Genomic DNA, 72,089 nt, shown 5'->3' on the forward strand with positions numbered 1-72,089 from the left:
GAAGAACTAGGTTACTATGTATCGAAATCTTGTAGCAAGTTGAACTTAATGACTTGATCTTATGCTATGCTTACTATGGGTGTGTGTCCATCACATCATTCACCTAATGATATGATCTTGTTATTAATAACATCCTATGTTCATGATCAGGAAACCATGATCATCTAGTAATCAATAAGCCAGTTAAACGAGAGGCTTACTAGGGACTCTAGTTGTTTACACAACACACATGTATTAATGTTTCCGGTTAATACAATTATAGCATGGGGTGTAAACGTTTATCATAAATACTAAGATATAACAATAACTATTTTATTATTGCCTCTCGGGCATATCTCCAACAGAGACATACCCTCGTTGTTTTTCAAACAAGTCTCGATGAGTATGATTGCATGTCGGTCCTCCGCCTCCTTCTTTTTCAGCCGCTCAATCTCTGCCTTTTGCTCCACCACTAGCGTGCGCGGGTCTTCGTGTAGCTGGCGGGTGTTCTGTGAAGCAAGTAGGATTGGTTAGCCGGAAATTTAAAATCTGGGGGGCGAAGTTAAAATTCTTATTGTGCTAGGAAATTTCAAGTTTCCGCCAAGATCCAAACAAGATAATATAGTTAAAGCATCGGCTTACAAATTTTACTCGGAAATATATAAACCAACACTAGTAGGAAAAGTCTCATCAATGGCGCACCAAAAATGGATTCTGTGGCGCATGGGAGGTGCGCCACAGAAACTTCGCCACAAAAATAAGGTTTCTGTGGCGCACCGGCCCATGCGCCACAGAATTAAGGTTTCGTGGCGCACTTGTTCTTAGGTGCGCCACGAAAAGCGTGCGCCATAGAATTGGTTTTCGGTGCGCCACGGAATTTGCTTGTATTATACACGATTTTGTGCTGCTCTGCTATACACATGCAGTTTATAGACGAAATATACAGTGTTATATACGAGCAACATTCAGATATAATATAAATATCATGTACATTGCACAGATATAACATAGACATCATCATCACATTACTTAGATCCCGATCGAGATACATATATAGTGGCAAGTGTCAAATGTTTTGCATACAACTCTTAATTCATACAAAATTCACAATTTTGAGATACAAAGTAGTCTTCATCCGGTTCCTCCTTTGCTCCCTCATCTCTACCCACCAGGCTCGCTTGCATCGGGGTCTTCATCCAGTTCCTACTATGATGAAAATGGAAGAAAGTGAGACCAACAAGTCCGATGCACAAGAGAAATGGAATAAATGCCTCATACATTGTTGGTCAACACAAATATTAACATTCGGGGACGGCGTAAGTGAGACCAAGTCCGATGCACAAGAGATTGATATTTGTGCTATCTTACCAGGCTCACTTACGCCGCCCCGAGTGTACGGTGACCAAACATTTTAATCATCGGCATTTTGAAAATCTCAAAGCAAATGGAATGACAAAATGGAATAAGTGTCTCATACATTGTTGGTCAACACAAATACTATGGTCGGAAACCATAGTTGCGGTATACACCGCAGTATACTTTGCGAAGGGCCCCTTTCCCGGCCGTCGTTCCGTGAACGGGTGCTTGACAACACAACGACGCCGATCTGCCTCTCCGGCGCAGAACCACGGCGAGTCCCTCGCCGTCCGGTGAACGAGTCCTTGATGCAAAGACCGTGCCGGCCTGCCCAGCATTATGCCGGGCCGTGTTGCCGCGCTTCGGGCCGTGTGTCCCGTGCCTGCATCTGTTCGCCTTCTTGCCGGTGAACCAATAGATCGATCGTTGCAATAAGGAAACCGATGACGGCCGGTCGCAAGATTAAATTGCGATCGGCCGTCATCGGCTTCCTTATTCCAACGATTAGTCTATTCGTTCACCGGGCAAAAAGGCGAAGAGTGCAGGCGCGTGAGACACGGCCTGAGCGCGGCAACATGGGCCGGCATGATGCTAGGGAGGCTGGCACCATCTTTGCATTAAGGACTCGTTCACGTATCGGACGGCGAGAGAAGAAAAGTGGTGATGCGCCGGAGAGGCAGGTCGGCGTTGTTGTCTCGTCAAAGACTCGTTCACGGAACGGCGGCCGGGGAAAGGGGGGCCCGTCTACAAAGTATATTGCGGCGTATAGGTGACCAAACATTATAATCATCGGCAATAAAATGGAAGAAAGAGCCAAGTGGTATCTCAACTAGATATCATATGCCTCATACTTTGTTGGTCGAAAGAAATATTAACATTCCGGGATGGGGTCGGTGAGGCCGGGTAGGATGCACAAGAGATTGATATTTGTGCCATCGCACCGAGCTCACCGGCCCCACCCTGCAGTGTACAAGTGACCAAACAATTTAATCATCGGCACTAAAATGGAAAAAAGGCCAATGCAATTAAGAAGTAGCTAGCTAGTATGAACTAAATGGAATGCCTCATACTTTGTTGGTCGAAACAAATATTAACATCCAGGGATGGAGTAAGTGAGGCCAGGTAGGATGCACAAAATATTGATACTTGTGCCATCACACCAGGCTCACTTGCTCCACCCCGAGTGTACGAGTGATCGACCAACCATCTAATCATCGGCAAGTACAAAAACACCAACAAACCAGCAACCATGGTGACATAAGTCAAGATGCTCAAACACACATAGCATGCATGGAGCAGATGCTCCAAAGGGATTATTCATCACTTGGTATATAGACCAAGTGATGCTGGCAAAAGAGAGGCCAATCAAGAACCAAGTAAATCCAAGTAAGTGATAGATATGCCTAAACAAGCAACAACACATAGCATATCCCAGCTAACCGGATGAGACAAGTCTTGGTAGCCAACTTAATCACCTAGCACCACCTAGCCTTTTAAAACCATCGAAAACAGTCCATTTTCTTCAAAGGATACCACAATGGCTTTCATTTACATGATCCCCTACTGTGGATATCTCTATTTTCATCAAAGCCAACAAGAAATAGAAATTTATCATTACTCAGTTGAGTTCAAAACAAAGTCAGGGTACCATAAGGGATTACTCATCACTTGGTAGTAACCAGGGACATTAACCAGGGTACCATAGTAATTTGGATCATAAAGCATCAATTAAGGAGGCAATTAACCAGGGACAAAGGGAAACATTTGATGATCCAAGTAAGTGCATGACACTTTGAGCTACCAAGAATAAAGGCCAACAGTGGATAAACATCTGCAAGCAGCTCACACACACATGCAAACACATGTGTTGACAGTAACTAAACAGCAGAAGAACACCACCAGATATTCATGGGTACTTAGGATCAGTAGGGAATTGATAAAGTACAGTGAGGAGCAAGCATACCATCAGAAACTGTCCATTTGAGAGAAATAACATTGGGGTAATGTTAAAATGTTTGTCTCCATATTTGGGAGACATTTTTAATATTGGAGTCTAGCTAATGGAAATCAAGAACTAGTCTTGATCTCCAAATGGTGATTAGAGGGAATTTATTCATCTTAAGCAACATTAGGGACAAATGGGATCATGCAAGGGACTTGGGTCATTTGGATCATAAGGCATCAATTAAGGAGGCAACCAGGGACAAAGGGAAACATTTGATGATCCATTATCATAGGCAACAAAGCAACAACTTTTCCCCTCTAATCTAGCTAGAGTCCTTAAAAGAAATCCATCATAAGCATGGTCAAATACACATATATAGCATGGGGAAGATGCTCCAAAGGGATTATATATTCATCACTTGGTAATTTGGAGAGCAAACAAGCAAGTAGCCATATCACTCAATCCAATAATATAGTAATTTGGATCATAAGGCATCAATTAAGGAGGCAATTAACCAGGGACAAAGGGAAACATTTGATGATCCGAGTAAGTGCATGACACTTTGAGCTACCAAGAATAAAGGCCAACAAGTGGATAAACATCCGCAAGCAGCTCACACACACATGCAAACACATGTGTTGACAAGTAACTAAACAAGCGAGAACAACACCACCGGATATTCATGGGTACTTAGGATCAGTAGGGAATTGATAAAGTACAAGTGAGGAGCAAGCATACCATCGAAACTGTCCATTTGAGAGAAATAACATTGGGGTAATGTTAAAATGTTTGTCTCCATATTTGGGAGACATTTTTAATATTGGAGTCTAGCTAATGGAAATCAAGAACTAGTCTTGATCTCCAAATGGTGATTAGAGGGAATTTATTCATCTTAAGCAACATTAGGGACAAATGGGATCATGCAAGGGACTTGGGTCATTTGGATCATAAGGCATCAATTAAGGAGGCAACCAGGGACAAAGGGAAACATTTGATGATCCATTATCATAGGCAACAAAGCAGCAACTTTTCCCCTCTAATCTAGCTAGAGTCCTTAAAAGAAATCCATCATAAGCATGGTCAAATACACATATATAGCATGGGGCAGATGCTCCAAAGGGATTATATATTCATCACTTGGTAATTTGGAGAGCAAACAAGCAAGTAGCCATATCACTCAATCCAATAATATAGTAATTTGGATCATAAGGTATCAATTAAGGAGGCAATTAACCAGGGACAAAGGGAAACATTTGATGATCCAAGTAAGTGCATGACACTTTGAGCTACCAAGAATAAAGGCCAACAGTGGATAAACATCTGCAAGCAGCTCACACACACATGCAAACACATGTGTTGACGAGTAACTAAACAGACAGAACAACACCACCGGATATTCATGGGTACTTAGGATCAGTAGGGAATTGATAAAGTACAGTGAGGAGCAAGCATACCATCGAAACTGTCCATTTGAGAGAAATAACATTGGGGTAATGTTAAAATGTTTGTCTCCATATTTGGGAGACATTTTTAATATTGGAGTCTAGCTAATGGAAATCAAGAACTAGTCTTGATCTCCAAATGGTGATTAGAGGGAATTTATTCATCTTAAGCAACATTAGGGACAAATGGGATCATGCAAGGGACTTGGGTCATTTGGATCATAAGGCATCAATTAAGGAGGCAACCAGGGACAAAGGGAAACATTTGATGATCCATTATCATAGGCAACAAAGCAGCAACTTTTTCCCCTCTAATCTAGCTAGAGTCCTTAAAAGAAATCCATCATAAGCATGGTCAAATACACATATATAGCATGGGGCAGATGCTCCAAAGGGATTATATATTCATCACTTGGTAATTTGGAGAGCAAACAAGCAGTAGCCATATCACTCAATCCAATAATATAGTAATTTGGATCATAAGGTATCAATTAAGGAGGCAATTAACCAGGGACAAAGGGAAACATTTGATGATCCAGTAAGTGCATGACACTTTGAGCTACCAAGAATAAAGGCCAACAGTGGATAAACATCTGCAAGCAGCTCACACACACATGCAAACACATGTGTTGACAGTAACTAAACAGCAGAACAACACCACCAGATATTCATGGGTACTTAGGATCAGTAGGGAATTGATAAAGTACAGTGAGGAGCAAGCATACCATCGAAACTGTCCATTTGAGAGAAATAACATTGGGGTAATGTTAAAATGTTTGTCTCCATATTTGGGAGACATTTTTAATATTGGAGTCTAGCTAATGGAAATCAAGAACTAGTCTTGATCTCCAAATGGTGATTAGAGGGAATTTATTCATCTTAAGCAACATTAGGGACAAATGGGATCATGCAAGGGACTTGGGTCATTTGGATCATAAGGCATCAATTAAGGAGGCAACCGGGGACAAAGGGAAACATTTGATGATCCATTATCATAGGCAACAAAGCAGCAACTTTTTCCCCTCTAATCTAGCTAGAGTCCTTAAAAGAAATCCATCATAAGCATGGTCAAATACACATATATAGCATGGGGCAGATGCTCCAAAGGGATTATATATTCATCACTTGGTAATTTGGAGAGCAAACAAGCAGTAGCCATATCACTCAAGCAGTAGCTTATTTTTGTGGCGCATTCTTTCTCGTGCGCCACAAAAAATCTTTCTGTGGCGCATTTCTGCTGGTGCGCCACAGAACTAAGCTCTGCCTATAAGCATTTCCCTACTAGTGCAATGCTTGGGGGCTAGTTTTACCTGGCACACGGCTTTGTGTTTCGCAAAGAAAACACGGAGATTATCCTCCAAGGTTTCCAGGTCCTGCTGATCTGTCTCCGCCGACCCCCACACTTCATTCATCAAGTTTGTCATTTCCGTGTGGCGCTGGTATAGAGGAGCTTTTCGAAGAACCGGAAACAAGTGTGGGTGCGTTTGGGGCATACCAGTGGCACCACTTAGAAATAATATCAATGTGGCATCATTACCCGGAGCTTCAGCCGAGGTTGCTTCGGGTTCTTCAGGTGGAGGTTTGGAAGAGGAAGCGCCTTTGCCAGAATCTGCGGTGGGAGTCGGAATATCATCAAGGTTGATGACATTCTTCGGATCCTGAGCTGCAGAGGAAGAAGGCTTTGGAGGAACCTCCACTTCTGGAGTGATTGGCATGGAGGCAGACTAGGGCTTAAGTTTCTTCTTCTGGGGCTTGTTTCCGGCAGTTTTGCTGCATGATAAAAAGAGCATGACACTTAGCAGAATTTGAGATAATTTGAAAAAAGAGTTATTACCCAGGCTTGTTGAAGAACCTATCAATGCCGCCCTGCGCGGATCTGCCGGTGTATATTTCCTTCAGACGTTATTTCTCCTTCTCAAGTTTCTTGGTGGCTACGGCGTTGGGGCTTCACGCGCGCGTTTGGGCGCCGACCCAGAGGCTTCCTCTCTTCTGTTTTGCGGGAGGAGGGCCCTAAGGAATTTCCGCGTTGAATGCGGCTTCCGGGTTCGATGTGTTGGCGTGTGGGATCCGGGTCAAGGTCCCAAGATCCTTTTCCTCGAGGGATTCGAGCTGTGCACACTAGATAAAGTCCTTAGGAAAATTTGCAGGCATAAAAAGGGAGATGATGATTAGTCGGAAAACTTACCGCGGTGCCGGCACCCTCCGTGTATATGTCAAACTGACACACGTGAGAGTGAACATCACGCGGGATCTTGATCATAACCCGGAGCCGCTTGTCCAGGGCGTCGAAAGAAAGGTTGTCCTTGTGGCGTGCATGGTGTCGTCGCAGCTGTTGTACTCATGCATCAAACGTTCACGGTACTGGAGGGGTTGGATCCGCTTGGTGAACCAAGACAGCGTCAGGTCCTTCCCCGATAGACCGGACTCCATCAGTTTGCAGATCCACCTAACCATCCTTGGCAACGTTGGTGACTTGGAGATGTGCGGGCAGTTAGTCCAGACTGGGGTCTCGCTGGCGGGTCCATCCTCGAACGCCGGCAGAGTCTTGGGATTGGCCGGATCCGCGACGTCCTTCACGTAGAAGAACCCCCCAGACCAGTACCACGCGGGCTCGTGACGATCCGTGTGAGGGTAGACGTGGCCGGGGCGGATCTTGAAATTAATGCTCCTGCAGGTGGCGAGCGTGGAAGTCTGTGGGACGGTCGCCTTCTTGACAGAGAAAAAGAACTGAAATAGGGCCAAGTCAGGTTTTACCCGGAGATGACCCTCGCAGAGAGCAACGTGTTTGGCGATGGCGAGGACGTTGTTGGGTGAGATGTTGTGGGGTTGAAGCTTGTAGGCCTCGAGGATTTCCGAGAAGAAATAACTCGGATGCAGCGAGAATCCGCGCTCCACCAACGCCCTTGTCAGCACCCATTCTCCGGCTTCGGGCGCCGGGTTTAGGGCACCCGGAACCACTCTCCAGGATCCATGTTTAAGAAACCCTTCTGCCTCGAAGCTGCGGAGTTCATCTTCGGTGGTGGTGCAGGGCCACCGTTGCCCTTTGACTCCGCCTTCGCAAGATCGGGCTTTAGATATTTTGGTGGCCGCCTCCTCCACCTTCTTTTCCATTTGCTTCTTTCCGGCTAGATCCGTCGAGTTAGAGCTAGCTCCTTTAATGGATTTGTCGGATCCTTTGTGTTGGAGATATGCCCAAGAGGCAATAATAAAGTGGTTATTATTATATCTTTGTGTTTATGATAAATGTTTGCATCCCATGCTATAATTGTATTAACCGGAAACATTAATTAATACTTGTGTGTTATGTAAACAGAAAAGAGTCCCTAGTAAGCCTCTTCTTAAACTAGCTTGTTGATCAATAGATGATCATGGTTTCCTGATCATGAACATTGGATGTTGTTAATAAAAAGGTTATGTCATTGGGTGAATGATATAATGGACACACATCCATAATAAGTGTAGCATCAGATCAAGTCATTAAGTTTATCTTGCTATAAGCTTTAGATACATAGTAACCTAGTTCTTCGACCATGAGATCATGTAAATCACTTACACCGGATGGGTACTTTGATTACATCAAACGCCACTGCGTAAATGGGTGGTTATAAAGATGGGATTAAGTACTCAGAAAGTATGAGTTGAGGCATGAGATCAAGAGTGGGATTTGTCCATCATGATGACGGATAGATATGCTCTGGGCCCTCTCGGTGGAATGTCATCTAATTAGCTTGCAAGCATGTGACAAGGTCACAAGAGATGACATACCATTGTAAGAGTAAAGAGTATTTGTCAGTAACAAGGTTGAACTAGGTATAGAGATACCGATGATCAAACCTCGGACAAGTAAAGTATCGCGTGACAAAGGGAATCGGTATCGTATGTTAATGGTTCAATCGATCACTAAGTTATTGTTGAATGTGTGGGAGCCATTATGGATCTCCAGGTGCCTCTATTGGTTATTGATCGGAGAGGAGTGTCGATCATGTCCGCTAGTTCACGAACCGTAGGGTGACGCGCTTAAGGTTCGATGTCGTATAAGTAGATTCGGAATATGAGATGGAGACCGAATATTTTTCGGAGTCTCGGATGGGATCCAGGACATCACGAGGAGGTACGGAATGGTCCGGAGAATAAGATTCATATAAGGGAAGTCAATTTCTGGGGTTCGGAAAAGTTCGGGATTTTTCCGGTGGAAGGCCAAGAAGGTTCTAGAATGTTCTAGAGGGTCCACCAATGGGCCCACGACCCTAGGAGGGGCCACATGATCCGAGGGGGTTCAGCCAAGCCCTAATGGGCTAGGCGCACAAGCCCCTCAAGGCCTAGGTCGGCCACCCCTTTAGGGTTTCCTCAAATAGGGGGAAGACTTGGGGGGAAGAAATCTCCCCCCCCCCCTCTTTTGGCCGCTGGCCCTAGGCTTGGAGGAGGGGCCAAGGAAAACCCTGGCCAGACTCCCCCCTATATAAAGAGGGGAGGGGGCAGGGGGCGCAACCCTCCCTCACCCTCCAACCCTAGCCGCCCCTCTTCTCCTCCACCATACGTCCTCCGGCTTAGACGAAGCCTTGCAGGGATTCTCCTCCACCACCACCACCACGTCGTCGTCTTTGCTGGTAATTTGAGGAGATCTACCACACCGCCGCTGCCTGCTGGAACGGGAGAGGAAGGACTTCATTGACACCGTACGCACGACCGAGTACGGAAGTGCTGCCGGATTGCAGCACTGGAACGATCAACTTCATTTTTTTGACACAAGAACAATCAACTACATCAACCAATGATCTCGTTTAAGCTTTGGATCTTCGAGGGTTAGTCTCTCATCTCTCTCGTTGCTCCGATCTTCATAGATTAGATGTTGGATTTTCCTAGATTGGATCGTGGTTTTGTTCTTCTTCACTGTAGAAATGTTTTGTTTTCTATGCAATGAACCCATCAGGGGTATCAGAGCCGTGTATATGCATAGATCTATTGCACGAGTAGAACACAATAAGTTTGTGGTCGTTGATGCGTTTTTTTGTCTTTTGTTATGTGTAGTTTGCATCTTGCGGGATGGTGGGATGAAGCGACAAGTACTTTGCATGACCGCGTTCATGAGACTTGCTCCACGCTTGACATGCAACTTGTATGGCATAAGTGGCTTTGCGGGTGTCTGTCTTTCTCACCATAGTTAAGATTCAATTTACTATTTCAATCGACAACACTAGTATCACCGTTGTGGGTCTTGTTCGTAGGTAGATCGGATCTTACTCGAAAGCCCCAAACCACGTAAAATATGCAAACACTTTTTACATGCATCTAACTTGTTTGTGCAGGGGAATGTGATGTGATATGGCTATGTGATTGTGACTATATTTGATGTATGAGATGATCATTGTTGTATTGTGGCAACCGGCAGGAGCCTAATGGTTGTCTTTAAATTTGTTAAGACCTGCATGTCTATTCACCATGTAATAGCTTTATTTCAAGTAGTTGTCATAGTAGCTATAAGTGATGGACAACCATGAAGCGGCGCCATAACCTTGACTCCATGCTGGTGATGATGGGGATCATGTCCGTGCTTTGGAGATGGAGATCAAAAGCACAAGAAGAAAGGCCATATCATATCACATATTATGAATTGCATGTGATGTTAATCCTTTATGCATCTTATTTTTCTTAGATCGCGACATTAGCATTATAAGATGATCCCTCTCACTAAATATCAAGATAATAAAGTGTTTGTCCATAGTATGCACCGTTGCTAAGACTTGTCGTTTCGAAGCATCACGTGATGATCGGGTGTTATAGATTCTACATGTGCATACAACGGGTGCAAGCCAGATTTGCACATGCGGATACTAAGGTTAACCTTGACGAGCCTAGCATGTACAGACATGGTCTTGGAACACGGGATACCGAAAGGTAGAGCATGAGTCATATGAATGATATGATGAACACTTTGAGTGTTCGCCTTTGAAACTACATCTTCTCTCGTGAAGATTGGACTTTGTGTAGTGGATTTGGTTCGTGTAATCACTACGACAATGTGAGGGATGTTGTTTTGAGTGGGATTTCACCTAGTTAATTTAAGAATTAAAATGAACTCAATTTATCATAAACTTAGTCTAAACTCTTTGCAAATATGTTGTAGAACATGGCAGCCCCCACCATTAATTTTAATCGGTTTCTAGAGAAAGAAAAGCTTAAGAACAATGGAAGAACTTCACGGATTGGATCCGTCATGTGAGGATTGTCCTCACTGCTGGACAACTGCAATATGTGCTCGATGCACCGCTAGGTGCCCCACCTGCAGAAAATGCTCCCGATGAGGTGAAAAATGTTTACCAAACTCGGCAAATTCATTACTCCAAAGTTCAGTGCACCATCATGTACGGCCTAGAGGCAGAGCTGCAAAAGCATTTTGAAAACCACGACCCTTGTGAGATAGTCCGTGAGCTCAAAGCTATCTTTGAAACGCATGCGTCCGTAGAAAGCTATGAAGCCTCGAAACAGTTATTTGGTTGGAAGATGGAAGAGGGTAGCTCCGTTAGCGAGCACGTGCGCAAGATGTCTGGGCACGCGAAGAAGCTCAATGAATTGGGAATAGTGATTCCTAACCAATTGGGTATTCATCGTGTCCTCCAATCACTGCCATCTACTTATAAGAACTTCGTGATTAACTACAACATGCAGTGCATGAGCAAGGAGTTACCTGAACTCTTCTCCATGTTGAAAACTGCTGAAGTGGAGATAAAGAAAGAACACCAAGTGTTGATGGTCAAAAATACCACCAGTTTAAAGAAACATGGCAAGCCTAAGAAGGGCAACTTCAAGAAGGGCGGCAAGAAAGATGTTGCGCCTCCCAAGAAGCCCAAGGCTGGCCCTAAGCCTAATATTGTGTTTTATTACTGCAAGGGTGATGGACATTGTAAGCGCAATTGCCCGAAGTACCTGGCTAATCTGAAGGGTGGCCAAGTCAAGAAGAAAGGTATATTTGATATACATGTTATTGATGTCTATCTTACTAGTAATCGTAGTAGTGCCTGGGTATTTGATACTGGTTCGGTTGCTCATATTTGTAACTCAAAACGGGAACTGCGGAATAAATGGAGACTAGCGAGGGACGAGGTGATGATGCACATTGGAAATGGAGCCAAGGTCGATGTGATCAACGTCGGCACGCTCCCTCTACATCTACCTTCAGGATTAGTTTTAAATCTGAATAATTCTTATTTGGTGCATGTGTTGAGCATGAACATTATATCTGGATCTTGTTTAATGCAAGACGGTTATTCGTTTAAGTCAGAGAATAATGGTTGGTCTATTTATATGAATAATATCTTTTGTGGTCATGCGCCTGAGATGAATGGTTTATACTTGTTAAATCTCGATAGTAGTGATACACATGTTCATAACATTGATGCTAAACGAGTTAAACTGAATGATAATTCTACATATATGTGGCACTCTCGTCTTGGTCATATTGGAGTGAAACGCATGAAGAAACTCCATTCCGATGGACTTCTTGAATCACCTGATTTTGAATCACTTGATAGATCTGAAGCATGTCTAATGGGTAAAATGACTAAGACTCCATTCTCTGGTATAATGGAGCGAGCTACAGACTTATTGGAAATCATACATACCGATGTGTGCAGGCCAATGAGTGTAGCATCATGCGGTGGTTATCGTTATGTTCTAACCTTCACGGATGATCTGAGTAGATATGGGTATATTTACTTTATGAAACATAAGTCCGAAACTTTCAAGAAGTTTAAGGAATTCCAAAGTGAAGTAGAGAATCAGCGTAACAAGAATATTAAGTTTCTGCGTTCTCATCACAGAGGCGAATATCTGAGCTATGAGTTTGACATGCATTTAAAGAAATGCAGAATACTTTCACAGTTGACACCGTCGGGAACACCACAGCGCAATGGTGTGTCCGAACGTCGTAATCGAACTCTCTTACATATGTTTCGATCTATGATGTCTCTTACCGATTTGCCGTTATCGTTTTGGGGTTATGCATTAGAGACAGCCGCATTCACTTTAAATAGGGCACCATCTAAATCTATTGAAACAACATTGTATGAATTATGGTTTGGTAAGAAACCTAAGTTGTCATTCCTTAAAGTTTGGGGTTGCGAAGCTTATGTAAAGAAGTTACAACCTGACAAGCTAGAACCCAAAGCGGAGAAATGCATCTTCATAGGATACCCTAAAGAAACAATTGGGTATACCTTCTATCACAGATCCGAAGGCAAAGTTTTTGTTGCCAAGAATGGATCCTTTAATTTCTCGAGAAGGAGTTTCTCACGAAAGAAGTGACTGAAAGGAAAGTAGAACTCAACGAGGTTATTGAACCTTCTCTCGGACTTGAGAGAAGTGCAGCGCCGGAAGATGTTCCTGTGCCGCCTGCACAGATAAGAGAGGAAGCAAATGATGATGATCATGAAACTTCGAATGAAGTTTCTACTGAACCTCGCAGGTCGATGAGGGATCGTACCACTCCTGAATGGTATGACCCCTGTCTAAATGTCATGATTGTGGACACCAATGATGAAGACTCTACGACATATGAGGAAGCAATGATGAGCCCAGATTCAGGCCATGAAATCCGAAATGGGATCCATGTATGATAACCAAGTATGGACTTTGGTAGACTTACCTGATACACGTTAGGTTGTCAAGAATAAATGGATCTTCAAAAGAAAAACAGATGATGATGATGATGATGATGATGATGATGATGGTAATATTACTATCTATAAAGCTCGACTTGTCGCGAAGGGGTTCCGACAAATTCAAGGAGTTGACTATGATGAGACTTAAAGTCTGTGAGGATATTGTTAGCAATAGCTGCATTTTTCAATTATGAAATTTGGCAGATGGATGTCAAGACGGCGTTCCTTAATGGTGACATTGAGGAAGAGTTGTATATGGTACAACCCAAAGGTTTTGTCGATCCTAAAAATGCTGACAAGGTATGCAAACTTCAGCGTTCCATTTATGGACTGAAGCAAGCATGCCGGAGTTGGAACCGACGCTTTGATAAGGTGATCAAAGACTTTGGATTTATACAGACTCATGGAGAGGTCTGTATTTACAAGAAAGTGAGTGGGAGCTCTATAGCATTCCTAATATTATATGTGAATGACATATTGTTGATTGGGAATGATGTAGACCTTCTAAGCAGTGTTAAAGGTTATTTGAATAATTGTTTTTCAACAAAAGACCTTAGAATAGCAGTATATATTTTAGGCATCAAGATTTATAGAGATAGATCAAGACGCCTAATAAGGCTTTCACAGAGTACATACCTGGACAAGATTCTAAAGAAGTTTAGAATGGATGAAAGCAAGAAAGGGTTCTTGCCAATGTTGCCAGGTAAGGTCTTGAGTAAAACTCAAGGTCCGGCTACAGCAGAAGAGAGAGAAAGGATGAACAAGATCCCCTATGCTTCGGCAGTAGGCTCTATCATGTATGACATGCTTTGTACTAGACCGGATATCGCACATGCTATTAGTTTGACCAGAAGATATCAAAGTGATCCAGGAATGGAACACTGGACAGCGGTCAAGAATATCCTGAAGTACTTGAAAAGGACTAAGGATATGTTTCTTTGTTATGGAGGTGACCAAGACCTCGCTATAAACAGTTACACCGATGCTAGTTGGAACACTCATCCAGATGACTCTAAGTATCAGTCTGGGTACGTGTTTATTTTGAATGGTGCTGCAGTAAGCTGGATGTGCCAAGCAGATATGCCCAAGAGGCAATAATAAAGTGGTTATTATTATATATTTGTGTTTATGATAAATGTTTGCATCCCATGCTATAATTGTATAAACTGGAAACATTAATACTTGTGTGTTATGTAAAAAAGAAAAGAGTCCCTAGTAAGCCTCTTGTTAAACTAGCTTGTTGATTAATAGATGATCATGGTTTCCTGATCATGAATATTGGATGTTGTTAATAACAAGGTTATGTCATTGGGTGAATGATATAATGGACACACACCCATAATAAGCGTAGCATAAGATCAAGTCATTAAGTTCATCTTGCTATAAGCTTTCGATACATAGTAACCTAGTCCTTCGCCCATGAGATCATGTAAATCACTTACACCGGATGGGTACTTTGATTACATCAAATGCCACTGCGTAAATGGGTGGTTATAAAGATGGGATTAAGTATTTGGAAAGTATGAGTTGAGACATATGGATCAAGAGTGGGATTTGTCCATCATGATGACAGATAGATATGCTCTGGGCCCTCTCGATGGAATGCCGTCGAATTAGCTTGGAAGCATGTGACAAGGTCACAAGAGATGACATACCATGGTACGAGTAAAGAGTACTTGTCGGTAACGAGGTTAAACTAGGTATAGAGATATCGATGATCAAACCTCGGACAAGTAAAGTATCGCGCGACAAAGGGAATCGGTATCGTATGTTAATGGTTCAATCGATCACTAAGTTATCGCTGAATGTGTGGGAGCCATTATGGATCTTCAGGTCCCGCTATTGGTTATTGATCGGAGAGGAGTCTCGATCATGTCCGCCTAGTTCACGAACCTTAGGGTGACACGCTTAAGGTTCAATATCGTATAAGTAGATTCGGAATATGAGATGGAGACCGAATGTTTTTCGGAGTCTCGGATGAGATCCAGAACATCACGAGGAGGTTCGGAATGGTCCGGAGAATAAGATTCATATAAGGGAAGTTAATTTCTAGGGTTCGGAAAAGTTCGGGATTTTTCCGCTGGAAGACCGAGAAGGTTCTAGAATGTTCCGGAGGGTCCACTAGTGGGCTCACGGCCCTAGGAGGGGCCACATGCGCCGAGGGGGTGCAGCCCATCCCTAATGGGCCAGGCGCACAAGCCCCTCAAGGCCCAGGCTGGCCACCCCTTTAGGGTTTCCCCAAAACCCTAGGAGGGAAGACTTGGGGGGAAGAAATCTCTCCCCCCTCTTTTGGCCGCTGATGTCTACGGGAGCTTCTATTCTTGTAGACAGTGTTGGGCCTCCAAGAGCAGAGGTTTGTAGAACAGCAGCAAGTTTCCCTTAAGTGGATTACCCAAGGTTTATCGATCTCAGGGAGGAAGAGGTCAAAGATATCCCTCTCATGCAACCCTGCAACCACAAAGCAAGAAGTCTCTTGTGTCCCCAACACACCTAATAGGTGTACTAGTTCGACGAAGAGATAGTGAAATACGAGTGGTATGAATAAGTAGTAGCAACGGCACCGGAAAAGTGCTTTGCCCAGGACGATAAACAAGCGGTAGTAACACAGCAGTAGTAACGCAGTAAAACAAGTAAACAAGCAGCGATAGCGATATTTAGGAACAAGGCCTAGGGATTACACTTTCACTAGTGGACACTCTCAACATTGATCACATAACGGAATAGATAAATGCATACTCTACACTCTTGTTGGATGATGAACACATTGCGTAGGATTACACGAACCCTCAATGCCGGAGTTAACAAGCTCCACAATTCAATGTTCATATTTAAATAACCTTAGAGTGCAAGAAAGATCAATTCGACTAAACCAAGTACTAACATAGCATGCACACTGTCACCTTCATGCTATGTTGTAACATCCCAAAATCCATGCATTTTAAAATTCATGCATTGCATCATAGCACCATGCCAAAGTTTCAGTTTTGATAAAGTTTAATCATTTTTCTTGCACAAAAACCAAATTCTATTCTATTCTGCTAATAGTCTATTAGCTCAAACGCATAAACTATATACGTTTATGCGACTTGTCGGACTGAAACAGTGCTCCATAATATTCAAATATTATAATAGGTTTTTACAGAAAAATTCGTAATTTATTTACGTCAGTTCACATACCTAAAGCTAAATCGGTTTTTAAACAGAATAGAAAAGGAAAAAAAAGTCACCGGCCAGGCCAACTCCAACGAGCCTGCCCAGCCTGGCAACATGCACGCATGCTCGCGTGCGTGAGCATCGCAGCGTACGGCCGTGCTGGCCAGCGCAGCAGGCACGCACATGCCGAGCCGCGTCAGCCCCGCGTTTCTTTTCCTTTGCTTTGTTCTTTTCTCGCTGACATGTGGGACCACATCCATCAACTACCTCCAGCCAGATACCTGGATGAGCACGAGTTCGTTCCGAGCCCGTGTATGCCCAGAAATATCCTCCGATTCCGTTCGATTTTGTGGCCCCTTTTGCACGAAATTTTGCCTATAAATACCCCATATTCCTCTCAATATTTTGACCCCAAAAGCCCCAATTTTTGCGCCGCCAGGCTGCGCAAATTTCTCGCCGGAGTTCCGATCTGCAACCACCATTGTTGGAGCTCGGAGGTTGATGTCGCCGACGAATCCGACCACCTCTGTCCCTCCTTTTTGTTCTAAGTTCTTCCCCTTTCGGTACAACGTCGTCCTCACACTTTTTCCCCATCTGCAGAGCACTGGGACGCCGGTAATTCCTCGCCGGAGTTTTCGCCGGAGTTCACCATCGCCCGGAGCTCCATTCGCCCGTAGCTGCCACCCGAGAGAGAGGAACACGACGGAAAAGACACCTCTGTGACCGCTGTTGTCCGCTGCATCTCGACGTCCACTTCGCCGCCGCCAAAAACCGTCGGAACCGTCGCCAAGTTCATCGTCTGAGCCGCCGTCGCCACCGTCATCCATTGATTCCGGTGAGCTCCCAGATTCAATCTGGACAGTCTATTCTTCTTCTAATCCGACGACCCAAAAGTGTGATCCGCGTGAAAGGGTATCAGCGAATCAGATCGCGCCACGTGTCGCTGGTTTAATGTCAAATAGAAATTTTCGTACGTAAAAGACAGGGGATATGCTAATTTTGTAAAAATCATAACTATTGTTCCGTAACTCGAAAAATTGCATACAATATACCGTTGGATTCATAAAATTGAGAGGAACACAGCAGTGCTGTTACTTTGTACTTTTCGGAAATTTATAGATTTTCAAATTTAAAACTAGTGTTTATAGTATTTTTGATATATTATAACCTTGGTAAATGCTTTTAAATTAATTCCAACGCCAAATGAAAGATAATGAAATTGTCTCTGTAGCAGTATGCCTATTTTGGATTTTCGAAAATTATTTCATACATAAACTACTGTTGCATTAACTATCTTAAGTGGAGATCCTATTGAATAAATAAATTGTTTTTAATGTACCATAGGAATCGAAATTTGTTTCCAGAGCATGCATGCATAATTTCACTGTCTAATTCCTCTGTTTGTAATGCCTTGTGATTTATTAAGAATTGTTTGCTTGCGTTAGATTGCTCGGAGTGCAACGATTGCGACTGCAACGATTGTCTGAACAACACCCAAGGCAAGTGTCACACACCGTTCTGTCCTATTATTTCTCTATGCACTTGGTAGTTATTTTCAGTAGCTATGTATGTGTAGGACTTGTTTTTAAATATATATTTCTATGCAAAAACCTATCTAGGATAGCCATATGTTTCATGACATAATTCTTGTCGCCATCGTATTGTAGAATGCTTAGCCCTGCTATTTTAGATGCGTGGATTGGGAATCACGATGTGATTTTTTTCGTTGGAAATATTGTTTTGATGTAATAAAACAACCTAAGATAATGAATCATCTGGGTGGAAGTGGTTTGCTTGGTTTTTGTTGAGTGGTTACACCGGAGCCATGCCTATGGCGGTCGCGTGTATCACACTTGTGGTTGGCCACCCGTAAACAAAGAGATTTGACGGGGTTCTCGTTTTAGTAGCTTCCAAGTACAACCACATGTCATATGGGCTCTGTCTCGACTAATTAAGTTATAGGACCATGGCCGATCGTGTATCAGCAGGTAGTGAATTGTAGGTTGGGTATGATCCGAAGCGTGGTTCATGGTTCTATTTCCCAAAGGTCTCGTCTTAGCTTTCACCCGACCATTTGAGCAAATTGAGCATCATGGTAAAAGGGGCTGGCTAGGTCATGTGGGCAAAGTGTACATCCTCTCGAGAGTGTCAAACTAAGTACTTAGCCGTGTCCCCGGTTATGGACAATATGAGCAACTAGAGTCTGGAACTGTTTGGATTATCTCATCATTCCAATTTCTTAAATAAAACTTGATGGGTAACATGGGTTGACTTTGTGATGATAGTTAGTGAGTTTTGAAGAAAATAAAATTATTTCCAAAGTAGGAGAAATAAAGATTGCTTTTCCGCAAATGTGCCTAAACTCCACCCGCCAAATATGCACGTAGTTAGGCGCCATTTATATATCCACCAAAAGTGACATTTGCCAATACAATTCCAAATGTATTGACCTCGCGTGGCTGCAACGTTTTATGTTGCAGAGTTACTCCGAGGACGAGTAAGGTATCGATATTAGGTCGCGAGCTTCCACTCAACATGTTCGCTCGTGGCGTGATGGAGCTCTTTGAATTTATTTGTTTTCCGCTTTGAACTCTGTTATTTGGAGCTAGCCATGAGCTATGCAAGTTGTAATAAATATATTATGGATCATATGTTGTAATAAGTGACGCATTTGCTATTCTGTTTATTCATCGAACTGTGTGTGCTAGCGAGTCGATCCAGGGACTAGCACATTATGCACAGAGATTCAATTCTTACCGGGTTGAATCGCTTCAGATGGCATCAGAGCATTGTGTTGACTATAGGTTCGTGACCTTAGAAAATGGAGTAGATTAGGAAGACCATAGGAATTAAAAACCTATTTAATCCTGTCTTTTACTTCTTGCACTTTCGTTCTTGTAAGCTCTTATCATTACATCTTCTCACACATTCCTTGTTTGAAATTGTAGATGGCAGCATATACCCACATCGTGACCGCTGACCGCAATGGCCATGAGAAGCTTTTCAACACACACCTAGCTCGAGCCGCGAGCAGCGTGGGTCTCCATATGCCGTACTGTAGAGGGAGGCAGCTGGAAAACGGAAGCTGGGAGATTGAGACTCGTCATCCGTGGGCGTGCCATAGCACCGTACACGGAGGATATCATCTTTGTGAAGGAGTATCCCAGCTGGAATAGAGGAACGGACATGGCAATGCAGGAGGCCTTGTCTCGTCTTTGCCACACCTATCTTGAGGACTTCCCAGCTGGATCGTCTTTCCGCTACTTTGGAAGGCGTAACCATGAAGGACACCCAGTGAGGACCAATGGGGATAGGTCCCAGATGTTGTTGGTCCACGCTCAGCTTGAGGACATGGAGTGCCACCTTCATGATGTTCAAGAGTTGTTGAGGATGGAGACTGAGGAGAATGGCTATGCAACCATGGTTATAAATCAACTCAACGGGGAGGTTAATGATCTACACCATGCCGCCAATATCCGGGAGAACACCATCAACGCAAAGGATGCTCAGATCGCCGAGAAGGATGCTCAGCTCGCCGAGAAGGACGCGCAAATTGCTGCACTCCAAGCGCAACCGAACCCACCTCCGCCACCGCCGCCATCTGATGATGAAGATGATGACGATGATGATGATGACGACGATGATGATGGAGGTCAAGGAGGTGCAAACGCAGAAGATGAAGGTGAAGAGGAGGACCCTGAGGAGGTGGTCTACCTTATTTCTGATGATGAGGAAGACCCTCCGGAGGAGGACACACCACCAGCCATGAACACTCGCTCGAAGAAGCGGCGCAAGTTCATGAGGGCCTCGGTCTACGCCAACCTCTTCAAAGTTTAACTAGGATTTGCCCATCATTAGTTCTTCGTTAGGAAATCGATATTCGTGATAGCTAGGATATTGACCATATCGTCTTGTGGTATGGCCAAAGTATTGCTTAGGATTTGTTATTCTTGAATCTTTGAATTGTTAGGAATTTTCGTGAGGTTTATAAATCAGTATTAAATTCGTTTTTACCAAAAGTTGTTGTCTGTGCGAGCTACAGTTTTCTGCTGATACGGTTTACTGCGCGATTTTTCATAAATTCCTGGAGCGTCAGAAAAATCTGAAAATTTTTTGTAAAAATGCGGAATTTCCTGTAGTACGTGCACAAAAATTTGCGTTCGATTCCGACCTGTTTTGGATGCCCAGATAATTCCGTTTCTACAGTAGACGAAATCTGGACAGAATCTGTCATGTTTTTCAACGGTGCTTGTTTGTTTGGTTATGTCAATTGCTATGATTGTTTGGTTCTGTGATGTTTGTGTATTAGTATGGGTAGTGTTTTCTTTAGTTTCTATCTATCTAAAACTCATCTATGCTGACCCAAACAGATGCCGCCTCGACGTGCACGCACCGGCAACAACAACAACAACAACGACACCGGCAACAACAATAATGATATGCAACGAGATGTTGGCAGCACGTACACGATTGATGCAAGTAATGACTCAGTTCATGGCGAACAACAATCAGAACCAGAACAATAATAATAACAACAATCCACCTCCACAAGTGGACATGCTCACAAGATTTCGAGGTTGAGGCCTGCTAAGTTCTCTAATGCACCCGAGCCAATGATAGCACTTGATTGGCTGCGTTCGTGAGTAAAGATCTAGTAACTGTGGGATGTACTGATGAGGAGAAGGTGAGATTTGCTGCTCACTTGCTTGAAGGACCCGCAGCCTCTTGGTGGGACAATTTCCAGATAACTCATCCTATTGAAGGCATCACCTGGGAGATGTTCCAGCAAGGTTTTCGCACAGCTCATGTTTCATCTGGAGTTATGAGCCTGAAGAGGAGAGAGTTCCGCAACTTGCGTCAGAGTTTCCGCACGGTGTCTGAATACATAGATGAATTCAGCAATCTAGCACGCTATGCGCCAGAAGATGTGGATACTGATGCGAAGAGGAAGGAGAGATTCCTGGATGGCTTGAATGATGAGCTTGCTATTCAACTATCGATGGTGCATGTTCCCGATTTCCGGACACCGATGGACAAGGCTAGAATCCTTGAGGGAAAGAAAAAGCAAGCCGAGAACCGCAAGAGGAAGAACAACAACTACAACTCGGGGTCACAACGAGAGAACACGCACATTCCATGATGGGAATGGCAATTCGGGTACCACAGGCATGGTAGCAATAGACATAACGACCATGGAGGAAATGGCCGCCACCATAATGGCCACAAGAGTCACAGACCACCACAACTGCGGGAGAGGGAATAGCCACAACCATGGAGGCAACAATGGCAGGAACAATAATAGCTTCGCCAGGAAGGATCTGAGCCTGGTGGAGTGCTTCAAGTGCCACAAGAAGGGGCACTATTCAAATGAGTGCCCGGAGAAGAAGGAGGAAAATGCAAAACCAAACCCATTCCAGAAGGGACATGTTAACCATGTCAATGTGGAGGAAGTTTATGAGGAACCAGACGCCGTTATTGGTACGTTTCTGCTCAATAATTTTTCAGCACTTGTACTGTTTGATACTGGTGCATCGCATTCATTCATATCAAGGGTATTTGTGGATAGAAATAAGATACCCACTGAGAGCATTAGAACACCAATAAAAATTTGCTCACCTGGGGGAGAGATGATAGCAACCTTTGGGTGTCGCCGGTTAATCCTAGAGATTGGAGCACATAGTTTTCCCACTAGCCTAATTGTTTTGGAGTCACAAGGCCTAGATGTAATCCTAGGTATGGATTGGATGACCGAATATGAAGCTCGTTATAGAATGTGCTAAGAGATCAATAATGCTTACAACCCCGGAGAAGAAACGCATCCGTTTCAAATCAACCTTTGAACTTAGAGGGACCAAGATTAATTCTCTTAAGGGGGTTAGCATAGAGGATGTTCTTATAGTGAGAGAGTACCCGGATGTGTTTCCAGAGGAATTGCCAGGAATGCCACCTGATAGAGAAGTGGAGTTTCTCATCGAATTAATGCCTGGAACTGGACCTATAGCTAAGAGGCCGTATAAGATGGATGTAGAGGAATTAAAGGAACTTAAGAAACAGCTTAGGGAGCAACTGCAAAAGGGTTTTATCCGGCCTAGTTCATCATCTTGGGGAGCGCTGTTTTATTTGTGGAGAAGAAGGATTCTACTAAGAGACTAGTTATGGATTTTCGCTCTCTCAATGAGGTGACAATTAAGAATAAGTACCCGCTGCCCAATATCAATGACTTGTTTGACCAATTGAAAGGAGCAAAGGTGTTCTCTAAGATCGATCTTCGATCGGGTTATTTCCAATTGAAGATTCGAGAGCAAGATATACCTAAGACTGCGTTCACTACTAGGTATGGTTTATATGAGTATACAGTTATGCCATTTGGACTAACAAATGCTCCAGCATATTTTATGACTATGATGAACAAGGTATTCATGGAGTACTTGGATAAATTCGTAGTTGTGTTCATTGATGATATATTGATATATTCCAAAGATGATGCTGAGCATGAGAAGCATTTGCGTTTGATCATGGAGAAGCTTAGGGAACACAAACTGTATGCCAAATTCAGCAAATGTGAGTTCTGGTTGAATAAAGTTGGATTTCTTGGACATATTATTTCAGCAGAAGGAGTCGCAGTGGATCCAAGTAAGGTATCATCCGTGACTGAATGGGAGACACCTAAAAATGTAGGGGATATCCGAAGTTTCTTAGGACTTGCAGGATATTATCGGAGATTCATAGAGAACTTTTCCAAAATTGCTAGACCAATGACTGAATTATTGAAGAAGGAGAAGAAGTTCATTTGGACCGACGCTTGTGAAGCCGGCTTTCAGGAATTGAAGCAACGCCTTGTAAGTGCACTCTGTTCTGTGTTTGCCTGATATCCAGAAGGATTTCCAAGTTTATTGTGATGCCTCTCGTCAAGGACTTGGTAGCGTATTGATGCAAGATGGGAGAGTAGTATCATATGCCTCACGCCAACTTAAGCATCATGAAAAGAATTATCCTACCCATGACTTAGAGTAGCATCAGTCGTGCACGCACTCAAGGTGTGGAGACATTATCTGATGGGGAAGCATTGTGATGTGTACACCGACCATAAAAGCCTGAAGTATATATTCACTCAGAAGGAGCTGAATATGAGACAAAGGAGATGGTTGGAACTCATAAAGGATTATGATATGAATTTGCAATACCACCCAGGAAAAGCTAATGTTGTAGCCGATGCACTTAGCCGTAAGGTTTATGTGAATGGTATAACCTCAGGGGAGATACCTTTGGATTTGTGTGAACAATTCAAGGATCTCGGATCGGAAATAGTGCCACGGGGCTATTTGGCATCTATGGAAGTGATGCCCACTCGCTAGACAGGATCGAAAAGCTCAGAAAGAAGACAGTGAGATGGAGGAAATAAAAGGGAACATGAGCAAGGATAAGGCGAAGGGTTTTCGCTTGGACGAACAAGGAACTCTATGGTTTGAGAAGCGTTTATGTGTGCCCAATGACCCTGAGATTAGGAAGTTGATACTCCAGGAAGCTCATGATTCTCCGTATTCTATTCATCCAGGTAATACTAAGATGTACATGGATTTGCGAGACAGATTTTGGTGGTCCAATATGAAGAGAGAAAATGCAGAGTATATTGCCGTATGTGATGTGTGTAGTAGAGTAAAAGTTGAACATCAGAAACCAGCAGGATTGCTACAACCACTGCCCATACCTGATTGGAAGTGGGACAAGATTGGAATGGATTTCATCACGGGATTACCCAAGACCAGATCCGGGTATGATTCAATTTGGGTTGTTGTTGATCATTTGACCAAAGTAGCTCACTTCATACCCGTGAAGACCACATACACAAGTGCCAAATCAGCCAAGATTTATATGAGCAAGATTGTGTGTTCGCATGGAGTTCCGAAGGGAATTGTTTCTGATAGAGGTACTCAATTCACTTCCCACTTTTGGCGTCAATTGCATGAATCATTGGGTACTAGATTGGAGTTTAGTACAGCTTTTCACCCACAGACTGATGGGCAGACCGAAAGAGTAAACCAAATATTAGAGGACATGTTGAGAGCCTGTGCTCTAGATTATGGATCTAGTTGGGATGAGAATCTACCATATGCCGAGTTCTCCTACAACAATAGCTACCAATCTAGCATTGAGATGGCTCCATTCGAAGCACTGTATGGCAGGAAGTGTAGAACACCGCTGTTATGGGATGGAGTTGGAGAGCGCAGTTTATTTGGACCCGACCTGATCAAGGAAGCTGAAGAGAAGGTTCGACTTATTCGTGACAGGCTGAAAGTGGCACAATCAAGACAGAAGAGTTATGCGGATTCTAAGCGTAGAGAGGTGACATATGAGATAGGAGATAGAGCGTACCTTAGAGTTTCACCGCTACGCGGAGTTAAGAGGTTTGGTATTAAGGGTAAGCTGGCACCGCGATTCATTGGACCCTATAAAATCCTTGCTCGCAAGGGAGAGGTAGCTTATGAGTTAGAATTGCCTGAGGCGTTAGCAGCAGTACATAACGTGTTCCATGTGTCCCAATTAAAGAAGTGTCACCCAGAGATGGCGAATACGCCACTAAGAGATACAGATCCGTTGGATGAGGTTCAACTAGAAAGTGATCTCACGTATGAGGAGAAACCTATCAAGATTCTGGACACAGCGGAGAGGTTTACTCGCACAAAGACAATCAGATTTTGCAAAGTTCAGTGGAGTCATCATTCTGAGGAGGAAGCCACTTGGGAACGAGGGGAAGATCTTCGAGAAGACCACCCACACCTATTTGCTAGCCACTCCGAATCTCGAGGGCGAGATTCATCTTAAGGGGGTTAGGTTTGTAACATCCCAAAATCCATGCATTTTCAAATTCATGCATTGCATCATAGCACCATGCCAAAGTTTCAGTTTTGATAAAGTTTAATCGTTTTTCTTGCACAAAAACCAAATTCTATTCTATTCTGCTAATAGTCTATTAGCTCAAACGCATAAACTATATACGTTTATGCGACTTGTCGGACTGAAACAGTGCTCCATAATATTCAAATATTATAATAGGTTTTTACAGAAAAATTCGTAATTTATTTACGTCAGTTCACATACCTAAAGCTAAATCGGTTTTTAAACAGAATAGAAAAGGAAAAAAAAAGTCACCGGCCAGGCCAACTCCAACGAGCCTGCCCAGCCTGGCAACATGCACGCATGCTCGCGTGCGTGAGCATCGCAGCGTACGGCCGTGCTGGCCAGCGCAGCAGGCACGCACATGCCGAGCCGCGTCAGCCCCGCGTTTCTTTTCCTTTGCTTTGTTCTTTTCTCGCTGACATGTGGGACCACATCCATCAACTACCTCCAGCCAGATACCTGGATGAGCACGAGTTCGTTCCGAGCCCGTGTATGCCCAGAAATATCCTCCGATTCCGTTCGATTTTGTGGCCCCTTTTGCACGAAATTTTGCCTATAAATACCCCATATTCCTCTCAATATTTTGACCCCAAAAGCCCCAATTTTTGCGCCGCCAGGCTGCGCAAATTTCTCGCCGGAGTTCCGATCTGCAACCACCATTGTTGGAGCTCGGAGGTTGATGTCGCCGACGAATCCGACCACCTCTGTCCCTCCTTTTTGTTCTAAGTTCTTCCCCTTTCGGTACAACGTCGTCCTCACACTTTTCCCCATCTGCAGAGCACTGGGACGCCGGTAATTCCTCGCCGGAGTTTTCGCCGGAGTTCACCATCGCCCGGAGCTCCATTCGCCCGTAGCTGCCACCCGAGAGAGAGGAACACGACGGAAAAGACACCTCTGTGACCGCTGTTGTCCGCTGCATCTCGACGTCCACTTCGCCGCCGCCAAAAACCGTCGGAACCGTCGCCAAGTTCATCGTCTGAGCCGCCGTCGCCACCGTCATCCATTGATTCCGGTGAGCTCCCAGATTCAATCTGGACAGTCTATTCTTCTTCTAATCCGACGACCCAAAAGTGTGATCCGCGTGAAAGGGTATCAGCGAATCAGATCGCGCCACGTGTCGCTGTTTTAATGTCAAATAGAAATTTTCGTACGTAAAAGACAGGGGATATGCTAATCTTGTAAAAATCATAACTATTGTTCCGTAACTCGAAAAATTGCATACAATATACCGTTGGATTCATAAAATTGAGAGGAACACAGCAGTGCTGTTACTTTGTACTTTTCGGAAATTTATAGATTTTCAAATTTAAAACTAGTGTTTATAGTATTTTTGATATATTATAACCTTGGTAAATGCTTTTAAATTAATTCCAACGCCAAATGAAAGATAATGAAATTGTCTCTGTAGCAGTATGCCTATTTTGGATTTTCGAAAATTATTTCATACATAAACTACTGTTGCATTAACTATCTTAAGTGGAGATCCTATTGAATAAATAAATTGTTTTTAATGTACCATAGGAATCGAAATTTGTTTCCAGAGCATGCATGCATAATTTCACTGTCTAATTCCTCTGTTTGTAATGCCTTGTGATTTATTAAGAATTGTTTGCTTGCGTTAGATTGCCCGGAGTGCAACGATTGCGATCGACAACGATTGTCTGAACAACATCCAAGGCAAGTGTCACACACTGTTCTGTCCTATTATTTCTCTATGCACTTTGTAGTTATTTTCAGTAGCTATGTATGTGTAGGACTTGTTTTTAAATATATATTGCTATGCAAAAACCTATCTAGGATAGCCATATGTTTCATGACATAATTCTTGTCGCCATCGTATTGTAGAATGCTTAGCCCTGCTATTTTAGATGCGTGGATTGGGAATCACGATGTGATTTGTTTCGTTGGAAATATTGTTTTGATGTAATAAAACAACCTAAGATAATGAATCATCTGGGTGGAAGCGGTTTGCTTGGTTTTTGTTGAGTGGTTACACCGGAGCCATGCCTATGGCGGTCGCGTGTATCACACTTGTGGTTGGCCACCCAGAAACAAAGAGATTTGACAGGGTTCTGTTTTAGTAGCTTCCAGTACAACCACATGTCATATGGGCTCTGTCTCGACTAATTAAGTTATAGGACCATGGCCAGTCGTGTATCAGCAGGTAGTGAATTGTAGGTTGGGTATGATCCGAAGCGTGGTTCATGGTTCTATTTTCCAAAGGTCTCGTCTTAGCTTTCACCCGACCATTTGAGCAAATTGAGCATCATGGTAAAAGGGGCTGGCTAGGTCATGTGGGCAAAGTGTACATCCTCTCGAGAGTGTCAAACTAAGTACTTAGCCGTGTCCCCGGTTATGGACAATATGAGCAACTAGAGTCTGGAACTGTTTGGATTATCTCATCATTCCAATTTCTTAAATAAAACTTGATGGGTAACATGGGTTGACTTTGTGATGATAGTTAGTGAGTTTTGAAGAAAATAAAATTGTTTCCAAAGTAGGAGAAATAAAGATTGCTTTTCTGCAAATGTGCCTAAACTCCACCTGCCAAATATGCACGTAGTTAGGCGCCATTTATATATCCACCAAAAGTGACATTTGCCAATACAATTCCAAATGTATTGACCCTGCGTGGCTGCAACGTTTTATGTTGCAGGTTACTCTGAGGACGAGTAAGGTATCGATATTAGGTCGCGAGCTTCCACTCAACATGTTCGCCTGTGGCGTGATGGAGCTCTTTGAATTTATTTGTTTTCCGCTTTGAACTCTGTTATTTGGAGCTAGCCATGAGCTATGCAAGTTGTAATAAATATATTATGGATCATACGTTGTAATAACTGACGCATTTGCTATTCTGTTTATTCATCGAACTGTGTGTGCTAGCGAGTCGATCCAGGGACTAGCACATTATGCACAGAGATTCAATTCTTACCGGGTTGAATCGCTTCATATGTAGGAGGGATAATACACATCAATACTATCATAGCAATAGTTAACTTCATAATCTACAAGAGATCATAATCATAGCATACGCCAAGTACTAACACGGATGCACACACTGTCACCATTACACCGTGTAGGAGGAATAAAAATACTTTAATAACATTGCTAGAGTAGCACATAGATAAATTGCGATACAAAATACATTGCAATCATAAAGAGATATAAATAAGCACTTCACTACGCCATTCATAACAGTGAGTAAGTATTCGGTGAAATATAGCCTAAGAGACCCACACGGTGCACACACTGTCACCTTTACACACGTGGGACAAGGAGTCTCCGGAGATCACATGAGTAAAACTCACTTGACTAGCATAATGACATCTAGATTACAAGCATCATCATATGAATCTCAATCATGTAAGGCAGCTCATGAGATTATTGTATTGAAGCACATAGGAGAGAGATTAACCACATAGCTACCGGTACAGCCCCGAGCCTCGATGGAGAACTACTCCCTCCTCATGGGAGCAGCAGCGGTGATGAAGATGGCGGTGGAGATGGCAGCGGTGTCGATGGAGAAGCCTTCAGGGGGCACTTCCCCGTTCCGGCGGCGTGCCGGAACAGAGACTCCTGTCCCCCAGATCTTGGCTTCGCGATGGCGGCGGCTCTGGAAGGTTTTCCATATCGTGGTTCTTCGCCTCAGGGGTTTCGCGACGGAGGCTTTAAGTAGGCGGAAGGGCAGAGTCGGGGGGCTGACGAGGGCCCACACCACAGGGCGGCGCGGGCCCCCCCTTGGCCGCGCCGCCTTGTGGTTTGGCCACCTCGTGGCCCCACTTCGTATGCTCTTCGGTCTTCTGGAAGGTTCGTGGCGAAATAGGGCCCGGGTCTTGATTTCGTCCAATTCCGAGAATATTTCGTTACTAGGATTTCGAAACCAAAAACAGCAGAAAACGACAATCGGCACTTCGGCATCTTGTTAATAGGTTAGTTCCAGAAAATGCACGAATATGACATAAAGTGTGCATAAAACATGTAGGTATCATCAATAATATGGCATAGAACATAAGAAATTATCGATACGTCGGAGACGTATCAAGCATCCCCAAGCTTAGTTCTGCTCGTCCCGAGCAGGTAAAACGATAACAAAGATAAAATCTGAAGTGACATGCCATCATAATCTTGATCATACTATTTGTAAACTTATGTAGTGGATGCAGCGATCAAAACAATGGTAATGACATGAGTAAACAAGTGAATCATAAAGCAAAGACTTTTCATGAATAGTACTTCAAGACAAGCATCAATAAGTCTTGCATAAGAGTTAACTCATAAAGCAATAAATCAAAGTAAAGGCATTGAAGCAACACAAAGGAAGATTAAGTTTCAGTGGTTGCTTTCAACTTGTAACATGTATATCTCATGGATAATTGTCAACATAGAGTAATATAACAAGTACAATATGCAAGTATGTAGGAATCAATGCACAGTTCACACAAGTGTTTGCTTCTTGAGGTGGAGAGAGATAGGTGAACCGACTCAACATAAAAGTAAAAATAATGGTCCTTCAAAGAGGAAAGCATCGATTGCTATATTTGTGCTAGAGCTTTTATTTTGAAAACATGAAACAATTTTGTCAACGGTAGTAATAAAGCATATGAGTTATGTAAATTATATCTTACAAGTTGCAAGCCTCATGCATAGTATACTAATAGTGCCCGCACCTTGTCCTAATTAGCTTGGACTACCGGATCTTTGCAATGCACATGTTTTAACCAAGTGTCACAATGGGGTACCTCCATGCCGCCTGTACAAAGGTCTAAGGAGAAAGCTCGCATTTTGGATTTCTCGCTTTTGATTATTCTCAACTTAGACATCCATACCGGGACAACATGGACAACAGATAATGGACTCCTCTTAAATGCATAAGCATGTGGCAACAATTATTATTCTCATATGAGATTGAGGATATATGTCCAAAACTGAAACTTCCACCATGAATCATGGCTTTAGTTAGCGGCCCAATGTTCTTCTCTAACAATATGCATGCTCCAACCATTAAGGTGGTAGATCTCTCTTACTTCGGACAAGACGGACATGCATAGCAACTCACATGATATTCAACAAAGAATAGTTGATGGCGTCCCCAGAAGCATGGTTATCGCACAACAAGCAACTTAATAAGAGATAAAGTGCATAAGTACATATTCAATACCACAATAGTTTTTAAGCTATTTGTCCCATAAGCTATGTATTGCAAAGGTGGATGATGGAATTTTAAAGGTAGCACTCAAGCAATTTACTTTGGAATGGTGGATAAATACCATGTAGTAGGTAGGTATGGTGGACACAAATGGCATAGTGGTTGGCTCAAGGATTTTGGATGCATGAGAAGTATTCCCTCTCGATACAAGGTTTAGGCTAGCAAGGTTATTCGAAACAAACACAAGGATGAACGGTGCAGCAAAACTCACATAAAAGTCATATTGTAAACATTATAAGACTCTACACCGTCTTCCTTGTTGTTCAAAACTCAATACTAGATGTTATCTAGACTCTAGAGAAACCAAATATGCAAACCAAATTAGCAAGCTCTAAGTGTTTCTTCATTAATGGGTGCAAAGTATATGATGCAAGAGCTTAAACATGAGCACAACAATTGCCAAGTATCAAATTATCCAAGACATTTTAGAATTACTACATGTAGCATTTTCCAATTCCAACCATATAACAAATTAACGAAGAAGAAACTTCGCCATGAATACTATGAGTAGAGCCTAAGGACATACTTGTCCATATGCTACAGCGGAGCGTGCCTCTCTCCCACAAAGTGAATGCTAGGATCCATTTTATTCAAACAAAACAAAAACAAAAACAAACCGACGCTCCAAGCAAAGTGCATAAGATGTGACGGAATAAAAATATAGTTTCAGGGGAGGAACCTGATAATATTGTTGATGAAGAAGGGGATGCCTTGGGGATCCCCAAGCTTAGACACTTGAGTCTTCTTATAATATGCAGGGGTGAACCACCGGGGCATCCCCAAGCTTAGAGCTTTCACTCTCCTTGATCATATTGCATCATACTCCTCTCTTGATCCTTGAAAACTTCCTCCACACCAAACTCGAAACAACTCATTAGAGGGTTAGTGCACAATAAAAATTAACATGTTCAGAGGTGACACAATCTTTCTTAATGCATAAAGCTACTGGACATTAATGGATCAAAGAAATTCATCCAACATAGCAAAAGAGGCAATGCGAAATAAAAGGCAGAATCTGTCAAAACAGAACAGTCCGTAAAGATGGATTTTATTAGGGCACCAGACTTGCTCAAATGAAAATTCCCAAATTGAATGAAAGTTGCGTACATATCTGAGGATCATGCACGTAAATTGGCTTAATTTTCTGAGCTACCTACAGGGAGGTAGACCCAGATTCGTGACAGCAAAGAAATCTGGAACTGCGCAGTAATCCAAATCTAGTACTTACTTTACTATCAAAGACTTTACTTGGCACAACAAAACATAAAACTATGATAAGGAGAGGTTGCTACAGTAGTAAACAACTTCCAAGACACAAATATAAAACAAAGTACTGTAGCAAAATAACACATGGGTTATCTCCCAAGAAGTTCTTTCTTTATAGCCATTAAGATGGGCTCAGACAGTTTTAATGATGCACTCGCAAGAAATAGTAGTTGAAGCAAAAGAGAGCATCAAGAGGCAAATTCAAAACACATTTAAGTCTAACATGCTTCCTATGCATAGGAATCTTGTAAATAAACAAGTTCATGAGGAACAAAGTAACAAGCATAGGAAGATAAAACAAGTGTAGCTTCAAAAATTTCAGCACATAGAGAGGTGTTTTAGTAACATGAAAATTTCTACAACCATATTTTCCTCTCTCATAATAACTTTCGGTAGCATCATGAGCAAACTCAACAATATAACTATCACATAAAGCATTCTTATCATGAGTCTCATGCATAAAATTATTACTACTCCCAACATAAGCATAATCAATTTTATTAGTTGCAGTGGGAGCAAATTCAACAAAGTAGCTATCATTATTATTCGCATCATCAAATATAGGAGCCATATTGTAATCATAATCAATTTTATCCTCCATAACAGGCGGTAACAAAAGACTACTATCATTATAATCATCATAAATAGGAGGCAAAGTATCATCAAAGTAAATTTTCTCCTCAATGCTTGGGGGACTAAAAAGATCATGAAAACCAGCTTCCCCAAGCTTAGAACTTTCTAAATTATTATCAACAATGGTGTTCAAAGCGTTCATACTAATATTACTACCAGCATGCAAATAAGATTCCATAGGTTTTTTAATTTTCGCATCAAACAATTCATGTTTTAAATCAGGAAATAGAATAAGAAGCTCATTGTTGTCCATTATGCCAAACTAGTGTAAACAAGAAACAAAAAGATGCAATTGCAGGATCTAAAGGAAATAGCTTCGAGCACACACACACAGCGGCGCCGAGAAAAGTACTTTACCCGAGACCGGAGTATGAGTGCCTTTTACCTTTCCTCCACGACAACGGCGCCGGAAAAGTGCTTGATGTCTACGGGAGCTTCTATTCTTGTAGACGAGTGTTGGGCCTCCAAGAGCGAGAGGTTTGTAGAACAGCGAGCAAGTTTCCCTTAAGTGGATTACCCAAGGTTTATCGATCTCAGGGAGGAAGAGGTCAAAGATATCTCTCTCATGCAACCCTGCAACCACAAAGCAAGAAGTCTCTTGTGTCCCCAACACACCTAATAGGTGTACTAGTTCGGTGAAGAGATAGTGAAATACAGGTGGTATGAATAAGTAGTAGCAACGGCACCAGAAAAGTGTTTTGCCCAGGACGAGTAAACAAGCGGTAGTAACGCAGCAGTAGTAACGCGATAAAACGGTAAACAAGCAGCGATAGCGATATTTAGGAACAAGGCCTAGGGATTACACTTTCACTAGTGGACACTCTCAACATTGATCACATAACGAGAATAGATAAATGCATACTCTACACTCTTGTTGGATGATGAACACATTGCGTAGGATTACACGAACCCTCAATGCCGGAGTTAACAAGCTCCACAATTCAATGTTCATATTTAAATAACCTTAGAGTGCAAGAAAGATCAATTCGACTAAACCAAGTACTAACATAGCATGCACCTCTGTCACCTTCATGCTATGTAGGAGGGATAATACACATCAATACTATCATAGCAATAGTTAACTTCATAATCTACAAGAGATCATAATCATAGCATACGGCAAGTACTAACACGGATGCACACACTGTCACCATTACACCGTGTAGGAGGAATAAAACTACTTTAATAACATTGCTAGAGTAGCACATAGATAAATTGCGATACAAAATACATTGCAATCATGGTTCTATTTCCCAAAGGTCTCGTCTTAGCTTTCACCCGACCATTTGAGCAAATTGAGCATCATGGTAAAAGGGGCTGGCTAGGTCATGTGGGCAAAGTGTACATCCTCTCGAGAGTGTCAAACTAAGTACTTAGCCGTGTCCCCGGTTATGGACAATATGAGCAACTAGAGTCTGGAACTGTTTGGATTATCTCATCATTCCAATTTCTTAAATAAAACTTGATGGGTAACATGGGTTGACTTTGTGATGATAGTTAGTGAGTTTTGAAGAAAATAAAATTGTTTCCAAAGTAGGAGAAATAAAGATTGCTTTTACGCAAATGTGCCTAAACTCCACCTGCCAAATATGCACGTAGTTAGGCGCCATTTATATATCCACCAAAAGTGACATTTGCCAATACAATTCCAAATGTATTGACCCTGACGTGGCTGCAACGTTTTATGTTGCGAGGTTACTACGAGGACGAGTAAGGTATCGATATTAGGTCGCGAGCTTCCACTCAACATGTTCGCCTGTGGCATGATGGAGCTCTTTGAATTTATTTGTTTTCCGCTTTGAACTCTGTTATTTGGAGCTAGCCATGAGCTATGCAAGTTGTAATAAATATATTATGGATCATACATTGTAATAAGTGACGCATTTGCTATTCTGTTTATTCATCGAACTGTGTGTGCTAGCGAGTCGATCCAGGGACTAGCACATTATGCACAGAGATTCAATTCTTACCGGGTTGAATCGCTTCATATGTAGGAGGGATAATACACATCAATACTATCATAGCAATAGTTAACTTCATAATCTACAAGAGATCATAATCATAGCATATGCCAAGTACTAACACGGATGCACACACTGTCACCATTACACCGTGTAGGAGGAATAAAACTACTTTAATAACATTGCTAGAGTAGCACATAGATAAATTGCGATACAAAATACATTGCAATCATAAAGAGATATAAATAAGCACTTCACTACGCCATTCATAACAGTGAGTAAGTATTCTGTGAAATATAGCCTAAGAGACCCACACGGTGCACACACTTGTCACCTTTACACACGTGGGACAAGGAGTCTCCGGAGATCACATGAGTAAAACTCACTTGACTAGCATAATGACATCTAGATTACAAGCATCATCATATGAATCTCAATCATGTAAGGCAGCTCATGAGATTATTGTATTGAAGCACATAGGAGAGAGATTAACCACATAGCTACCGGTACAGCCCCGAGCCTCGATGGAGAACTACTCCCTCCTCATGGGAGCAGCAGCGGTGATGAAGATGGCGGTGGAGATGGCAGCGGTGTCGATGGAGAAGCCTTCCGGGGGCACTTCCCCGTTCCGGCGGCGTGCCGGAACCGAGACTCCTGTCCCCCAGATCTTGGCTTCGCGATGGCGGCGGCTCTGGAAGGTTTTCTGTATCGTGGTTCTTCGCCTCAGGGGTTTCGCGACGGAGGCTTTAAGTAGGCGGAAGGGCAGAGTCGGGGGGCTGACGAGGGGCCCACACCACAGGGCGGCGCGGGCCCCCCCTTGGCCGCGCCGCCTTGTGGTATGGCCACCTCGTGGCCCCACTTCGTATGCTCTTCGGTCTTCTGGAAGGTTCGTGGAGAAATAGGCCCCTGGGTCTTGATTTCGTCCAATTCCGAGAATATTTCGTTACTAGAATTTCTGAAACCAAAAACAACAGAAAACAGCAACTGGCACTTCGGCATCTTGTTAATAGGTTAGTTCCAGAAAATGCACGAATATGACATAAAGTGTGCATAAAACATGTAGGTATCATCAATAATATGGCATAGAACATAAGAAATTATCGATACGTCGGAGACGTATCAGCCGCCGGCCCTAGGCTTGGAGGAGGGGCCAAGGAAAACCCTGGCCGGCCTCCCTCCTACATAAAGAGGGGAGGGGGCAGTGGCGCAGCCCTCCCTCACCCTCCAACCCTAGCCGCCCCTCTCCTCCTCGACCATACGTCTTGCTCTGGTTTAGGCGAAGCCCTGCAGGGATTCTCCTCCACCACCACCACGCCATCGTGCCACTGGGATTCCGAGGAGATCTACCACACCTACGCTGCCGCTGGAACAGGGATAGGAAGGACTTCATCGACACCGTACGCACGACCGAGTACGGAAGTGATGCCGGATTGCAGCACCGGAACGATCGACTACATCAACCACGAGATCTGATCTTGTTTAGGCTTTGGATCTTCGAGGGTTAGTTTCTCATCTCTCTCGTTGCTCCGATCTTCATAGATTAGATCTTGGCTTTTCCTAGATTGGATCTTGGTTTTGTTCTTCTTCACGGTAGAATTTTTTGTTTTCTCTGCAACGAACCCATCACTTTGGCAGGATCCAACTGGACTGGGATGAATGTCGGAGGGGCGGAAGAGATAGGTGTAGCCGCGATCGGCTCCGACTGTGATGGAGGTGGAGTAGAATAAGACATCTACATTGAAAGTGAACTAAACTTAGTCGGAACCACCACTAGTCACTAAGTCATCCCTACCAACACCGATGAAAAGCTCGAGGCCAGAATACCTACCGGAGATGGACGTTGCGGTGGTCGGAGCTGCCGGCGATGAGGATTTGCTGCGGTGGCTCGCCGAAGTTAAGAAAAAAAAGAACACGGTGCAGAGGCGCGAGCTCTGGTGAAACTCCGGCAGACTCTGGCACGACGGAAGCGGAAGCTCGGTGGCGGCGCTCGGAGGAGAGGTGAATCAGGGGGAGAATGGTGATTATTGATTGTGCGGTGGGGATATTTATAGGCGCGGGATGAGATTCGTGCTCTGCATCCTGTGGTCGGAACGCTAGCGTCGCGCCGTTGGATGATGGACACGTGTCGAAAACCCTAGCGGTAAAAATGGCTAAGGATCAAGTTAGCGTTCGAATTACCCGAAAATGGCGTCAAGATTGGCGGAACCGTTTGAACCCTTCGAGGTTCCGGGTAAGAGTTTCGAATGATAAGTTATTATCTCTGCAGGGTAGTAACCCGGAGACTCGTTGTAACAATGGGGTCGATGGATGAAGTCCCGAGGGACGAAAGTTTTTTCCGGCATGCAAGCTGGAAAAGGAAGTTTCATGAAGTCGAAGTTCTTCAAGTTTTCCCAAGTTTCCGGGAAGCTTACCAGACATGAAGATGGTTCGAGCAAGACGGAAATGAGGGCTGAATCTCGGAGAACTCTGGGCCTACTGTTGTGGGTATACTTCATGGGTGTACCATCGACAGTGGCTAGATCCGGCAAGCCCGGGTGGCACATAGACGGTTATGGTGGCATATGGCCCATCGGGCGGGGCCTAGTTGCTGATGATCAAGATGGAGGAAGTCCAGCCAAGGAACAAGGAGCCGGATCCACCGACCTAATCTGGAAGTCAGATCCGGCCTGGCCCATTAGGGGTAGCCGGATCCAGTATGGCGTACAAGGAAAGGCGGATCCTTGACGTGCACGTCAATGTAATATTTCGTAGTTAGACAACTTGTATTCTAGCTAGGACTCTCCGTGTAAACCCTAGATCCTGGCGCCTTTAAAAGCCGGATCCCGGAAGCCCTAGAGAAACAACCACAACTCATTGTAACAACGCCGAAAGCGTCCAAATAATTCCAGCGAGCAGCAGTAGACCCTGTGATTGTGCAGGTGTTCCGAATCTGGGTAAATCACGTACCACCGTCCTGAGGACTCTCCGCCAGATGGCCCCTACTTCTTCTCCCCCTCGTGATGATCCCTCCTCCGAGGTACCATCAAATAGGCAACGACAATAAGGTTCCATTAACTGAATGGAGAGGAATCGAGAAACAAGGGCGATGGGCACTCACTTGTACTGCGAGGAGAAAGCGGCGGCGACAACGACGACCTTCCAAGGCGGAGCAGCACGGTTCAGCGGTGGCGAATGGCGGGATCCGGCGGGAGGAGCGAAAATTCTGTGAGGCGCAGGGATCAATAAGGCGCGACGTCCGACATGCCGTAGCAGCGCGCCCGGGCGACGGTGGCAACCACGAGGAGGGGGTGGCGACGCAGACGCAGTCGAGCGTGTTCGAGACACGGCGGGAACGAGGCCGCGACGATAAGGCCTTAAGCCTGTGTCATTCGTGGGTTGGCCGCTGGCCCATCTACCATGCCAGCACCTACGGGCCCGACGCGAAGCAGACAGTTATCTAAACGTGCTAGATAACGTTTTTTCAAGACACGGTGGAAAACGGCCAATTCCTATTCACCGCTCAATGCGGGCGAAATCGTTAAAAAAAGGCCGATCTTCGCGAAGGGAAGGCAACTCGCTCCGCACGCGACAAGTGGCACGCTGTGGTGCCAGAAAATCCCTGGGAAGTGGTCTCCCTGCTCGTCACGTGTCGCAAGAGGAAGCAAGGTGGGGATGGGGGAGGAGAGAGAAGACTGAGTTGTGTCAGTTTTTCCCTTTTTCTTCTAGATTCGTTTTTTCAAAATGAAATATCTTGAGGACCGTAAGTCCAAATTGCGAACCGTTTTCACTTTTGAGATCCTCGCGTCGAGATCTTCAAAACTAGATCCCATGTTGATAGGTTTGGAGATACTTTTTTTTCGTACTTCCAATAATATTATGATTGTACCTGTGCTGTGTACCTAACTGTACTCGTGTTTCAACTGATAAGTACTTCTGTTTTTTGTGTATTTGGTGCAATTTTTCCCTTTACTCGCTAACTGTACTCGTCCGTGTGCGGGATTGTACCTGTACTTACGCGCGACTGTAACTGTTCGTGTGCGCCACTGTACTTCTGTACATGTACTTGCTCGTGTTCACGACTGTACCTGCTCGTATGCGCGCCTGTACCTGCTCGTGTGCACGATTGTACCTGCTCGTGTGCGTGATTGTACTTGTACTCGCCTGTGTGTTCAACTGTACTCGTGTATTGTGCGTGACTGTATCTGCTCGTGTGCACGACTGTACCTGCTCGTGTGCGTGCATGTACTTGTACTCGCCTGTGTGTTCAACTGTACTCTTGTGTTGTGCGTGATTGTACCTGCTCGTGTGCACGACTGTACCTGCTCGCGTTCGCGTCTGTACTTGTACTCGCCTATACGTTCAACTGTACTCGTATCTAAAAACATGTAAGTACAAATGAGCTGCTTGCATGCAGATTATAAAGATTTGCTTTTATCATGCGTTAGTATCGTAAGCCATGCTCAGATTAATCGATTGATCGGTGGCAGTGTACGCGCGGGATCGCATGCAGTGTACGCGCGCGGGACCGCATGGGATGGAGCGTACTTCCTCGCATGGCTAGCGCGACGGCGCGTACTTCTCGCTCGCGGGATGGATGGTCAGAGGGAGATTGACACGTGTCAGCTTTTTGTGCGAAGCGCGGAACAGTTTTTCCCTTTGAGAAGGTTGGTCTCTAGGTAGTGGTACCTCAATGCGGGTGCTATCGCACGCGCCGCATACCCTGTCGCTCTATGGGCCTGGCCCATTTCCTTTTGTTCTCGGCGCGTGTGGATCTTCCGCTTACGGGAACTAGCGATGCTTCGCATGTTCTCTTTTTATCTTTTTGGCTTTTCCCTGTACGAGGTTTCGCCTTTTTCTTGGTTTTCCTAGTTTTGACTTTTTCTTTCTTTTTCCATTTCTTCACGTTTTTTTTTATTATTTCATCTCTTTTTATAATAAATACATGTTCACATACTGAAAAGTTCCCATGAGAAAAATAGGTTTACGTTTTTCTTTGAATTTTTCGTCTGTTTAAATGAAATAGTTTAATTTGAAAATTCAAATAATATAATTATATACATATTGAAAAATCGTTCAGATACAAATATGTTCATATTTCAAAATTTTCCAAATAACATAAATGTTCATCTTGAAAAAATGTTCGAATAACATAAATGTTCATACTAGGAAATCGTTCAGATAATAAAGTATGTCCACGGATTTTTAAAAAGAAAGCTGACTCCTTTTTCAATAGAAAGGAATAGCCAAACCTACCAAGCTGGCTGGTCAATCTCAGTGATCTTATCGGCCGGCAAAGCGGAGACGGACGACCACGATCCCGACCTTACCAGCACCGTAGGTTTACTAATCAATGAAGCCCCTCAACCTACTATCTTTTATTACAAACTCAATTCACGGTCTAAAAAATGTTCGCATGTTAAAAAAATAATATTCACGGGTAAAAAAAAACGTTCACAGATCAAACAAAAGTATCCACAAGTTTCTAAAAAAGCATATTAGCGAACACGTGAGTTTTTTTTTGGTTTTTAAGTTGGTTTTTCTTTCTTTCTCTACAGTTTTTTTCCGGTCAGAACTTTTTCAATTTAAAACTTTTCTCAAGTTTAATTGTTTCTAGATTCGAACAATTTTTTAAGTTTGACCATTCTACAAATATGAACATTTTGTAATTTAAACATTTTCTAGGTTTGAACATTTTTTTAAGTTGAAAATTTTTTAGATTTGAACAATTTTTTAACTTAAACATTTTTTAAGTTTGAACAATTTTAGATTTGAACATTTTTTAGTTTATCATTTTTTAATTTGAATTTTTGTTTTGAACTTTTTTAATTTCAACCTTTTTAAACTGAACTTTTTTAAGTTCAAACTTTTTCAGATTTGGATTTTAAAAAATTAACAGTTTTAGTTCGTTCATATATGAAAAATGTTCAAACTATTTTATTTTTAATGGTGTAGAAATGTACACATACTGTATGAGTGGAACGGTACAAAAGAAAAAAGGAACGGGAAATAGAAAAGTTAGAAAAGCTATTCATTCATGAGCTTTTCTTGAAGTCACATGCTCGTTAGTACGTACATACTGCACGATCCATGGATCGGTTTAACACAACGCGGTCGAGGTGCGGACGAGCTTTGGGCCGGCCCACTAAAGCGAAACATTCATGCGGAGATTTCAAGTTGCGCCGCTTAAGGGCTTGTTCGGCAGCAGTGTTTTTCAGGGGATTAGTAGGGTTAACCCCACCGGGATTGGGTGAAAACACTTCACTCACCAAATCCCCTCAAAACCACTTCCATCCTAACCCGCTACAAACCCCTCTCATTGAAACACTATTTGGTAGCATGGGTGGGCGCCGGCGCGAGTGGAGATCAGCGCAGTCGCTGCGCATCGCCAGCAGCCAGAAACGCGAGGAGGGACGAGCGTTTCTGTTCCACTCCAACCCACCGTACCCGACGTGTATTTTTGGGGTCCATTGGGGATAAGCCCATCCAAAACCGGCCGACCGAACGGCCTGTTCGTGGTTTCTGGTGGATCAAAATCGGGCCGGGATTAGACACAACAAAACCTGCCGAACCACGGCTGCCGAACAAGGCCTAAAGCGGGCGATAGGAGCTCCCGGAAACAAGGCCGCGACGTTAAAGCCTTAAGCCTATGTTATTCGTGGGCTGGCCGCTGGCCCATCTGCCGAGCCAGCACCTACGGGCTCAACGCGAAGCAGGCAATGATGTAAAAGGGCTGGATAACGTTTTTCATTAGATCCGATTGGGTCAAATAATATATTTTAAATTCTCTATCAAAAAAATTTGTTTAACCTTAATCATATTTATTTAGTTTCGAAGCCAGATAATGGTCGAATTTGGAGCGAAAATGGAGCAAACTCGGTCATAACTGGACAAATGTATGGAACAAATACACGCATAAGAACAAAATTGTGACTTGGATAAAACTGCCCTTCTTCAAACAATAGCAACAACGTGTTTGCTATCACCACTTCATAAGGAGGATCCAAAGAAAAACCAATACAGTAACAGTAACCAATACCAACAAATAATAATACCAGTGTGCATTAGTGATAACCAGTGGCAGGTAATCACCGTCAAAAGCACTAGGTTTGCTGTGATTCATCATTAGACAAGTTAATGGTATGCTGATTCGTCATTAGACGAGTTGATGGTATGCTGCGAAAATTTCAGAACGCAACGGCGCAGTTTATTCGCCTTTGGGTGTACAACAAAGGAGTTAGTACACAAGAAAGCTCGGCTGTTAGCTGTCGGATACATGTAGTGTACAAACTTCTCAACGATGAGATTTAACAGTTTACTGTACAATTATACAACAAGAGCTCTTTGGAGCTACCAGTTCAGCTGTTGCATAGGTGTTCCCTTTGGCTAAAGGAAAAACCCTGAACCCCACTGGATCTTGGAGGGGGCCAAGTAAAAGCCGAGAAAAGAACATGAGTTACTCATCAGACGTTGCATGTTACCGTCTTCCCGTGGTTAGCATTCACACTGGAACGTGGAGCTGGGGATACATCTATTATCAGGCGCGATCTTTCGAACGTTTATGTCACTGGCTGCCCGGGCGGCTTGAGCGGATACGTGTATTCTGTCCATCAGATTTACCTTGGGTGCCTCGAGGATTGCCTTTGGGGGTGACAATGCCCACTGCATTGCCCAGATAGCAAGAGGCCGCATGTATATCAGTGACCTGTAATGCCCATCTGTCGTCCATCCTTCTGGTGTTTGGAACCAATACCTGCATTACCACATAAGAGTCATGTCAACTATAACCAATATTCTTTCTTCTTTGTTAAGAACAAAAAAAAATCTTTGTTAAGGACAAAATGTGGTTTGGTTGGCACATTGATGTTGAGAATTGCATGGTACAAAGTAACAGCCATCAGCACTAGACTGATTACAGACAGCAGCACAAAGCAAGCAGTGGCATATAATTTCTGCTCGTAAGTGAACTGACAGGACTCTGTTTGCATGGTATAAATTTAGTACTCCTAAAAATGATAATGCCAAAGCTAAATCAAGTATGACTGCAAACAATTTAAAGGGTAGGCAGAGCTTACCCGTATCCATCTTCTGACCACCCAGCTAGAAATATTCCTTCTGCAGTGATAAATCCTTGATGCTCCATTCCATGGAGCAACATGTTTGCTGCAACACCGTAGGTAACACCCGTCCAAATTTCCCGAGATTGCATGCATGTCTCATCCACCTTTCCCTTGGGAGTCATACCATTTACAGCTCCCATCCGTCCTCCTTTTACCTTCATAACATTGAACTCAAATATTTTCTGGAGAGCACTTCTTATCTTGTACTCATCAAAAATTGGAGGCAACCCTGACGATGCGGCGTACCACTGTCCTGCAAGCTGATCAGCCTGAATGGATAGGCTATTGCTGCTTGTACCACTGTCATAGTTAAAATAAGACCCATTCCATAACTTTGCCTCGTACACTGCTTTAGCTTTGATGAACTTCAGCTTGTACTTTTCAGCGTATGGGCGATCCCCAAGGCGATGAGCCATTGTAGCTGCAGCTTGGAGTGCAGCAAGCCAGAGGCAACCGCAGTAAGCACTAATTCCGCGAACAGTCCAAGCATCATAGGTTTGATCAGGAAATCCATCATTCTCAATCATACCATCACCATCTCGATCGAACTGATCCATGTAGTCCATCGCTGCACAGACTGCAGGCCAGACATCTCTACCAAATGCCATATCACCTGTGGCAGCAAAGTCTCTGTATACCTGGAGTACAAACTTGGGATTTAGATCTTTCCATTTGCTTGTATCATGTATGTTGTAGGCATTCATTTCATGCCATGGATCGTGTGTTCCTAGGTCATGAGGAACAGCACCTTTGACTTTCCGGATTCCTGAGGTACCATCAGCCAAAAATTTGACTCTCCGCCGATCTTCATACAGAACAGCATCAGCAAAATCACGTTGAATACTCAGCTCTATTTTGGGGAACAAATCAAGGAGAGCAAAAGAAGCATAGAAATGCACATCATATGTATTCCACATGATGTACTCCACTCCCTCCAGGTACAAGAATTTTCCAACATTTTCAGGGCCATCCTTGGAAATTAGGTAAGGAATTGGTTCTTGCAACCCATTGGTTTGTTCAGGCATGTGTGATCCATGAACCGCGGCATACATTGACACACTACGCTCTTCACAATTAGGCAGGTCATCTCCAGTAGAGACTTGCTCTGTGTCTGGCTTGACATGGTTATCTTTAACTGATTCCGATTTAGCACCCTTTTTGAATGTTTCTGTTGGTTACAAGCAGGGCTTGATTTTCCCTCGATCGCTGGAGGTTGACCATCTACATGATCAAAAGGAAGAAAAAAAAAACATATATAAGGATGGAAACACATGGAAGGACCAGAGTGGATGCTAAACTGGAACTGGGGTAATTGGAACATAACTTTGAGAATAAAAGAAATACTGCAACTGAAAAGTAAGAGGAAATCATCCTCGTGCAATCCAGTTCTTACACTATGCTAGACACATAACCATAGAAAAACATGACACAGCATTTACCTGTCCAAACAGTCCCTCCAGCTACCAGAAAGTACAGCTCGTTAAAAAGGGTGAACTTGTACCTGCAGATAAGACGTTCGCTAAGTTAAGACTAAATAGCAAAGTTTAAAGGAGAAACAAAAATACATAATGTGAGGTAGAAGTATAGAGTACCTATGGCCATATTACATTTTTATGTTAATGTGAGGTTGAAGTATAGAGCACCTATGGCCATATTACATTCTTATGTTCAACACATGTATGAAGACACCAATGAAGGGATCAGACTGCTACATGAACTGGAAGAAGCTTACATAGAATGAAATACATGCATTACCATGTGCAAGGGTATTTTACCCAATCATATTTTGGCTAAGATGACACCAGAGCTAGAGCAGGACTATGATCGAGACCTATAAAGTTTCTATTCAGCTTTTAGTCCGATGCGATGGTTGGATGATGGTTGGAGCCAATGTAAAGAGAGGGAAGCCTACTTGAGAAAACAACCAGTGGAGCTGTTTTCTGAGCCGTCGGCCGGTCCGGACGGTTTAAACAGGCCTGGAATCGCGCACTAACCTGACCACTTTCCAGTGGCTCCTCTGGTTGTGCTCCAGTTGCAGGGTTGAAGGATCGGTCGTGGCCGCTCCAGTCGAGGGGTTGGTTTGACCGGTGCAGAACCAACCGGCCCAGAAACAGCCCCAAACGGCTAGTTTCTCCCGTAGGCTATAAAAGCCACCCCTTCAAGAAGGGGCATGTTGACTAGCATGAAATCATAATACCTTTCATACTCTCCACCATTGTTGAGGACCAAAAAGATTGAGGATCTCCCATTTCCCCCAACCAATCTCAAATCCCTTTGGGGAAAAGGAAGAGGAGGTCTCGAGCCAAACTTCATTCCCGACGTTGAGTTCATCGAGTTAGCTTGTTACTCTTGGTTTGTGGGAAACCCTAGGTGGCTAGGGTCGCCTGGAAGCTTCCAGGTTGTGGATTTTCTCCGAGGAAAAGCTTGTGAGCCTTTGGAGGCCACCTCAAGGTCTACCACTAGTGATTGAGGTCTTACTTTGTGAGGGAGGCTCAAGGAGAAGAAGGCGGCCTTCGTGGCGTTTGGGGACCCTTAGTGGTAACCCATACCTCCCAGCAGTGAGGTAGTCCCCCCAAGGGAACGAACACCAGGTTTCATCATCGTCTCCACGTGCCTTGGTTATTTCTATCCAAGCTCTTTACTAGTGTTATTTACTTTGTGATAGCCTTCGTGCTTGAAGTTCTGTTACCATCATATAGGTTGCTTCAACTAGTTTGCATTAGGCCGTTTTATTTATTCACAAAGCCTAAAATTGCTAAAGAATCAAAAGGAAATCTGTAGAACCTATTCACCCACCTCTAGGTTACCATCTCTATCCTTTCACCATGGTAAAAGACTAAGGCTCCGCTTGGAGTATTATTATTATACCTTCCGCGAGAAAAACGACTAAACACAGCTGAAATTTCTCAGTGGAATATTAGTGTTTGGGTACGAAACCGACTTCCTATTATTTTCTCAACAATCAAAAAGACTCTGCAATGCCTCCGTTAGCACCAGTGTGTTAGGATCGGAAAAACCAATACACAAAGTGAAGCACTCGAAGAGGAAGAATGAAGTACAGGTAAAATTCAGATTGATGCAACAAGCCTGGAAGCTAATCTAGCGGCACCTCCATGCATAAGCAACCTGGATCTCACGGAGGCACATCCAGCTACGCTGGATCCGGCGACGAGAGAACTCGGCTGGGTTGTACGGAGGCAGCAGTGGCAGTTGCCACAGAGCTTCTTCCTATCATGGCAGCCCCCGCGGACACATAGCTCGTCCTCCCGGTGCAGTCGCCACAGTAGCAACAGAGCGCATTCTCCCTTTTCGCCGTCGCCCGACACTGTGATTTTCTAGCGGACAGAAATAAAATGGGGCCTCAGGTGGCCCCTAAACTTTTTGGGGGGTTAAGGTCATGAACAGGGGGGGAGGAAAAACAGAAACGGTCATGTGAGTTTGCACCTCGGATAGAAAAATCAAGGCAGTTTTGGGGTCCGAAACTACAAACCATACTAGGCCTAAGGTGGATTGATCGTACAATGATGCCCAGCGTAACAGAGAAATGATAAGACATGTCTGGCAGTTGTCACGATATAGGTGCTTTTACAACTGAGCACAGGAATTAAGGGAATGTGTGCCCTTTCCCGAGAAAGACAAGTTGCAAGCAACACACAATATTCTGACTTGATCATGCTTTAAAGGTGGAGAATTCAATTATAATAAATATATATGGATAAAAAATGAAGTTCATACCATTCTGGAAGTTTGTCATCCTTGAGTATGGGGTCTTGCCACTTCTCGATCTCTTCTTCCCAAAGTCTGTATTCTGCAAAAGCGATCGTAAAATAGCATAAAGAAAACAATGGATAAAAAGTTGATAAGTGACTCAGTAACACGAGGACAAATATTGCACCTATCACAACAATACTACAGCAGTATTGTCCTCAGTGTATGGTCAAATATCTACGCACTGTTAATTGCTACACTGAGCTTGAATAGATACAAAATTTAGCAAGTCTAGAAAGTGACAAAAGCATACTTGTTAATGCATCGTGTACCAAATTAATAGATGATCTTTCAGAAGTTCCATAAAATTCGGTGTACCTCCTGCAACATGAGAAAATATATATGAGTCCTCTCATCATGATTAGTAGGCATTACAGCAGATTGACAGTTAGTTGCACATACTTAACTAACAAATTGACTTGTTAGGTACCACCATACCAATGAATTTTACGCATTCTGTTTTGCAACCACATAAAAAAAAAGGGAAGAGGCAACTAAGCAGAGAGCCCCATGTGTTGTTCCAAGGAAGCTTTTGACCATGTCGTAAGTGTTGATTCATAAGTATAATTCCTAGATGGAAGGCTAGCAAAATGTACACAGAATGAACAAAAGTGTTATCCATTTTATCGAAGCAAGAGCACACTAACCTGTTATATGTGCACCCCTTCTGAAACTTCACTTTAGGTGAGGACCAAGCCAAAGCAAATGCAACAGTACACCTACCATGTGGCTCCACCCAAGTAGATGCAGTGACAGCCGCACAAAGTGTCTCCCCTGAACAAGATGGCATACTAGAACCAGCATTGAAATTTTCCCGACTGAAGTGGCCATCCTGTGGAATAATCGAAAAATGAGAATATACAAAAGAAAAGCTGGATACAGAAACATAAAAAATGCTTCATAAGAGAACCAAGTCAAGAGAGAACTGGTACGGAAAAAAAAACACCTAGGCTGCATCGTTGGAAGATAAAGGTATCAACAACTACCTTTGACATTGTACCCCACATTTCCTTCGCCGAAACATGCCTTTCTCCAGAAAGGCCAAAAACAGGCAAGACTGTCACGCTCACATTCTGAGTTTCACAGGCAGCAATAGCAAAAGTAACTGGAGGATTATCCTTTGCTGTTCTGCAACATATAACAGCTTGTCAGCTTGTGAGTGTGCATAGAAAAACCATAAAGTTGATGACATCATTTAAAGCAGCGGGATTGAAACTCACTTGTGATGCAGAAGCACTCCTGACACTCCATCATCCCCACTGACAACATAATGAGATCAAGGCTGAGTACCAATGGTCGTTGGAGGCTTAACAGACATTAAAAAAAAAGTATATCAGCTGATGTACTTACATGAAGGGCTCATTGAAGTGTCCTCCTGAATGATGCGAAAAACCTCCAATAGAATTCTGTGTTTGACCAGAAATGTCAATAAAATATGCATCTGACTTTTGCATACTCTCAATTCTATACACAAATTGACGGTCAAAGAATAATTCAAATGTAAATGGGGGTCTGCCTTTTGCACAACCCGTATCTTCAGAATAGTTTTTTCACTCTTTTTTTAATGATGGGAGCCATGTCAAATAGTTACCTATCCATTCTTGTACAGCACGATTAATTTAATGTATAATCATATCTGACTTTCACAAACTCCCAACTTGACGATAGTCCTGATATTTCTTTAGTGGTAGCATTATAAAACCAGTTGTCTACATCAAACTCTACAAATTAGCTGCCTACCACACAAACTTAGTTTTTAAATGAACATCAAGCGCTACTGATCCTGAACCTCAGGAACAGAATATTAGGATAATATTTATCAAGAAGTATCAGAATGCAATGGATGACAGTCACAACTGGAGATGCCCACCAGTTTCATATTAAAAAAGGTTCTGCCAGCTTGATACTACGGCTGCATTGCTGAAGGTAACAGATTTAAAAACTGGAACACGCCGCATCAAAAGTGATCTGGGCCATAAAGCTAAAGCACAACACAAAAGTATCTTACCGCCCATGTCATCAGCAGGCTTACTTTTGCACGGTCTCTCCCAGTGTTCACCAGCTATAATCAAAAGAACAAAATTGAATGGTCAAGAAATTATACTGGATCAAAAAGGTTAATCTGCTTAAGAAGTAAGAACATATTCATGTGTAAAATATATATATGAAACTCAACTGGAATTCATGCACCCAATACCACTGAAATACACATTTAATTCTATGTGATGTGATATCCCAAGTTTTTTAAACCACAGCTGTAACTGGAGATGCTTTTGCATCTACTATGTTCTGAAACATTGTTCCTGTGACGAAAGTGATATTTAATACGAACCAACTGACCATATCAAAATATATTGCCAGATGAACAACTGGTCAGGAGTTTACCCCGTAATAAATATTGTGTTATCCAATATAACTAATTTATAGGGAAATAGAAAATAAGAGGCTATGAAAATACATATACAGAAATTAACAGTTTAGCATGAATACAATGAGTAAATCACTTACGGTGTACACAAATACAGATGTCGGAAGACTGCTATCTTTGTAATCATGAGGAATGAATGGTGATATCTGGCGGCATGAGATTTTAAGGTCAGGATCTGGCTCACCTGCATCATAGGAAAATTCATAAACTTCAGTCTGAAACATGTGTGGACTCGAGAAATGTTATTATCAAGTTTACAATAGCAAACTGAGGAGTGTATTCTACAATCAACACATAAGCTGGCTTGGCAACAGTACACCTAAGTATCACAGAGTGCATTGGTAAAGAAGCTTCCCAAATATAATAAAATGATATTCTTGGTACAAATTTGTAAGATGCAAGCCGCACGCCAACAGCTCCGTAGTGGCATACCATCGTAAACAGTCCAGGCCCTAGGGAACAATGCATGATAGGTAGAATGTTGACCACTCAAATTCCAGTCCCATGATGATATTCCAGAGTCGCTATAATTCCTGAAATCACGGAGGGCATCAAGCAATCATTAAAGTGTACTTTCTTCTGGAGAGGCCATGTCATGACATAAACATAATGTCGGACTACACAAAATGGCAGAGGTTCTTTTGATGCAGCGAGCCATGCTGCTCCAATATGATAATTTTGTATAACCAAACTGTATCAGAAACCTGAAAATTTTCTTTACATTTTTTCCTGTGGTATTGTCGGCTCTTGAATAACAGATTATACCAAAAATAAATGCAGCCGACTGATGCACATTATACAAGTTGATCTACACAAATACATTACAAAAGTAGTAAGGACATGAAGAAAAAAAGATACAAAAAACATGGTACAGGACATTCATATAGAATGGCTTAGCTAGAAAGTGATTGTGAATGAAATTGAATTAAATATTTAAAATTCTTATTCTGGAGTCTTAAAAAGCAAAAGAAAGTTATACATGCTGAAGCTGAGACTATTGCAAGATAGAAGACTGCGAGGTGATACTTTGCTCAGAACTAGTGGGCTTGAAATAAATAAACCAGGCTAAGGACTTACTTTAAACCTTCGTGATGTCCAGGAGCCAATACCGATGAGTATTTTTTATTCCCACCATCTCGTGTTACAAATATCTGAAAAAAGCATAATATTTAGGATTAGCTCAGGCCTCGAAACACACTTGTGAGAGAAAACAATACAAGGATATTGAGAAAACAGCACTAACATAAAATGCTAAACGTATAGCAGGTGTACATTTACATGCCAAAAAGAACATGATATACGGCGATTGACAAGAGTTTGCTAACAACAACAAAAAGAGAAGTGTGACATTTTCATCTCCAATAGGAAATTCATACAAGAATGATGTCTTTGTACAACCATGAAATACATGGCAGAGGTATAGCCAAAGTATCTCCACAATAATCCCCCATAACTGCTAACACCATCCAATCCGTAGTTGAGAACAGTAGCAACAACACAAGTACAAATAAATCCTTTTCAATGAGATTTATAGTGAAACAAATAAAATATGATGATCTGATCATGGTTGGGCATTATAAGATTCCCTTGAAGTAGTACTTTGAGCATTGGGGCACTCAAAACTCAAAATAAATACACTCAAATACACTGTTACTCCAGACTTTATCATCCGACTTAATCTTTCCCTTTCACGAGGAATAATAAAGTGAAAGGTTATTAAGCTGGAAACAGTAAGATAAGATAAGATGAGAGCATTACAGAAAACTGGTTCTCCATGACCGGTGAATTCTCACATAAACCAGGAATGATGTGCCAATTCTTGAACTCTCCCCTGAATCCTCTTGAAATGCTACCACTCCTGCAACAGCAGCCTACCGATCAAAATCTAAAGCATCCCCGATGCTAACACAAACAAAGGAGAACAAAGACAGAAACATCAGCCAGGAAGTCATACCCCATCCCTCCAAGCGGCACGCCCTGTGAAGCTGACGGCTTACACCTCTCTCTAGTGAACGGATCAATAGGAGCTTTCTGCAAGCACAAAAACAAACCCCGTTCTGTCACCATATCGACTACAATACGACGTAGATGTTTGACATGAGTATGTGCAAGACTAGAAGATGTTACCCTTCCATAGGAAGCCTCCTCGCGTACATACGACCAAAGCCTCACCCCAAGGGTCATCTGAAATTTTGGCATCTAAAGTTAGCAAATCGAACTAGTGTCGGAAACCTGTAATAAGCAGAGGCGTGGAACTCAATCCCTGCAACATACCATCTTCATTGCTTCCATGAATGTGACGCTGAATTCCTTGAGTATGTTGGCGTGACTGTTCAGCCGCCGCCGCCATGCCTGCTCCGGTGGTGACCCGCCGTCGAAGTCCAACTGCAAAAATTACAGCACCGCGATAAAAATCAGTACATCACACCGGTTCTGCGCAGCGCAACAGCGCAAAAAACGAAGCAGCGAAAAGAGCGGATGGATAAAAATGTCTTGGCGATCGAGACGAGAGCTCGTCTCACCAGTTGCAGCGCGGTCCGGGGGACGTACTCCTCCGGCGGCCAGGAGTTCTTACGGCAGTGGAACAGGTGGCCGCTCACCATCTCCGTTCACCCTCCAATGCCACAGCGTTTCCCTCCTCACCCCCGCCGCCTATCGGAGGCCCGAGCCGGAGGCCGCGACGAAACCAGGAGATCCACGGGTGGCAGGCCGGCTCATGAGCTCCACATAGCGCGTGGATCCAAGCCCCCGGCGCCGCTCCTTGTAGAGGCTCTGCACCTCGATCCGCCGCCGGCGACCGCCGTCCTTTCTGGGCCGATCCGGCGCAGCCGCGAAACCGAGGCGGGCTCGTTGGACTGGGACCTAGTCGGATCGAAGCCAAGTCCCCGAATGGAATTCGCGCGCGTGCTTGGTCGGCGCGTGCGTTTTGGTGCTGCTGCTGCTGCTGAGTCGTGTTTTGGCGAGCTGTGGTGGGGTGGGGAGAACTAGAAGCGCAGCTGCAGCTGCGAGGAAGATGATGAAAGAGGGGAAGTGGAGCCTCAACTTTTTGAGAGGGGGAGGAAACGACGGCTACGTGTGGACCTGCCGGTGTGCGCTTTGCGGGTGGCAGTCAGATAGCAGTTTCAATTGGGGTTTTCTACAGTAACTGTCTTATCTTATTTCGTTGCTTCTGGATAAACTAGAAAAACAAAAATTTGAGTTGAAAAATTCACATAACTTGAACATCTCAATAAAAACAGATAAACAATAGCATATAAGGGCAAGAGAAAAACAATGATGTGTAGATAAAATTGAAGCACAATTATGGCAAAAGTTAACAATTCAAATTTGTGTTAAGATGTGGCTTATGAAAAGTTAACAATACAAAGATTGAGTCTTCCTCCATTGATTATATAAGTGGATATATATCCCAACAAGATAGGTTCAAGTCTTTAAAGATAATGTTTGCATCGCCTCTCCTCCAAAACATTAGATGTGGCATCTCCTCCTTCCCAACCGACAACCAAAGGGTCCCCACCTCCTATGCTTGCCGCTCTGGCCGTGGGAGGGGTTGGGGACTCGGGGCCTAAGCTCGACATTGTAACTATGGCCCCGAAGATAAGGTTTGGTGGTGTCGATGTGTCATTCAGCTGAAGGTGTCTGTGCTACTTCAAATAATGGTATCTCAAGTTCAACCCCATTTTGACAACGTGATTCACGACGTTGAGGAGTCAGTGGGTCGCTGGATTTGTGCTCTGGCTTTGTGTGGTGTTGGTCCGGATACTTGCTTGTTGGTATTGTCGATGGAGCTTTCATCTTTTCTGTAGGTTGTTCCTACCCGCGAGCGTGGGAGGGTTGAGCTGTCGACTCCCACCGACGATCCTAGCTCGATCGTCAATGATGGTTCGTGTGTGGCCCCCGCTGATTCAGTTTTCCCTCTAACCCATATGAGCGACGGGTAGCTACTACAACAACTTTTTGTGTGAGTAATATCCCTCTGCCAGGTCTGTATGGACAACTCAATTACTCATTTATATGCCTTCTTCTCTATTCCAGCGATGCGATTGCAACCTGACAAGCAGTGGGTTTTGCTTGGAGTGTTGATGTATTTCTAAGTTTTTTCATAGTTGTTTATGTAATGTGGAGACAAAGTTGTTTCGGCTTTTGTGCCTCCCCATAGAAGATTATGTGTTGACAAATAGGGAAATGGGGGGTGCATGATTTTTTCACAAAACAGTCGTAACTGGTGCATATATATGCATCATTACAATTAGGGACTTTCTTGGCACAATTTCAATGAGATTTAGCCTATATACATATGTATCTAGAGTCTAGACGTGTTTTAGTGCGTAGGCTTGTTCATTTTAGAGAGAAAAAAACTATGTCTAACCTAATTTGAAAGGTGAGCGTTTTCGATTGATCCATGGATTCCATGTGCACCGCATGTTTCGCCCACGAAAGCAGACCTTTGTTGCAATCAGTGAAAACAATATCCATCTTGCCTGGCTAGCATTTCTTGAGCCCTCACGCGGTCCACAATTCTCTCTCCATATATATACTCTAAAAATAAATGCCAATAAAAATGTCAACCAGCCTCAGCTGTAGCTTTTTCTCTCCCAACAAAGGCCAAAGGGCATCTCCAAGATACGACAGCCGACATGCTTCGGATACTGCTTTGCTTACGTAGGCAGCCGGTTCACACTTGTGGTATTGCCACCGGTGCAGCTGCTTCCTGCATCTTTGTTTACCGTTTTTCCGTTATCTGGAGGTTAGTTATCCTGATCTTGACAGGCTGCTATGTTTCCGTTGAAACTTCCTGTTTTGTTTACGCAAAGGATGGTTACATCGGGCAGCTTGTCTTGTACTGTACTGATTATTTTCTAGACTAGACTAGACTCGATGGTCGTATTCCCCGTTAAAGAAGAATCTTGCTACAGGGAAGGGAGCTGAGCCGGCAGGTTGGCCATGCGCGCGCGGCGCAAGCAGACGACAGAGGCATCGGCGCCCTTCCTTTGGTGCACGTTGCAGCGCAGCGGCGTCGCCGCGTGCGCCTCTCGTCACGGGCTCGCGGCCCTTCCCATGCCGACGTCGTGGGTCGGCGACGCTGACGTGGTTGGGCTCGGGCGTCGTGTCCAGACTCGCGGGTGGGTGCCGCTGACGCGGACGCACGCACTCCTCCGATCGCTTCCTCGCTCGCTTTGCCGGCAGCCAACGTCAGGATTCTCTGCGGCCGCTCTGACCTCCGCGCTGTCCGACCAGTGCAAGGCATAAGGAAAGAGGACAATTGTGTACGTTAAAACATGTCTTAAGGGCATCTCCAACCGCGCGACCCAAACGGACGCGCTGGGCCGTCCGTTTTGGGCCGTTTGGGTCGCCGCCCGGACACGCGGACAGCGGCCCGCGTCCGCGTGTCCGTTTGGGTCGCGCGCTGCGTCCAACGCGCGGACGCATCGCAAATTGGAGAAACACGAAAACAAATTTAAAAGGGCAAATTTAAACGATATTTGATTAAACATATGCCCTATTTTGGGCAAATTTAGTACATAGCCCTATTTTGGGCAAATAAAACTAACAAAAGAAGCCCCTATATGGGCTTTTAAATTTAAACTAAAATATAAACATAAAATAAAAAAACCCTCTAGGGTTTGGTCGGCGGCGCGGTGGCGCCGGTGCGCCGCCTAGCCCCCGTGGGCGTCGTCGGCCGACGTCGCCGAGGTCCCCGGCGGCGAGGCACCGTTGTGGCTCGACCGCGCCGGGGACTCCGGCCGTGGAGACCACGTGGCCTCCTCCCACGGCGAGCGGGGGTCCGAGCCACCCGCGCCGCCCGGAGGCGCCGCCGCCTCTCCGCCGGCCGGCGCCGCCCCGGCCTCCTCGGCGCCGACTCTCCGGGCCGGCGCACCTCTCCTCTTGGCGGCGCCGCCGCCGGCGGCGCGCGCGCCGGCCTCCTCCCGCCGCGCCGTCTCCTCCTCCTCCTCCGTCGCGCCCGGAGGGCCCGGTCGTAGAGCCGCCCGGCCCTCCGCGTCCTCCACCTCCCGCCGCGCCGCCTCCTCCATTTCGGAGGTGCGAATGGCCGCATGGAGTTGCGGCCATTTCGCCTCCTCCTCCGCCGCCGAGACGATGAGGGCGGCGAGCAGGTCCGGGTCCTCCTCCGAGGACTCGGGCTTGGGCTCGAGCGGCGGCCGGCGGCGGTTGCGGCAATGCCGCGCCGCGGCGGGCGGCCTCTCCGATGTGGAGGCCGCCTCGTCGCAGCCGCCGGCGGCCGACGCCGATCGCTGCCGGCCTCGTCGTCGTTCGCTCCGGGAGCGAACCGTCGCTCGGGGCCATGGCGGCGGTTTTTGCTCGGGGAGTGGAGTGGGGACCGGAGCGGAGGCCGGATCCCCTCCAATCCCCATTTAATAGACTCCCCGGTCACCGACAATGGGCCCAAGGGAGACGAGGCAACCAGCGCGCGGACGCTGAGCGGACGCGCGCGTGCCATCCGCGGCCACGCAAACCTAGCCCAGATTTGGGCCGGGTTTGCGCTCGTTCGGACGCCGCGGCCGTCCGCTTTTGCGGTGCGTCCCCGCGTTGGGCCGGGTTTTTGTCCGGCTGGACCCATCCGGACGCGCGGGCGCGGGATGGGTCGCGCGGTTGGAGATGCCCTAAGGGATCTCCAACGGGGTGGTGACGCAAACGGACGCAAAAAAACGTCCGTATTTTGACCGTTTGCGTCGCGTCCGACCAAACCAAAAAATTAAACCGTCCGTTTGCGTCGGAGTGCCTCCAGCGGTGTGTTCTTTTGCGTCGCGACTGGAACTCATCGACCATGACCCAGCAATTTACTCAGCTCCGCCACCGCGCCCACCTCCCGGCCTCCCGCGGACTCGCTCAGCGGCGGCGTGATGGCGTGAGATACCGCAGCGAGCTCCGGCGGGGAGATCCTTCCGTCGCCGTCCTTGTCGAGCTGGAGACGGAGGCGGCCGCGCCCGCCATGGCGTACTGCCGCCATCGCGCAAGAACACGCTCGCCTAGAAGCCCAGGAGGAGGGTGCCGGAGGGCGACAGTGATGTGTCGCTGGAGAAGAAGGGGAGACGAGGGCGAGGCCAGCGACGTCCTCAACCTCTTCTGACACACGCCGACTCGCCGGCTCCAGTAATTCCATTCGATTCGATTATCATCCGTTCATGGATGGACCCGTGAACTGCTCTGTTCGGAGCCATTCCGTGCAGATAAATTCAGGTGTTTCTTCTTCTTTCTTGTTCCTGGTAGAGAACAGCCAATATGAACGCATCCTTGTCCTCCAAATCGAATTGGGAACATGCTGAATTGGACGGAATCCTCTGCTGTTCAATTAGATATATGGTACTACAGGGTGCCGCAGGGCGCCTGGTCCGCGCATCCATAGTGCCTGCTACTGCCGAAGTCGCCTGGCGCGCGCCACCAGGGTGGTCCGGACGGTCGACGAGGACCTGTACCAGGTGCCGCCGCCGGAGCTCGCTTCCCACCGCCGCCGCCGCCGGAGCTCGCTTCCCACCGGTGCCGCCCCAGGAGGAGGAGCCGTTGGTGGGCTGCTGGGATGTGTCGCCTCATCGGTTGGATGCTGCGAGCATGGTTCATCTGTGATGAATCTCATCGGAGGATTTGGGGAGAGAGGAGAAGAAGAGAGAGACAGGGAGAGAGAGGGAAAGCGAGGTAGGTGGGGGAAAAGTGTGACTATTTGGGCAGCAAATGCGTCTCTGCAGACGCAACGGACAAAATAAACCGGGATGCGTCTCCCCGTTGCAGGAGGATCCAGACGCAAACGGACGCAAAAAGGCAGAAAACCAAAAATGCGTCTACCCGCTGGAGATGCCCTAGCGGCGCGACGCATTTTAGCGTCCGCGCGCGTCCGTTTACGTCGACCCTTTTGGTCGAAATCGATCGCGCGTCCGTTTGCGTCGGGGGTGGCTTCAGCGGCACGACGCATTTTTGTAGGACGCATCATTTTTTTAAACATGAAACATAGTTTGCATACTTAAAACATAAAAAATAAACCTAAACACCTACTGCTCCTCGTCGCTGTGCTGCTCCTCGTCGCTGTCGAGCACGATGAGCTCCGGTATGACCCAAGGCGCGCTTGTCATCCGGGAGCGTACGCCGGCGCGCCGCCGCCGGTTGTGGTGACCCAGCAGTACCACCGCATGGTGTAGTACACAAGTCGTTGACATAACACAAGTGAAACACCGTTCCACTCATATTACATCTCTCGGAGTGGTACAACGAAACATATGCGAGTCCAAGGTATGTCTATAGAAGGATACACAATCCGTTTACATAAGGTCAACATAACCTCCTACTTTACAAGTGAGGTAAAACTTCAAATAAAGCTCCGTAAGAACGACTCGTAGTCTATCTTATTGCTAACTCAAGTTTAAGAGCTACTTGGCTTGCTATAGAATTCTAGCTACTTAGGTGCTAGGATTAGGGAAAGGTTCCCTTCTATTACTAGCCTAGGTTTCCATAATAGCTGATGCAGAAGTTTACTCCATTGACTTCATTGATTGGATTCTTCATCTTGTTGCAGCTTGACTCCTCTGTCTTCGAGTTCCACTGGTAGTTTCTCCTTCGGTGCTTCCATCTAAGAAGGGGGTTCAAATGGGATAGAATGAGTACGAGCGTACTCAGCAAGTTCATATTAGGAAATAGGTGTATCATGCACTAGCTACGCCCATAGACCGTAAAGTCATAGGCCAATGCAAGTTTTCATAAACATTTCTTCCAAAGGTTTATTTTATTCCGAAAACTATGCCCGTCGCCTTCACAGGTTGACTAGAACTTCGTGGAGTTCCTTTCCTCGCCGCGTTCGCAGCTCCCTTCCCGAACAGGGAGTGACAATCACAATTCTTGATACCCTCTCGCAGAGGTGCGTTACTTTACCCCACAAGAGATCTTAACTTTGTTGCCGACCAGAGTATGTCCCCGTCCACACTTCCTTGGGTGTGAGGCCCAAGTATAAGATCCAAGCCAATCACTGCCTTCTCCGCGACCCTGCAAACCCACCCTTTTGTCCAACCGTACACCCCCAGTAGACTTCTCCCGATAATACGGCTTTACTCACGGTGTACTCCGGACAATCCATCATAGATCGTAGGCTCTGTCGATGGTACACCCATGAAGTATACCCACAACAGATGGGGATTTAAAAGGATATCCCAACCTATTGCGGCGGTGCCTCCAACACCCCACCGGATCTACAGATCCGTTGGCGTGCAGAAGGGAAAAGATACAGCTGACTTCCCCAGAGCCATTATAGATCTTATGGATAACACGATATGTACGGCGCTAGAATCACTGGACTGGCATTGGTACTTAGTCCTAGATGAGTAGTACCCATGCAATGGAACCTCCACCATATCAACACATACCATGGTTCCATTGCCCACCACATAGTCATATTCATAATTGTAAAATAATACTTTGCTTTTCATTGCATGAGTGATAAGTATAGTACTTTGCATATAGTTTGATACAAATAATCAAATGACATGAGCAAGCGATGAACTTGCCTTTCTTGACTGCAAGATTATGCAGGCAAAAGCTTCGATACGTGAGAACTCCAAATGCTGAAATACCATCATCGTACGGTAAGGACAATGTTTAAAGAACTGGCAAAAATGCTATAATGCATAGTATGAGATGCAATCGTCCCGAGCGTAACCTAATCTCGATGATTTAGGATGTATGTGTTGTAAAGATTTCTTTAGGGTTGATTACAATTTTAGAATGGTTCTCAAACAAGGTTCTTATTAGGGTTTGGTTATATTAGCATCATAATCAAGTGATATAAGACATCATAACAATCATACACATAAAGAATAGTAGTGGAATAATATGTGAAGAACAGTTGTCAATTTTAAGTTCTACAGGACATGGTTGATGATTACTTATTTATATTTCAAAAGAATAACTTCTGAAGAACATGTTGTTTAAGAAATAAGAAGTATTTCAATAACTATGGCTTCTATGGTTTGATTGACATTTGTACTTCAAAAGAATAACTTTTGAAGAACAGGTTAAATAAGAATATGAACTACTATACATAGGAGTTATGGCTTTCTAGGATTTACTATTGGATTCATTTAGTTCTCTAAATTAAGTGGAGTATCATTCCTAAGTGGGGTTTAGGTGAATAGGAGCATGTGATGTGAATTGCTACACAAGGTTGGTATTAGGGTTTATCCTTATGGTTCTACTAAATTATGATGGTTGAGGTTGATCCTAATGGTGTGGTATATAGGATAGTGGTCAATGGTACTAATTCAATTAACAAGTTAGGGTTTATACCTAGGTGACACTAGGGAATCATATAGGTTTTAATTAAGAATAGGAACATGAAATGATAATCTCATGTGACTTGGTTTTATGCTAGTGGATCATGTCTTGTATTTGTTGGTCACATAATATGGTTCCCTATGTAAAGTGACATTCACATGATCACATGTGATAAGCAACTAGGTTTAGGGTTAAAGCAATTTCAAATGATCACATACAATAATGGGATCCAGATTCTAACTTATAATAAAACTAGGGTTTCTAAATTATGATCCAATGCTTAAAGTAATACTTGGTACTAGAATTACTGTGATTAAGTACCTTGCACCAAATTAATAATAGCCTTATCATTTAATTATTTTAAAGGGTTTAAGAATTTAGACAAATTTGAGTTAGGGTTTAACTTCCAGAATTAGGGTTTTATTAGAACTCATGGTTTCCTAATTATTGTTAGGTTTTAAAATAATGACTTGTTAATTAAAATTGCTTAAGTACATAATTGTTAGGCTACCAAAATAATATTGGCTTCTAATATTTTCTTGAGTTATTATTATTTAAAGAAAATAGAAAATGGTAAATTGCAAATTAGGGTTTATGAATTACCACTAATAAATAAGTTAATGCAAATATGATAAATAAAATTAATCTTAACATTTTACTTAGTTACTAAATAGTTAAAAATTTAATTTTGAAACTTCACTAATTATTGAGTTTAAATTGTATTTTAAATAAATGAAATGGCATAATTAATAAGGTTAAAAATAAGTGAATTTTTATTTTGTCACACATTTTTGTTTTATATTTTATTTGAATAGAGTTTATTTTTGTGAGCCTTTTGATATATTATTTATCTTTTTCTGAGTTGAAATGAATTTTGTATGAGTTTACAAAGTTTCAAAGCATTTTACCGGTTTTTAAATTAAAACAGAAAAGCTAAAGGTATCGGTTCGGACTCTAGTCACAGACACTGACGAGTGGGACCAGGTCCAGCGTGGCAGCCACGTGGGAGTGGACCAGGTCAAAATCGAAACATGGCGCGGGAGCTCATCTCCGGCGAGTCGGGCCGACCACGGTGGCGACGCTCCCGGCTCGAGAGGATGGGCGAGTTGTTTCATTCTAACCAGCATGCGAAGGCAAAGGCGATGACAGTGACGGCGCCGCTAGCTATTGGTCATCGGAGCTAGGCCGGCGGCGAGATGTTGCGGCGGTGCTCACGGGCTCACGGTGCGGAGGAGCTATGATGCGTAATTGAGCGGACCAAAGGCACCAGCGGAATGAGTAGCTCACCAGGAGCACCGAGGGCTTGATGGTGAGGCTTAAGGTGGTCCGAATCGACGGCGAGGACAGTGGCCGGCGTCGGAGAAGATGGCTCGGTGAAGATGCTCCGAGGGTCCGCGTCTCGATTCCTTGCGTAGGCCGAGCAAGTCGAGGTCGGGGAAGACGATGGTGACCACGACATGGCTCGAGAGTGCCCCTATCGACGGCAAGACGAGTTGGCCGGCGAGCTAGGGTTTCGGTCTCGAGAAGCAAATCGGAGAGGAAAAGAAGAAATTGAGATCTAGGGTTCGTCCCGGGTATTTATAGACCGCGAGAACGCGCCTCGTCACGCGGCCGCTCAAGGAGAGATCGACGGCAGCGAGGAGGGCGTCGTGTCTGTCGAGCGCGTGCGAGGAAGAGGATGAGGATGAACTCCCTCCTCTCGCTGATATTTTGGAACGCAAGCGCACGAGAACTTGGTAAGTGGCTTTGGGCTTGGTCGACGTGGTGGCCATGGGCTTCAACGTGGGTTGCTCGTGCGGCTTGGCTCGGCAAGGTAAGCCCTTTTCCCTCTCTTTTTCTCTTTTCAAATTCTTGTTTTATATTTTCTGGTTTTCTATTTTCTAGTTTGAATTCAAATTTGAATTCTCGCTGTTGCTTTGCAGATTCTCAACTATTTGAACATCAAGACAATTTGATAACCATGCTCACTACTTAGTTTTGTTATATTAAACAAATAGTTATGGTTATGATTTAATTGAGATCTTGTGAGGCTTGGATAAAATAGAAATGGTTTTAGGTATTTATCTCAATTCTCTTTCAATTTGGGAACCAAATCTATTTTAAATGATTTTAAATTTATAACATGTGCATGGTGAACACATGTCATTAAGCTTTGCTATTACTTAGCATTATTGAGGGCTCACATGTAGTTTATATTATGGATAGAGTTTTAGAATTAAATGGTAATGAGAATGATATGGATTCATCATTTCATGATTTTATGTGAAGGATTATTTCTCAAGGTTTAAGAAGATGGTTGGATTTACTCTATGTAAAATAATTTTGCTTAGCAAACTACTTGCTTGAATTATTTAAAATGAATCCTAAACTCCTCATGATTAACTCTCTTGTTGAGGTGATGCTATTTTATAAAATACTATTCATTTGCTTCACTTAGGCAAAGTATTTGAATTACAAAGTAGAATAGGATATTGGTTTCATCCTACTCACCAAATGACCTTTAATTCCTCAGGTATGTATGGCTTGGTTTATTACTTGTGATCCATGATACACAAGGTTGGGACATCTCATTTTATGTGGAGTGGATTCTATGTGAAAGGGTTTATGGGTCTTGGGCATACTCTTCATTAAATTGCAATATAAGTAGGCATGAGGCATGGCAAGGGTTCTTTTCATGATCCCAAGTGATACTTGGATTCAAATGTGGTCTAGGGTTTTAGTTGGAATTACCCATGTGATACGAAACTAGAATTGGTTATAAGCTTAAGCTTTGATTATGTTTTATTGGCTAGTTAGGGTTACTCCTCCATACAAGGCATGAGGATTGGTTTGGGGTTAACTACTAGTGATATACTTATTATTTTATGTGATAGATAAGATCTAGTGATCATATGAGTTTAACTTATCATCTATATCTACAAGTTATGATCATGCATTAGACAAGATCCACTCATTCCTCACTAATCCCTCCTTATTATTCCTCTCAACACACTCATTCCAGATTCTTAGGGTTTAATAATTAATACTAAGTTGTGATGATTATGGAATTGGTTTTCTAAGGTATTGTTATTGGAATAGGGTTCTCACCTCCAAGATTAAATATTGACTTGCACAACTAAGATTAGTACTACTCTAGTATTCTTGTATGAACATGGCTATGATTAGTATTATAACTTCTCTCACTTCTCAATGTCTTGGAATAGCCTAAGGTCCTACTCAAGAGATGATGATATGATCCTCTAAATATATGGTTTGCCTAGGAATACTACCTTGGTATCTTATGTAGCTTGTTCTTCTGGAATTCTGATAAACCTCGCATCTTGTGGTATGCCTCCACCTCCTAGCTTCTTCATCTTGATCCTAGCTAATTAACATGGAAAGTCTCAAGTGTTTGGTTTCCTTGTATGCATGGTACAAGATGTCCAAATGGATGAAGGGTGTGGCTCTATTTATAGGCTTGGGCAAGCTCTAGTATCATGGCACATAGGTGGTGACTCTTGTGTTGGTTTGATGAGTAAGGTGCTTGGTTGTCATGCCCTCATCCATAGCAATCCTTTGAGCATGAGGTGGCAAAGCTTGGGATGCAATTCATGTAGATATTTTCATCCTATGTGGCAAGATCATCATCCTCTCATATGATTTATTTTTGGATAGCCAAGTGGCATTTGCTACTAAATATCTTGTGGATGGTTTTATTATTGTGGATGAGTCATCATACCATGTATGATTGGATTTATGTTATAATATTATTCAAAAGGTCAAGTTTGAGGGTTATTTCTCCATTTTGGATAGTTTGTGTTTGATTTCACCAAGGCATGATCATATGAGTTTCAAAATTCTCATAGTTAGTTTTATTCAAATAGTTTGAACTATAATTTGTAATGTAAATGGATTTAGTTTTATGATATTCCATGTATTTAATAAGTTATGATTTAAATAAGAATGTGTGGCTTTTATGCACTTTAGACCCTGTGGTTTACCTTATTTATAAGTGAATTAAATTACACACAAAGGCAGTTGCTAACTTTTAAGTGTTAATAAGTTAGGGTTTGATTCTTAAAGAATGTGTTGTTGTAAATCTAATTCCATTTGATCTAATCCATAGATCAAATCATCTCTACCCAAAACAAGGTTTTAGCAAAGATCATAGTGAAGTTTATAGCGCCTGACTTGATGATCTACTTCGGCTCAAGCAAGTCAAGTGAAACTTCGACTCATCGTGGTAAGTTTTATTTGAAAGCGCGAAAATTCCCCGGATTTTCTATGTATGAATGCAATGCACACTTTGGTGTTCTCTCATTTTATTGCCTCTAAACCTGGGATATTACAAGATCTTCCTCCAAAGACCCCAGTGGGGGTCAATGCCGAGGAAGGCTTCACAGACAGTGATAAAGATAGAGAGGTGGAGAATGGAGTTTGGGGTCAGCTGCCAGAGCTGAATCCCATAGAAGAAAAGAAGGGAACGGAGAAACTCATGGGCAGGAAGAGAGAGACCACAGAATAAGAAAGCAGCAAACATAACGGTGAAGCCCTTCGAGTGCCTTGGACGAGAAACAGCACCTGGAAGACGAATGTCATCCTCAGACGAGGAGATGAAGCCCAGGGTTCGCAGCCTATTTACATCGCGGTTGGAAATGGCGGAGGCGCTCCAGTCACGGCTGACTATGGGTGCGTCTGAGGCCCTGGTGCCCTTCTTCTTGCCCATGGCGCGTGAAGCTCTTGAAGGAAGAACAGAGGTGACAGGAAAGACTGGGCGAGAAGATGAGCAGTAGGAGGCGTAAAAAGTAAAGAGGAAGGAGGCTGTCTATTTATGCCGTAAAAATTGACGCAAGATCGTGGCCATAATTACGCAAGCATCGCGGGAGGTGGGTCAGATCTGGCCGTACACGTGGCATCTAATAGGAGAACGGAACCGGCGGCCCATTATTCCCACGATGCGCGAAAATCGAGGAGACGCCTCGGTCGGTGCGCGTGCACTGGTCACTTCCTAAAAACTGCCCACGCAGAACTACGCTGGGCCCGTCAGGTCAAGTCTTGTCAGTCAAACCACAGCAGCAATACGTAATCAGTGACATCATGAGGACTGTCATGAGCAGTCGAAGGAAAATGAAGAATCGTCGGATGGTTACCTTTGAAGTCTACACCCGGTCACAAGCGCCCGTGTCCAGACTCGGAGGCTACTCCCATCGGGAGCGCTGGACGCGCACCCGATAAAATGAGGACTCGAAGATATTCATGTGGAGAAACGTTTGAAGAAAAGGATGGAATGCCCAGCTCAAGTCTGCACCCGGTTGCAAGCGCCCGTGTCCAGACTCGGGGGCTACTCCCATCGGGAGCGCTGGACGCGCACCCGATAAAACTTTTTGCACTCCAGGATCATGCCCGGGGACTTGATTCTGTGTAGGGTGACGTTGTTTTGCCTTCGGCAGTTAACCAGCAAAAATTGGGCACGTTACTCATTATCCCTTACGTCCAGAAAACTTATCGAAGAATACAAACCTTAGTGCAAACATATCGGATGACCCATGAAGACTTGCAGAAAAACTTCGGCAGAGAAAAACATTCGAGTGGTACAACTTGAGTCTACGCACGGATTGCAAGCATCCGTACCTAGACTCGGGGGCTACTCCCATCGGGAGCGCTGGACGCGCACCCGACAGAAGAAGATGATAATGATACAAGATAGACAAGAACAATCGAAGAGAAGAACATTAGGTGGAGGCATGCTTTAGTCTCTACCCGAACTATCTTCGGCTAGACACTCGGGGGCTACTGACGTGGGCATTACCCTTCGGGTAACCGACATTGCCCTATCCTGTACAATCTAATTGGAGGCCCATGAAGGTACTCGATGGCAAGGCAGGCCACTTGGATGGCGCATCATAAGATTCCTTGACGGACAAGACAAGGAAGGAGCCGAACAAGGAAAGTTAGGAGTTAGGACTATTGTAAACATAGTCGTACCCGGTTGGACCTCTTGAGACCTGGCATCCTATATAAAGGCCAGGAGAGGGGCTGCCGAGGGACACGATCAATCTTAGCAACTTTAGCCACCAGAAGTCTAGAGCTAGGTCGCCGTTGCACTTAGCCTCTCGACGAGATCTCAGCCGAAACCTTCGGCACCCCATTGTACCCCCATTATTTTCAAAATCAAGATCAGACAGGCAGGACGTAAGAGTTTTACCTCATCGAGGGCCCCGAACCTGGGTAAATCGTTCTCCCCGCTTGTCTGTGAACCGATGTCTCGTATCAGCTTACATGATTCCATCAACCCTAAGCCCCAATCGAAGGGCATTGCCGAGGAGTACCCTCGACATCAGGGATAGCCCTGAATAATCATACTCAGTATGCGGATCATCAACCATAACCTTTCACTTACAAACTCTAGTATAGGCACCTCTCCCCATGAGTTTGGCCTCCCGGTGATAGCCAACTGTTATCCCGGGAACTGCACGGGGCTTGGGTCGTACATTCACGTCATTTCACTTTCAACGGAGGCAGCCTCTGCATAACCTCTATGACGCTTGTTTAGAGGGAACCCATACTAAAGCGCATAAGTTTCTAGTTAAGCCTTACCCATAATCAGGTATTGTGGGGGTACTCAAAAATTGGAATGGTATCGCATCCGAATCCAATCATCATTTTTGTCAAAGGCACCAAGTCATTCATGTCATATTCACCTTCAAAATCTTTCAATAGAATGACTCATCATTCCAAGGTTTTCAAAGTCATTGGTTTTCACATGTTCCCATCTAGAGTAGTCATTTTTAGTTTAGCACTAGCAACTAGTCATGAGGGGTGCTAATCTAGCTTGTATTTCTCTAAGCTACTTTTGATGTTCTTGTAACACTCTATACTTAGACCAAGATTAATTCTAAAGTAAGCTTTGATAAATAAAGTAAAAGCTGACAAGTAAAAAAATTTGGGATTGAACCCTTAAACAAAGATAGAAGTGTAATGGTGCCTTGCTCTAGTAGAGCATTGCACTTGGGAGCTTGCAAGAGTATAGCTTGCCTTGAGTGGTGTATTGATCAAGTTTTCTTCTTCTTCCTCGTCGACCTCCTCCTCCTGGTATTCCTCGGTACCAGCGTCTATAAACGGATATGAGGTATACAATCACCAAACAATCCTTAAGTGCTAGACTAAGCACACAAATGATTCACACAAGCTATTCTAGCATCACATCCTTATTCACATGGTGGTTGGTTTTGTTTTCTTCTAAAATAATTTCCTCTTATTGAAATACTTCTTAGGGTTTCTATTTATTTTCTTTGAGAAGTAATTTCCTATCATTGAATCTTATTAAGATTTAATCTCCTCCAATAATAAAGTATGAGTAGGTGTTGACCAAGGTTAACACTTCATACTTACTATTTGGGTGAGAATGATTTAAATGAGATACTTCATCTCATGCAATTTAAATATTACTATGGAACAATTTAGTATCATTAAGTAATTAAATGTGAGGTGCTATAGACTGAGGTCATTACCTCATATTGGATTACTTAATACAATGATTTAAATGAGAGAGTAACTCTCATACTATTTAAATAAATTCATTGAGATAGCCATTATTTTGATCTAGCCCATGATCATAGTAAACACTAGGCTATATTTTTACATAATCATGTAGAGTATTTGAAAAGTGATTTATGAGAGTTGGAATCAACTCAAAATCATTTATGGTTGATTTTAAATAAATGTTTGAATTTGAAAAAGGCCATGCCTTGTTATTTTTGCTACTTTAATTCTACAACACATCTAGGGTTGAAACCAGTGTAGTTATTTAGATAATTTTCTAAGCTTTCCAAATATATAAAATTCATTGAATTTGGTTCAGTGGATTTGAAGCTATTAATGTTTGAACATGGCATCTGCAAGGAATTTCAAATAAATCAAAATTCAGAGTTCAAACGTGTGGGCTTAGGCGGGAAACGAAGCTGGGCCCAAAGGAGAAAAAAAAGAATTGGGCTAGCCCATCTGCGCGTCTCGCGCGAGTGGGCTGCCTGACAGTGGGGCCCGCTGTCAGCGAGACTTAAACGCGAAACGGTACGCGTGAGTGTGAGGCGTAGGATTAGGATCAGATCGGACGGCTGGCGATCATCATCGTCTCCGACGAGATCCCGTGGCTCTGACGGCGAGGCTAGGGGGTCGGAGGGCCTACCGGTGCTCCGGCGATCGTCGGCGAGGTGCACGGCGACGTTGGCGTGGACGACGAGGCTCCAGGTACAAGCGGCTTCTCTCGAGGTGGCTCCAATCGACGGCGATGTGCTGCAGGTACTGGCGGTGCTCCGGCGTCAAATTGGCGCTGCTCTGGCGATAATGTGGCTAGGTAAGTGATCGAGGAGAAGCAGGGATGAGAGGAGAGTGAGATGGTGTGGAGAAATGAGGACGGGAGTGCTCTATTTATAGCAGCGGAGGGGTGTTGCGGGTGCCCGTGGAGGTCGTCCATGGCGCGGCTGTTCTGGTGCGCGAAAGGGCAAGGCGAGTACGGCACAGGATAGCTGGTATCATGGCGAGGCTCGCGTGCTTGCTGGAGCGGCGAAAGCAAGATGGGATGGTGCAGGGGAAGGCGGCGTCTGCTACGGGTCCGGCGACAACTTTATGCGCGGGCGGCGGCGACAGGGAACGCGCAGGCACTTGAGCATGTCTACTGCGTAGCCTTTGGCGTGGAGATGCTGTGCGCAGAGGCAGAGGGGTAGGGAAGGACGGAGGTGTCGGGGCTTGTCCGTGCTCTGGCGCGGCCAAGGCGCGGTGAGCGCGCATGGCTGGCATGCCTGGGATGCTCTGGGCGCGTACGGGCTGGCCAATGCCGGCCTCTCTCGTGCCAGGGGTTGGCATGGGCTGCTTTAGGGTTGCCAGGAGATGCTGTGGGACAAGGTAAAAGGGAGAGAGAGAGGATCAGAGATGGGAGGTGGCATGGAGGTGTGCAAGGGGCACGGCATGGGGTGGTTCTGATCATGTCCATGCTTTAATCATCAAAGCAAGGGCTTGGTTTGGACCAGGACACATAGGAGTACAAGATTGATCAGGGTTTGTCTCAGGTTTAGGCCAAAAACCAGTGGGTAATAGAGTGTATGTGAAAAGAAGATTCCTGCCTGCCAAGTGTTCGACACAATGCCCGCATGAACATTTTATTTGAATTTTGCAAATCTTTTTGGTGGAGTTGATTCAATTAATATTTGGCACACAAAGGTGGTGGTGGTGTGCAAATGTGAGTTGGTTTGTGAAATTTCAAAATGTGTATGATCTAGTTTTTGTTTCAAAGTTGCCACTTGTCATTTTTATATTAAGCAATAGAGGCAGAGTCAACCATGTTGGTCAACACAAAATGTGCTCACCTTCATGTGCTCTTGGATGATGTGGAAATAATTGGGAGGGTTTGGTATAAGAATTGCTTAGTAGAAAGGCTCAAAGTAGGTAACATATTAATGGTGGCAGATTTGACCATTATCATATGTAACTTGAATTTGAATTTTCCTTTGCTTTGATTTGTGTTCCTTTGATGCAAAAGTGTTTGTTATTGGTCTAGTGATGTTTCCCAAGCATTGGCACAAGTCATTATGGCCTTGGTTGAGGATTTTCAAAAATGGCCATAAGTGTATGTGAGTGATTGTTTGTATTTTTTTCCATTTCTTTGCTTTCTCTCTCTTTGGGTTCCATGATCATGTCCTAGGGTTTAAGCATCTTTAATAAGCACTCAACAAACCATCATGGCAACATCAATTTATTCATGCATGATCACTATACACATATGCAACACTAAGCATGGCACCATATTTAAATAAAAGTTTTTGTTAGTTCTAAATTTTGAATATTGGAAACTCCTTGTCTTATTGATTTAAAATTTGGGATGTTACACTAAGGCGGTGGAGACCAAAAAGGTATAAACAGAGAGTCAACATACCGCCATCGACAGAGACCAAAAAGGTATAAACACTGCCGGAATCGCCTCCGGTGGAATCCCCCCCCCCCCTTCGGTGTGAGCATCATCAGCATCTTCATCATCTTCATCACCATCTACAGCAGCACCATCTTCATCTACCCTTGTAATCTCTCGGCAAACATGATGTGTGAGGCAATATACTATTTTCCCATGATCTATTGTATCTCTATGTTGATGTTTGAGTAGTGACTTTTTCATGGAAATTGTGAGATAGTTTGCGATGGTTGCATATAAGTATTTGTTATCTTCTATGATGATCTTTTGTACTGATATATGGGTGCACACATATGTTGGGGGATGCATAAGGTTGTCACCGTTGCATGTTGATAGGTGATACGTCCAAAACGTATCTACTTTCCCGAACACTTTTGCTATTGTTTTGCCTCTAATTTGTGTATTTTGGATGCAACTAACATGGACTAACGCTGTTTTTAGCAGAATTGCTCTGGTGTCTCGTTTTTGTGCAGAAATCCAACTTTCAGGAAAATCCTCGGAATTTATGCGAAAGGTCCTATTTTCCCAGAATATTGATGGAGCCAGAAGGGCAAGCCAGGTGGGGGCCCGAGGCCCCCACACACTAGGCCGGCGCGGCCCAGGAGGGGAGCGCGCCGCCCTATTGTGTGGCCGCCTCGGCTGGCCCCCGACGCCCTCCTTCGGACTACTTAACGCCTTCGACCTAAAAACGCACGGGGGTAAGAAGAAATCGCCAGAAGACATCCAGTACGCCGCCACCGTCGCGAAACTCCGTCTCGGGACCAGAAACTCCGTTCTAGCACTCCGCCGGGACGGGGAATTGGAGGAGATCATCGCCATCATCACCACCGACGCCTCTCCATCGACCAGCCATGTTTCCCCCATCCATGTGTGAGTAATTCCCCCGCTGTAGGCTGAAGGGGATGGTAGGGATTGGATGAGATTGGTCATGTAATAGCATAAGATTGTTAGGGCATAGTGCCTAGTGTCCGTAATTGGTACTTTTATGATATTGTTGCAACTTGTTATGCTTAATGCTTGTCACTAGGGCCCGAGTGCCATGATTTCAGATCTGAACATGTTATCGATTACGACTAAATATGGAACACATGCCTATTGATTGATTAGTACTTGGATACCGTTTTATTATTATCTGCAAATGCCCTGCTTTGATTGTTACATGAGTTTCTCTCATCCATGCAACGCCCGTCATCCATCACTGTGCCTACGGTATTTTAATCCTGCTTGTTTACTATAATCACTACTCGTTGTCTTTGTTACTCTGCTGCTGATATTTCACTATCGCTATCGCTATAAAGCTGTTACTACTCGATAAACTCTTGCGAGCAAGTCTGTTTCCAGTGCGAGCTGAATTGACAACTCCGTTGTTAAGGCTTTCAAGTATTCTTTGTCTCCCCTTGTGTCGAATCAATAAATTGGGTTTTACTTCCCTCGAAGACTGTTGCGATCCCCTATACTTGTGGGTCATCAAGACTATTTTCTCGCGCCGTTGCCAGGGAGCATAGCTGTATTTGGAAGTTCACTTGGATTGATATTGTTCGCTGCAAATTGTCCATCATGGGTAAACCTCGCGATTCTAAAGTCGCCATATTACCATCCACTACAAGAAAAGGTACAACTCTGAGTACCTCTGCTGCTCTTGATTCACCATCTGTGATTGATAAACTTGTTTCACCACCACATGCTGGTACTTCTGCTAGATCTGAATTCTTATAATATTGATGATGCTTCTGCTGTGCTTGATGATAGTGGTTCATTGGGATCTTTTCTAGACGCTACAATTGCTAGGTCTAGACAAATTGAAAATGCTGAAACTCCTAATGAAAATGCTGCTACACCTGTTAATTCACCTGAGTCTGTTGAATACTCTTGTGATAATCTTGATGAGGATTATGTAGAACTTGATGACGATTTTATTGATAAATGCAATGCTACTACTGATGCAAGAAAAATTAAAAGGTTGCTTGCACAACATACTGTTAGATATAAACTATCTCCTGATCCTAAATTTGCCACATCTCCTATAAACATTAAGGATAAGGATTATGATTTTTCTCTTGATTTGTCTCATATATCTATTGTTGAGAAAACACCTTTTTGTGGTACTGAAAAATAAAGTGCTGTAGAACACATGATTGAGCTATCTACTCTTAGTAGCTTATTTTCTGATGATGTTAAGAAGCGTACTTATTTCGTTGCTAAAATTTTCCCTTTCTCATTAAAGGATGATGCTAAAACTTGGTATAATAATTTGCCACCTTATTCTATTGATAGTCCAAAAGAATTGCTTGATGTTTTCTTCCGGAAATACTTTCCTTCTAGTGCTCAACATATTGCTTTGCAGAGAATTTATAACTTTGACCAGGAAGATGGAGAGAAATTGCCTGAGGCTTGGGCTAGATTTTGCTCTCTTATTAGAGCTCGGCCTGAACATGATTTGGAAAAGCATGATTTACTTGATATATTTTATAGTGGACTAACCATTGAATATAGGGCATACCTGGATAGTTGTGCTGGTTGTGTTTTCAGGAAAAGAACTCCAGACGACGCTGAAGAATTATTGGCTAGAATAGGCCAGAATCATGATGATTGGTCTACACCTGAACCAACCCCGACACCAATATTGAAGAAGAGGGGTATGATTAAATTAAATGATGAAGATATGAGGGAAGCCAAGAAATCTCTTAAAGAGAAGGGTATTAAATCCGAAGATGTGAAGAATTTACCTCCCGTAGAAGATTTATGTAAGATCACTCCCCTTCATCCATGATTGAGGTACACTCTCTTGAACGCTTTACTAGAGAAGATATTCCATATTCAAAACCTCCTGCTCAATGCTTAGATGAGTTTGATAATTATATTGTTAAGCAAAGTAATTTCAATATGAGAGTAGAGAATCATTTAATGGAAAATTCTCGAGCTATTAGTGAATTGCATGGTATTGTGGACAGAACCTCCAATGATGTTAAGATGATTGCTAAACATTTTGAAATGGTTCAAACTCAAATTGATCAACTCACTAAAGTGCAAAATGACTTGTTAAAAGATAATTCTAAAGAAAAGCATGCTTATGAAGTAACAACTAGAGGCGT

At 43.9% G+C, this 72,089-nt stretch overlaps 1 protein-coding gene and 2 long non-coding RNA genes across 3 annotated transcripts; 2 read left to right on the forward strand and 1 right to left on the reverse strand.

Annotated features, from left to right (window-relative positions):
• The first annotated feature begins 16,829 nt into the window (after positions 1 to 16,829).
• On the forward strand, positions 16,830 to 18,032 carry LOC124646431. Its single transcript, XR_006986339.1, has 3 exons — positions 16,830 to 17,029; positions 17,133 to 17,367; positions 17,978 to 18,032. It is a non-coding gene; the product is annotated as an uncharacterized LOC124646431 (long non-coding RNA).
• Positions 18,033 to 25,905: 7,873 nt separating this feature from the next.
• On the forward strand, positions 25,906 to 27,077 carry LOC124646430. The gene is made up of 3 exons (XR_006986338.1): positions 25,906 to 26,105; positions 26,208 to 26,442; positions 27,053 to 27,077. It is a non-coding gene; the product is annotated as an uncharacterized LOC124646430 (long non-coding RNA).
• Positions 27,078 to 41,610: 14,533 nt separating this feature from the next.
• Positions 41,611 to 51,818, reverse strand: LOC124705536 (non-lysosomal glucosylceramidase-like). The gene is given in 19 exon segments (XM_047237238.1): positions 41,611 to 42,225; positions 42,548 to 43,754; positions 43,757 to 43,813; positions 44,032 to 44,093; positions 46,328 to 46,400; positions 46,614 to 46,681; positions 47,008 to 47,192; positions 47,347 to 47,488; positions 47,581 to 47,619; positions 47,711 to 47,766; positions 48,369 to 48,422; positions 48,869 to 48,972; positions 49,221 to 49,321; positions 49,866 to 49,939; positions 50,547 to 50,646; positions 50,743 to 50,819; positions 50,916 to 50,972; positions 51,063 to 51,173; positions 51,311 to 51,818. Coding segments are annotated over 19 exon segments (2,907 nt in total). The 5' UTR covers positions 51,392 to 51,818; the 3' UTR covers positions 41,611 to 41,966.
• Between the last annotated feature and the right edge of the window lie 20,271 nt (positions 51,819 to 72,089).

This window comes from Lolium rigidum, chromosome 4 (genome assembly GCF_022539505.1).
Source record: "Lolium rigidum isolate FL_2022 chromosome 4, APGP_CSIRO_Lrig_0.1, whole genome shotgun sequence".
Classification (NCBI taxonomy): Eukaryota; Viridiplantae; Streptophyta; class Magnoliopsida; order Poales; family Poaceae; genus Lolium; species Lolium rigidum.